The sequence below is a fragment of the Gobio gobio genome (assembly GCF_949357685.1).
Source record: "Gobio gobio genome assembly, chromosome: 6".
NCBI classification, from domain to species: Eukaryota; Metazoa; Chordata; class Actinopteri; order Cypriniformes; family Gobionidae; genus Gobio; species Gobio gobio.
The window spans coordinates 23043618-23115706 of NC_137102.1; the positions used below are offsets into that span (position 1 = coordinate 23043618).

The following is a 72089-nucleotide window of genomic DNA, read 5'->3' on the forward strand; positions in this document are numbered from 1 at the left end:
ACAGACTGTCGAATGACTATCTGTTTTTTATATGATTTCAGAATGGCTTCTTGATCCTGTTACACTGAATGATCTCTTACAAACTGGATTTTCGGGACAAAAGTCCCCTGGTTATTTAAATACTTAAAAAAATAAGTAAGACATAGTCCTTTTAATATAACACAGCCAACACATATTTGAAAATGCCAAGAAAACAAATATATTTTTTTACTTGTTATTTCATACATTTATTTAAAGATGTAATGGCAAAATCAAAGTCCGGACCATTACGCTGAATGGCAATTTTACACTTTGGAACATTATTTCCCCTAAGTGTTGACATTTTATTTTGACAAAAGTTATTTGAAATAGTAAAGTAGACAGTTTACTTGCATTTAACATGTTTTTTATGTATATAAAATTACTTTTGTAAACATAATTTGATGCGGACACCAAAATTGTGACGTCTCGTCTTTGACCCACATATTGACAGTATGTTTTTGTTTATTAAAGCTACACTGTGTAACTTTTTTAGTTTATTCTTAGCTAGAAACACTTAGTTCTTTCAAAAATATATGTGCTCATTAATGTATATTTACTTCTTTCAAGTAATAAAGTATTCTTGTAAGTTTATAATATGCCATTGAAAATACATACGGGTAAGGGGTTCGAATGCCGGTCGCCATGTTGCCCCTCCATCTTGAAAGTACATTAGCCAAAGAGGGACATACCCGTAAATTCAAGCTTCGCCTTTCGCGTTTTAACACTCGATGGCACCGTGTCGAATGTGGACGAAGTCGAACTGGAAGCCATATTAATCTTGGACTAAATCGGCCACCATAGGAGTTAAAACGAAATCGGAATTGAGAGGAAGAGAAACTAATATTCACTGGGTGGTCATATACCTTTTAACCGCTAGATGGGGGAAAATATCACACAGTATAGCTTTAAGAGTTCAGATGCAAATGCCAGTTTGATGGCAGATACCTCTAAATGCCACTTCCTGTTGTCAGCAAAATCCTCTAAGTCCACAGAAACCATGAATTGAATCATATGATTTCAAGATGAATGACACTGTGTGAAAGAGCCGTCTTTCATTTGCCGAGCTTCCATCGTTACAGTTGCAATTACAGGATTTTGCGAGTAGTAAGTAAACACAACAGTGTGCTTCTGTAAAACTCTGACAGAAACGGATGTGGCAGTCACTTTGCATCACATTTCCCCCTACTCTGAGTGGATCAGTTTCTTCATTGTTACATTTTGAATTCTGCTTTCATCATTTGCAATGTTTCCAGTTGCATCTTTAGTTGCAAGTGTTTACTTTGTCATTTTGTCTAAACAGGTGGACTTAGAGGATTTTGCAACAAAAAAACCTGATTTTGCAGCAAAAGACTGTTAAATTTGTTAAAACACATGAATAGACTAAAGTAACATTTTTGAAAATAAGGCATTTCAATAACTGACTAATAACCTTTTTATAGCCATAAAGTGAAATTACCTAAACATAGGAGCCTGATAAAAAAATGCTAATTTAAAAGAAAACATGTTAGATGGACTTAGAGGTTTTTGCATCTTTTCTTTGCACCGCAATGACATTGTACCTACTGTAATTTGTTGACAGACCAACAGTAAAAGTGTAGAATCATGTCCATTTTCGTCCAGTCTAGAGTAATGGGTAAATTTGTATGGTTGAAATATACATATGCCATTCAGATAAAGTGCAGTCTTGTGCATTTTCAATCATTGTCATCAAAATTGTAGCCATAGTTTACATCTGAAAATACTGACAGAGTGCACTATTGACAACATGACAAAGCATTTTGACTATCTTGTTTGAGACAACGACACAAGATAGTCACTGATATGTTCATTTACATAAATATTTACTTTTGAGAGACCAACTAAGCATTTCGAGCAAGTTACTGGCTTTTTCAGATAGCTAATCCATTGTGTATGCTGTTTGCACGATTTTTTTTTTTGAGAAATGCACTTAATGGTTTGCAAATCATAAGGATGATTCGAGAAATGTACCAAAGCGACTGAGAACAACTGTAATCCAAAACACTGCGTCTCGAACTCTGATTGGCCGAAAATGACCCCTCCTTAGCAACACGTATATGTGTAGCGGTGTGGCACGTGGTTACTAGGCAATGTCTCTTTAACTTGTATTGCGAAGTTTTCAGCTGTGGAAGAACGTGCAAGCAAACTCTAGCACACTATAAGTGCACAATATTACGGAAAACTTAAGGACACGAACATATATGAGATTAAACTGATGGAAAACATCATGTTTTTAACTCACCTTCCGTTCGGAAGAGATTTAGAGGATTTGCCGTCTATACTCGACACAGAAGAGCTTATAGGACACAGAAGTGGGTTATAACAGGACTGTGTTGACTTCGTTGTAACGGATTAATTTCTAAACACATTTATTTGCAAAACTACCGGATGTTCCAAAATATAACGTCCCGTCGGAACGAAAAGAAACTCGTGGAAATATTTTAACACCCTGAAGTTTCAGTATTAGATAAAATGGGAGATGACCATGAGCTGCTGGGATCTTCTGAGTTTATCAAAGGTAATAAGTTGAAAATAGTTAACGTTATATCGTTTTTATAAAACAAAGGTTCAAAGGCAAATATAATTTATAGCCTACTATTTTCTAATGTGCCCAATCCATATGGGTATGTCTTGTAACATCAATATCCTAGCACACTGTATGTTGCACTTTGTAATACATTTCATGAGTGTTATTAAAACAATATACAATGCTTTACAGATCAGTTATTCATATACATATATTACCAATTGCTTCCTGTTTTAGTTTATCTTGAGATTGCTAGAATGTAGTACATAGACTGTGTTATGTAAGATAGCCTATTTAGATGATTTACTGTTATTTACCTTTTTTATTTTTGTTTTTACTCATTCTGTATTCAGTTGTATTTTCCTTTCCCCCAGATCGACTGTATTTCGCCACTCTTAGAGGCAAACCCAAGAGCACAGCAAACACACATTTCTTCTGCACAGATGATGAATTTATATATGAAAAGTAAGTCTGTATATTTTTTAACTGGCTGTTTAAAATTGCCATTTCTGATTGCTCATATTTGATTGTTTCATTTAATGCAACTGGTGACTTTATGGTCCATTTCTGTCTCAAGCTTTTATGCAGATTTTGGACCCCTCAATCTGGCAATGCTGTACAGATATTGCTGCAAACTGAACAAAAAACTAAAGGTAAGATCTTCTTCGAATCAAATGGCTCAGTGTTTCACATTCACATTTTATCACTGATCAAATATAGTTCTTCATATATGTTTTTCATAAACATTGAGAAGAGCCTTTTTAGTTAGCACACAAATAAGTGATGCAGTGAGACACTTCAAAACCATCTATCTCATAGTCCAGAAAACAGGTCAAAATTCTATACATATGAGTAGGCCTATATATAAATGTATGAGTCTTAGATAACCGATACTTGAAGGTGCTTTCCTGGAAAACCACGAAGGCTAATCCCCTGCAAGGTTAAGCCCAACCTTATACAAATCAATTAAAATCATCGATAATAGTTCAGTTTTGTAAAACCTTAATATGTGGTCACATCCCTTCACCACCATCAGCCATGGTTCTAATGTCTATATATTAATAGTAATTTATTTTACTTAATTGCAAGACTGTATAATGAGTCATGAGCAGTTCCTGCAGTGAGCAGCAGAGAGCGCTCTATTACTGCGAGTTACACATCTCTATAAAGACATGACAGAAGTTTCTGGCATGAATGATTGAATTTCAATGACTTTCTTTGTATCTGGAGTTGACAGGGGCTATATGGTTCACATTCAAGGTGTTTCTGTACAGTATGTGCTTGTCTTTAGTGTGAAGTGGATACAAAAAAGATTTGGACATCTAAGTAGCACATAAAATGACTGTATTTTGTTGACTTAGAGTCGAAATATTAAACCAAGTAGCATTTGAAAGCACATTCGAGTACAGCTATTCTTAGAACATCATTTGACATGTTTGACTGTTTTGAACCAACTAGCGTTTTGGTGATTTAGCGGATGTATGATTTCGGTTCTTCTTAGCAGACTCTAGTGAAAAATAAATATACTAAAATGTGGGCCTATTTGAAATAGGCTGCATTTATTGTATGCTATGTATGCTATACAAATACATTTAAATATGTATGTACTTAATATAAATACCCTGCAATTGGGTCATTCCTGGGACTTTTTAAAGTGGTGGTTCACCAAAATGAAATGTTAAAAGTTTTTCACAATACTTGTCCATTATGATAAATAAAAATGATTTAAAAATGATTGCATTTAAATAATTTCTATCATAAAATAATGTCTTATTTCTATCATACACTAAGCATTTTGTCACGTCCCTGACTGAGCACATCACTGAATTTGAACTTAGAAAATATGTAAAAAAATGTGCACAGTGTCTATCATTGTTGGCATTATTGTAAGTATTTATTTGTGTTCTTGTGAAAAATATTAAAAAATAAATAAATAAATAAACAAAACGGACTATAAAGTTATGTCCCTCAGTCTGAACTCAACCACATCATGCCAACCAGACTCCACCCATATGTGACATCATTTACCAGAAATTACATAATTCAGGTCTCTTTAACAGTGATGTAGAAGATGGCAAGTAGTATCAGTTTTTATTCATATTTTTGAAAAATAAATTGTTGGTAAACTGAACAATTCACGTAATCTTCCTCTGTCTGAGACATTGTTAATGCAGCATCATTCTACACAAAACAGCAAAATAAAAAGCCAAGAAACATATGAATGACAACCAGAGCTGAACAGTTCATTCAAATATGAACATTCATCATTTAGGCACCGTCATGACTCATGTCGTTCCAAACCTGTGTGAATTTCTTTCTTCCATTAGACATAAAAGGAGATGTAATAGGCAGAATGTTCTACTCTTTTCAATTCAGTCAAATGGAATCGTGAGGTGGCTGTCAAGATCCAAAAATTACCATGAAAGTACTTCAACAGCATCATGCACTATATTCCAAGTGTTCTGAAACAGTAGCTCTGTGTGAAGAAAAGAATGAAAGTTAAGTCATTATTCACCAAACTTCTCCTTCATTATAGGTCATAAAATCTCATTTATGCAATTTAAATATGTGTATTGGTTACAACAACATTTGGCATCATAAACAATAGATCTGCTCATCTTGATGTGCCATATTTGAATATGTATGTGAACGTGAATGAGAGCTGCATTATCAACTATTTAAAGGATGTCTTTTGGCTTCAGAGGACTTGAAATATGGCTTTAAAGTGAGCATGAAAAGCAGCTCCTTTTGTGCAGAAGAAAGAAAGTCAGACAGGTTTGGAATGACATGAGGTGGAATATATGATGATAGAATTTTCTAAGCATGAATGTGTGTTGTGTATGTCTGCAGTCTTTCACTTTGTCCAGAAAGCGCATCATCCATTACACCAGTTATGACCAGCGAAAGAGAGCCAATGCAGCCGTCCTCATCGGTGCTTATGCAGTGAGTCCAGCTCTGTTTCTACAACAGGGGTGTCCCATCCTGCTCCTGGAGGGCCACTGTCCTGCAGAGTTCAGCTCCAACCCATATTATACACACTTGAACCAGCTAATCGGGGTCTTACTAGACATACTTGAAACTTCCAGGCAGGTGTGTTGAGGCAAGTTGCAGCTGAACCCTGCAGGACAGTGGTCCTCCAGGACTGAGGTTTGGACACCCCTGTGCTATAACCTTAGAAGATGATAATTTTTGTTGATTTTTACCCTGGTGTTTTGGTAACAAAATTATTAAAAGAAAAGAAGAAAACTGTGTGAATAGAAAGCTATTCACACCAAGTTGAGCTGGTTTCAGAGTCTCTCAGAGAAATTGCTAGTCATGTCTCGCTTCTTTCTTCAGGTAACCTACTTAAAAAGAACTCCAGAGGAAGTGTACCGGGCCCTGATCTCTGGAACCAATGTGTCATACCTGCCCTTCAGGTGAAATACTGCACACACGCTCAATCCGATCTGAACATGAGTCATCACGCTAGTAACACCTCAATACCATAGTCTTATATATTACTGTATGTACATAACCATTTAAAAGGACTTGTTAAAAAATAAATTCAAACGTTTTGTATGGCGAACACTTATTCACTATATTAACTATGACATTTGCTTCTATAAGCTCCTAATTTACTGCTTATTAAAGGATTAGTTCACCTCAAAATGAAAATGTCCTGATAATTTACTCACCCCAATGCCATCCAAGATGTCCATGTGTCTTTCTTTCTTCAGTGGAAAAGAAATTAAGTTTTTTGAGGAAAACATTTCAGGATTTTTCTCCACACAATGGACTTCAATTGCAACCAATATGTTGAATGTCCACATCAATGCAGTTTCAAAGGGCTTTGAAGTGCTTCAAATGGTACTGCGCGATCCTAGCTGAGGAATAGGGTCTTATCTAGCGAAACGATCGGCCATTTTCTAAAAAAAATTCAAATGTATATATGGCTCGTTGCAGACCAGCACAAGACGATCAATTGTGGTTAAAAAGTATATACATTAGAATTTTTTTTAGAAAATTACCGATCTTTTCGTTAGATAAGACCCTATTCCTCAGCTGGGATCGCGCAGTACTATTTGAAGCACTTCAAAGCCCTTTGAAACTACAATGATGTGGACGTTCAACATTTTGGTTTCAATTGAAGTCCATTGTGTGGAGAAAAATCCTCAACTTTCCCTTGAGCCTTTGATATATAAAAGTTCATCGTGAAATAATAATATCCTGTAAGTTTCAGAGCTGAAAACTTCCTTGTTAGTCAAAGAAAAGCTTTTATTGACACCAGGCCCAGAAAAAGCTCGATCTCAGAATATGTCGACCATTGACGTCATAGAATGCAGAAACGCCGCCTCAACAGATAAATATGTACGTCTGCTTCTGTAGCCCCGCCCACTGACTCGTGGACCTAAACGGATCGCGCTACCAAGCAATAAACATGCCGGTTCCAGCTCACGTGTGTAAGACATTGCACGTTTGTTCGCTTCATTTCACCGCCGAATTGTTTGTAAACAATATACAAGTCGAGACTGGATTTGCAGACATATTGAGATTAAAACACAATGCTGTGCCTTCTATATTGGATCCGACAGGAATGGTGCAACAGTATTGATAGTATTGCATTGTTACAGATCGTATTGATTATGTGTATGTGTCTAACTTAACATACCTTAGCACGCTGTCATAGGCGGGAGAATCCTTTATTTGAGGTGTTATTGGTTTATTCATGATCAGACTCGGACTTGTAACGTTATGGGCCAGGGCTCGCAAAGCCCAACGTCCCGGGCCTATGTGTTTTTCAGACCGGTTACCAAAGCATAAGCCCAGCCTGCCGACGGGCTATCTTAAAAAGTGAAATAACATTCCTTTCTTGCGCGTGTGTGTGTGTACGGGTCGCGGTTATTCACCGATCTGGCCAGCCAAGTAATAAAAAAATAACATTCAAATCAATCGCGGTTGGGATAAAGGCTTTTTGCGTGCCCTGTGAGCGTTTCCCCAGATGCTTTCAAAACAATTCCCACATGTACTGAAGGGAGCTGAAGCTCATTAAATATGCAAATCTTATCCAATCCTAGCTGTGGGCATTTACTTCCAAGTCTTTAGTGCGGCACGCCCATCAAAACTGAGCATTTCTTGAGAGAGCCTCAAAACCAGGGTTGAAAATAGCCTATTACTTATTCATTATGATGTTTTTGAATGTAAAAACCACGCAAACGTCATAAGTTGACCTCAGACAACAGTATACATTTAAAAAAAAAAAGCCAGTTCATGACCCTTTTAATAGTTAGTAAGGTAGCTGTTGTATTGTTTTGGTGTTGGGTAGGATTAAGGGATGTAGAATATGGTCATGCAGTATAAAGCATGCTATATAAGTACTAAACAGCCAATATGCAAGCTAAGAAGCAACTAGTTAAAAGTGAGAATTGTTCCCCGTACTAAAGTGTTACCAAGTGTTCTTTAGCAATGCTTTCCATTAATCAAAAATGACTGTAATGACTTTTACGTTGTTAAACATATTCCTATTTCAAATAAATGCTGTTCTTTTTAACTTTCTATTCATAGAAAGGACTTGTTTGTGAATTAAAGTTTTTTTTTTCATCTCTTGTTTCTGATGCAATACTTAAAAATGTGCACAAAACCAGGGTGATGGAAACATAGCTAATGTCTTAACCCTCCTGTTACCCTCAAATCTAGTAACATTTGTTACCCTCTGGGGTCAAATTGACCCCAGCAATTTAAACCTCCAGAATATGAATTTGTTTTTTGTTTTTTTTTTTACAAAAGTTTATGTCTCAGGTAATTTATGTCTGACAGCATATCTGGTGGACCCTGGAACCATTTTGATGACATTAGCAGCACTATGGCTACCCTGTCACTCACGTGGTGGGGCAGGACCATAATAACGTGAACTACTAGTGGTTCTCGCAATAATACAGATATGGTTTGGTTAGGTTAGATTAGAGCCCTAAATTAGAGGGAAGTTGTTTGAATGTTACATTGAATATATAAAATTATAGCATGTTATAGTGACCTCAAGAAAACAACCTAAACAAATGGGTGTAACATTTTGATATTTCTTATGTTTTATACAGCTAAAAGAGCCTGGGGTCAAATTGACCCCAAGGAACACAGATGCTACAAAATGTGTACAGGACATTGGAAAATATCATCATGTTATTTTTATGTTTACAGAGTTGTCCCCATTCAATTAGAAAAAGTCATTCAATCTAAAGCAAAAAAAATGATGTCAATCGTGTTTTTACAGACGTTAAACATTGAATGGGGTCAAATTGACCCCAAAGATAATAGGAGGGTTAAGAGATATAATTTAACAAAAATTATTTTCTTTCAGCTCTTCATTTTATTTCTATGGAAGCCCACGGAATAAACAAATTTAAAAGATAATTGCAACTTTATATCTCATAATTCTGACTTTATAACTCGGAATTATGTGTTATAAAGTCAGAATTGTGAGATATAAACTCACAATTTCAAGAAAAAAGTCAGTTGTGAAATAAAAAAAGAAATAAAAACAATTCGCAATTACCTTTTTTATTTTTTATTCCATGGAGAAAACAAGCTTCCATATATTCCTGTTCTTTATTATATACAGTACAACAAATAATAATTCAATAGCAGAACATCATAACCCACAGTTCATCAGTAAATCACTGAACAATTAAGATTAAGAGTTCAAATTAGGAATAGTTCATCTCTAAAACACTGAACAACAAAAATATTGAACAGTTAAAAACCAGCTCTTTGTACAACTGTAGAAACAAAATAAATAACATTCACTCAGTCAGTAAGGGAGTAATTCACTCATTCACATACTCATTAAATCAACTTATTCTTACTCAGTTTCTAATTGTGATGTTTGATGCACTTCCATCAGTTCATCCCAAATGTCTATGCCTTGACAGCATCTGAGACAATAGGATTCGTCAGCAGGTACAGTTGATACAGTGTCTCAACTGTACCCCGCTGACTACCTTTCTCTAAATTGCACAATAACACTGAATGTTATGAAATATGGAGATTTGGAAAGAGGAAAGACTAAAGATCACAAACATCAAAGTTCATAAAAGAACAAGAAGCTATTAAATGTTGAAGGGAGGTGGTGAAGTGAAAATCTTTCCGCTAAAAATAGACTCTAATATCTTCAGATTAGAAAATCATACGTCTTTTCAAACGCAATCATACCCAAGTTATTTAAGATAGTACCCCAGTTTAGGCAATTTTGAGGTAGGTTTGAACACACAAACACACACACACACACACACACACACACACACACACACACACACACACACACACACACACACACACACACACACACACACACACACACACACACACACACACACACACAGATCATACATTCACTTTTTTAGAATACATTCACGAAAAATGTACATATATATTTTTTTAATTAAAGGGATAGTTCACCCAAAAATGAAAATTAGCCCATCATTTACTCACCCTCAAGTCATCCTAGGTGTACATGACATTCTTCTTTCAGACGAATGAAATCGGAGTTATATTACAAAAGTCCAGGCTAATCCAAGCATTAGAATTTGATTTATAGTTGCTTTGGTTTTGAAGTCCATAAAAAGTGCATCTGTCCGTCAAATAACGTGCTCCACGCGGCTCCGGGGTGTTAATGCTGAAGCGGGGTGCTTCTGAAGCGAATCGACGCGTTTGTGTAAGAAAAATATTCATATTTAAAACTTTATCAAGTAAACTTTCAACTGATCGCCTTCCGTGGAAAAGTGTTGAATGTTGAAAGTGAAACTCAAGATGCGTGCCTGACGTCATCACGAGTGTACCTGGTTGCGTTAGTCTTTCATTCGGCAGGGGAACTTTCGACAATTTTTCCATAAATTGAACAGGGAAGGCGGTCGGCCGAAAGTTTACTTGATAAAGTTTTAAATATGTATATTCTTCTTTCACAAACACATCGATTCGCTTCAGAAGGCTTTAATTAACACCCCAGAGCCGCGTCAAGCATGTTATTTGATGTGCAGATGCACTTTTTATGGACTTCAAAAACAGAGCAACTATGAATCAGATTCTAATGGACTTTTGTAATATAACTCCGATTTCATTCGTCTGAAAGAAGAATGTCATGTACACCTAGGATGACTTGAGGGTGAGTAAATTATGGGCTAATTTTCATTTTTGGGTGAACTATACCTTTAACATATTATATAATCTATTTAATGTTATTTTATTTCCATATAGAGATGCTGCTTTTGGGAACTGCACATATGATCTAACCATATTAGACTGTTTACAAGGAATCCGCAAGGTAAGTGTATTAAAGGGAAGAGTTTGCTTCAATAGCACCATCTGTTTTAACTGTTAATATTTAGGAAGGGTAAAGTTTGACATTCTTGACCCATTTTTTGGACCAAGGCTGGACAGTGTAGACGTACAAGGCACTTTATCCCAAGAGCGTAATCTTTTAGTCCAATTATCTGTCTTTTCAATCTGACACGGGAGAAAGAATTGGCACAGGCTCTAATAGACGGATTACATAAAGGACACACCACACATTAGTGGACAAACAAAACTGACTAACAATGTAAAGAGGGAAATTTGTGGGTGGAGAGCTTTGGGAAAATTATCTGTCAGGTATGAAATGCAGTTGACAGACAGTGAGATATTACAATTGTAATTGACACATGATTTAAGTGAGGTTGAACAAAACCTTACCAGTTTGTCTTTTTTAATTATCAAGGATTTATCTTAAAGGAAGGTGGTTCAACCAAAAATGAAAATTCTGTTTGAAAAATTGTTCCAAACCTGAATGAGTTTCTTTCTTTTGTTGAACACAAATGAAGTTATTGTGAAGAATTGTAAGATTTATGCATAATAGACATGTTTGAAGACACATGAAGCATTTAGATTTCATTATGTTCCATTGAATTCATGATTCGTGATTTGCCTTTCTTTTCTCTTCAGGCCTTGCAGCACGGGTTCTTTGACTTTGAGAATTTCGATGTTGAAGAATATGAACATTATGAGGTATCACCTTCTTTAATATTAATATTTCTCATAGATATAATCTAACTTTAAAGTGTACAGCACTGCTTCATTCTCTACAGTGGCCCCAAAACGTTTTTGACCATTTAAAATGTAATAACTGTCTTAATAATCACATTCAATATAAAAAGATCAAACCAAGTGGCTTTTATTTTAAAAAGGTATATTTTGCAAGCAAAAAAAATGAACAAAAAAAGAAGTAGGTCATAAATTATAAAGTATTTGGACACTCTGATTGTCATCATGTTCATAGTTTGTGACGTACTTCATCTGTGTTTACTCTGAAATAAAATCTGGTTTGATATTTTGTCATAAAAATCGAATCGATTTCACATGTATTGTATAGTGTCCATTCATTTTGGGGACACTGTCTATTGTCCTATTATAACCACTCAAAAGCAAAAAAGGATACATAACTAATGTAAATTGTAAATTCACTTTTACATAATTAAAAGTGATTAAGGAATTATGTATATTATGTGGATTCAGAAGTTTTAGTGTATCTTCTCATCTTTTGCATTACAAGCGTGTGGAAAATGGGGATTTTAATTGGATTGTGCCAGGAAAACTGTTGGCCTTCAGTGGACCTCATCCCAAGAGCAAAATAGAGAACGGTAAGCTGGCATGTTAGATTTGCATCTAAAAGCTAGTACATACTGCCCTAACAAATACCACTGTTATTGGATAAATGTGTTGCTATTTAGTCTTTATTCAATGGCAGTTTCCCAAAACCCTGTTAAACTTTAAAAGTATAGGAAAACATTCAAAATGGCTTGTCACACCATTTACAGTCATGGCCAAAAGTTCTGGCAGTGACATAAATGTAATAATTGACATAAATGACATAAATTGTGTTTCGTAATGCTTGCTGTATGTTGTTGTAGTGTTGATTCACACTGTTTTTAGATTATTGTGCAGAGTGGTCAGATACATTTTAAATAACTTCAAAAGGCTTCATTGGCCAAAAAAATTAACTTCATCACAAAAAAACAAATTTTTTGGCCCTGGCACAAAATTACCAGCACATGGGAAAGTGTGAACAAGTACTAGTCAGGTAAAATCATTCTGATTGGATTAGAAGAGCAGACTGATATAAAAGGAGCGAAGTGCTTCCAATCATTGTGTTCTTGTGTTAGTGTGCAGCCATCATCGCTTTGCATCAAAACGTCCTCACATGCAAGGACATTGCTACAAAGAATATTGCTCCTGAGAGAACTATTTACCGGATCATCAAGAAGCAGAGAGGTTCAACTGCAGGGAATAAGGCTTCAGAACATCTCCTCCTGAGGAGTCAATTATGGAATCATGGAACCAAAACCACAGAGCTTGCTCAGTATTGGCAGCCAGCAGGTACGTGTGAGTGCATCTGCACACACAATGAGGTGACTTTTGGACAACGGCCTGGTGTCAAAAAGGGCAGGAAAGAAGTCACTTCTCGCAAAGAAAAACATCAAGGACTGAAATTCTGCACGTAGGACAAGGATTGGACAGCAGAAGACTCATGCACAGTTGTTTTTTGTCCAAGAGAAGAAAAGGTGAACACTAAAGGTGAACACCAACAGTGAAGCATCCTGAGACCATCCATGTGTGGTGTTGCTTTTCATCCTAGGCAGTGGCTTTTTCACAATTCTGCCCAAAAACACTGCCAGGAATAAAAAATGGTATGAAAACGTCCTGCAAGAGCAACTTCTCCCAACATTCCAGAAGCAATTTGATAATGATCCATGCATTTTTCAGCATGATGGAGCACTATGTCACAAGGCAAGAGTGATAATGAAGTGGCACTGAGATCATTACATTGAAATTTTGGATCCGTGGCCAGGCAAATCTGTGGATTTTAATCCCACAGTTAACCTGTGGTCAATCCTGTCAATTCTGAGCCCTAATAAGACAAGAGTGGATTGAAATCAGTCAGAATTTGGCCCAGAAGCTGATATCCAGCATGCCAGAGTGGATTGCAGAGGTTATGAAGAAAAAGGATCAACACTATACATATTGACTCCTTGCATAGATTGATTTTTTTAAGCCTTTAAACTTATGAAATTCAAAATAATTTATGTCACTGCCAATACTTCTAGCTACGGCTGTATTAAGTGATGATTAAACCCTTTTTATCAAAGTGCTCAAGGCACTAGCGTAGCTACGGCAGGTTGCCGATACAGGACTCAGACATTGTGATTTCTCTTCGTGATATAGTTATCAGGACTCGGGTTGGACCTCTCTCCTGCTTTGATCTCTCTCCTGCTCTGTTTTTGTTTTCAATTTTTTCACGTTGCAGCCGCTCACACTTGATCACACGGAGCTTAGTGCTTACAGGTGAAGTATTTCGTTTCTGCGACACTAGTAGCACCTAGCAGAATTTAAAAAATAGAGCAACCTTGCAACCGGTCCTTCCGCGCATTGCGGAAACATCACAAACACAGCTCGTTCAGGGGCTTGAGAAGGCATCAACATGTAGAAGTAGACTATATTAAAAGACAATAGACAATAAAAGGTACAACATATGAGGAATACTTTTAGCTGTGTTGCTATGTTTCAATCAGATTTTTAAATTTTTCATCCAAATTAAGGGGTAATGTGAATTATTCCAGCCCACCCACATTATTAGAGGCCCATCCATCATCCACTTTCTGCCTACGCCACTGGCTCAAGGGGGTGATAAAGTTAGGTTAAAATGCCTGTGCGGGTTGTGCTATTATTCAGATTAATCATCTTAATACAGTGGCCAAAATTATTAGAACACTTGGCATCTGGGAGTTGTCTCTTATTGGGCCTGGATTTATTTTCCAAGAGGACAATGACCCGAAACATTCTTCTAACTATTGCCGGAGCTACCTGCGACAGAAGGAATCTGCTGGAACATTGAAAATGGTGGACTGGCCCCCTCAAGTCTGGACCAAAACACAATCAAGCACATTTGAGGCGAGTTGGAAAATAAACTGGACAGATCTATTGTACATTCAAAGGGAAGCCTTTTATGTCACATGTCTGTCACATGTTGTGTTTTTGTCATTTCTGTGCATGTGCTTGTGTTTTTGACCCCACCCCTCTTGTTATCTGATTATTGGTTAATTTGTTCCACCTGCCTTCCCTCATTTCCTACCTTGTTTGTCCCCTATTTAATCTTGTTGTGTCTGCAGTCCTGTGCCGGATCATTGTTTGATGCCTTCTGTTCCCTGTCTCGCTTCATGTTTCCTGACCCTGGTATTGTGTTTTTGTTTAGTTTGGTTTTCGTCCACGTGGGTTTTGTTTTTGTATTATTTTATTTTATTTAAAAACACTCTTCCTCCTGCAATTGAGACCTCGCTTCCTTTTCATTTGTACCCGTTCCTGACATTTTATTATTAACCCAAGTCCACCATTTTCAATGTTCACCATTTTTGCATGGGATAACATTAGTTTTGAAGTTCTCAGAGGAAATATATTAACACTATGCCAGAGAGATGTGCTGCTGTAATTGCTGCAAAAGGTGGACATACCAAATATTACATTTAAAAGTGGATAAAAACAATATGACTCCTTTCATCTGATATTGGATGGTCAGAGCAACCATCTGCATGTTTCATTAACGTCATGAAATGAAATCATGTTTTGGAGGCAAAAAAATTTCAATATGTTCAGATCTGTCAGGTGTTCTAATAATTTTGGCAACCACTGTATATTTTAAATTTCACTTACCTGCAGGCAAGATTCTCTTTAAAGGGGTAATCATGAACTGGCTTTAAAAAAAAAAATTATACTGTTGTCTGAGGTCAACTTATGATGTTTGCATGGTTTTTTCATTCAAAAACACATTAATGAATAACTAATAGGCTATTTTCTGCCCTGGTTTTGAGGCTCTCTGAAGAAACGGTCGGTTTTAATGGGCGTGCCGCACTGAAGACTTGTAAGTAAGACTAGGATTGGATAAGATTTGCATATTTAATAAGCGTCAGCTCCCCTGTCAGTACACAAGGGATTTGTTTTGAAAGCGTGAGGGGAAACGACAACAAACACAATGATTCTTCTCTCACCCACCCGTGATTGATTGGAATGTTATTTTTTTATTACTTGGCCTGGCCGATTAGAGAATATAACCGCGAACCGTACACACACACATACATACATACATGAGCGCGTGCCCTTCAAATATCACGTCAAGAGAGTGAACAACGCACATCATGAAAGGAATGTTATTTCACTATTTAAGATACGTTTTGGTAGCCCGTCTGGAAAACACAGCCCCGGGACGTTATAGTCTGATCCCGACTCGCAATAAACCAACAACACCACAAATAAAGGATTCTTCAGCCTTTGACAGCGATCTAAGGTATGTTCAGTTAGACACATTCACATAATCATTACAATCTGCAACAATGCAATACTATCACATTTTAAAAAAAAATGTACTCACATTAAGGCCAATTTATACTTCTGCGTTGAGTGTACGCCGTAGGCTACGCGCGTAGCCGACGCCGTCGTGAGCATTTATACTTCTGCGCTGTTGTCTGCGTCAATGTACTAGGCAGTGTCCTCGGGCATGTTGGTGTAATCAAGAGAACAGCCGAAGAAGAAGCAGTTTGTTGTGTAGAATCTGTACATTCATGTCGGATTATCAGCAGCAGTGAGAGAGCGGCTTTTCTTGCAGCTTGAGTTGTTGTATCTAATACAAATTGAGCATCTCTAGTTGATTAGTAAAGTTAAATAAGGCGATCTGGCGCTGGAATGTGTTTGTGAAATCATGCGGAGCTCGTGGCCGCTGTTTTCAGCAGCGGTGGCTCGAGCAATCGATTGCTGTTGCGGAGACTTCATTCACGAAATATACCCTAATGTGTCCCTGTTCTTGATATACAATTACTGATTAACATCTTTGGTTTTAATGAGAAAATAAATAAACTATACTCAGCGGATCTATGTATTTATTTACTTCAATAAAGAATCGCTGGACTGCAAAATATTGTTATAGCAGACGTAAGGAACTATCATCCCATTTCTGGACACACACACACACTCCTATCGCAGATTTTTTATTTATTTATTGACCTGAGGGAAGGGTTCTGGCAGACCAATCACAGCGCTTGCGGTCCGCGTAGAATTGACGCGTTGTTACATTTTTGGAGAGGTGCGCGTCAGGGTACGGCGTATCCAACGCGTCTATGCGTAGGGTACGCCGTACCCTCTGCGTGCACTCGACGCAGAAGTATAAATTGGCCTTTAGTGTGTTGCTTCATTCATTCATGTAATTACATCCTGTCTGCAAATCCAGTCTCTTGTTTACAAACGAATCCGTGGTCAAATGAAGGCGAACGTGCAATGTCTTCTCCAAGTGAGCTGGATATTCATTAAAAATAAAGTTCATCCATGCGTTCATAATATTGGTATGTTTATTGCTTAGAAGTTCGATACGGTTTAGCTCCACGTAGGCCTATATCATCTCAGGCACGAGTTGGTGGGCGGGGCTACAGGATCAAACTGTTTTATCTGTTTGTTTGTTTGTTTTTTATTTATCTTTTTTTAGCGTTTCAGTATTTGATGACGTCAAGGGTCGACATATTCTGAGATTGAGCGTGAGCGTTTTCTGGGCCTTGTGTTAATAAAAGCTTTTCTTTGACTAACAAGGAAGTTTTCAGCTCCGAAACTTACAGGATATTCTATCACGATTAACATTTATATATCAAAGGCTGAATGGAAAGTTGATTTCATCAATTCATCACCCCTTTAAACTGTTTCTCCATCACAATAAGAGAAAAAAACTGACTGTAGAAGAAGACTGTTTGCTCTATAGCCTGCTTTGGTGTCTCTTGTGGCAGCATTGAGAATCTCTTAATGATGTTTTATTAAAGTTCGGGAGGAACACGTTCAAATGATCTATCCAATCAGCTCGAGAGGAGGCCTGCCTATATATATATATATATATATATATATATATATATATATACACACTTGGCTGACTCACCTATGTTCTTCGACATTTTTCTGCATACCTCCACCACCCCATCTCCTCACTCTTGGCCGGTTACTATCTCAGGATAAAGAGTAGAGTTCTCTGGGTTCAGGCTCAGAGCCCTCCCCTTGGACAGCACGCCAAATTATATCTGATTATTTGTAAATGTGAACTCGTAACTGATAGTATCAGTGGAGTAACTCACTCATGAACTGATGACTGTATTGGCTCTTTCAGGTTATCCTCTCCATGCTCCAGAAGCATACTTTTCCTACTTCCGGCAGCACAATGTGACAGATGTTGTGCGACTAAACAAGAAAATCTATGAAGAGCGCCGCTTTACAGATGCCGGGTTTGAACATCACGACTTGTTCTTCGTAGACGGCACCACACCTAGTGATCTCCTCACAAGACGCTTTCTGCACATCTGTGAGAGCGCAAAGGGGGCCGTGGCTGTCCATTGCAAGGGTGAGACACTTTCTAGAATCTAGATTTGTGACAAAATGGCATCTTGTTTTTATTGCATCTGGAGTGAGGTGCACTTTTGAATGTAAAAAATTGTGAGTAGAAGCATTGTATAAGCCTGCAATTTTCAAGCCAACATTTCATGGTGGGTCCAATGTAGGCACGATATGGGCTTGAGGTATTGGCTCTACATGGGTTTGTCCATGTTGACCCTGTCTAAATTAACATACTGGGGCTAATTTAGATCTTATTTTTCTAGCTTTTACGAAAGCAATAGATGAATTAATGCCAAAATACTTGTTGGATTGGACTCATAGGCCCAGATTTACTAAACAGGACAAATTAGGATGAGAGCGCAGTTCCAAAAAAGATGCAGATGAGAGTGGAAAGTTCTGAGCGTGATCTACTGACGACACCGATATTAAAGAACACAGATGCAGCCCGAAAATTTACATAATAACCAACACAATCTACCAAGAGCAACACAAATTAGCGTGTGGTTTAAGACATGCTTTTTTTGGGTGGTAAATAATGGCATAAATACCAGTAAATTGACTGGTGTAAACCTTAGTAAATCACCTTGCATGATTCATTTAAATACTGTCCTCAGATAAATTTTGCGTTTGAAAGCGAAACTCCTACAAATGCATATGCAATAAGGTCAGCCGCAGAAATAATCCTGTCCACGGCTTTTCAATGCTAGTTTTTCACTGCGTGTCTTTAGTAAATCCTGACAGTAGATTTTTAACGCCCAAAAGAGGGTTTGCGCTGGCGCAAGCTATTAGTAAATATGGCCTATTTTTAGTTGTTTTGTTTTCTCCACTAAATTATTTTCCCACTGTCTCTGCACAGCTGGCCTTGGCAGGACGGGCACTCTGATAGGCTGCTACCTGATGAAGCATTATCGCTTCACAGCGCCTGAGGCCATTGCCTGGATACGAATCTGCAGGCCAGGCTCCGTCATTGGACCACAGCAGCACTTTCTTGAACAGTAAGTCTAAACAGTCAGTAAGTGAAAGAGTCTACAGATAATTTGAGGCCCATAGGGACATAAAACAGTTCAGAGGTCATGTTCAGAAGTGCTTTCTTTCTCTGTCTCAAGGAAGCAGCACAGTATGTGGGTGCAAGGTGATCTCCATCGCTCAAAGCAGAAGCAGCAGCAGCTGAGGCAAAGTCGACAACAGGAGAGAAACATGTCTCGTCTCATCTCCAGCGTGGACAACATGTCCATCGACAGCACCATTCTGAAGCCAGCCAGTGTGGATGAGGTACTGAAGGAACTGAATCAACCAATAACATTTGAGTGCACAATAGGGTTAAATTGTTGTTGACACTGTGTTTCGTTACACTACAGAATGAGTTCAGAGACGAGGACATGATTCCAACACAGGGAGACAAACTACTAGCCTTAAAGGGCCAACGCCACCCCAGATCTACAACCACTGTGCTTAGGTAGAGCTTCAGTTACAATGAATAAAGGAAATGAGTGTTCTTTCAGCCAATGAAATCTCTCTGGGTTGTCAGAAGAACTGAATCTTGTGTCAGTGACATTAATTAAGTTTTGTGCTATAGTACATAAGCAGGCATTGAAGTTTAACACCTGCCAAACGCCAGTGATAAATCAACCGTGGCAGGAAACGCATATCAACTCACTTGCCAATTTGGCAGGTAAAGTTTGAAGTAAAGTTTTGCCTGTTTACAAGTGATTAGATTCACTGTTTTGGACTACTGTATTGAAATTGAAAATGTGAGTGTGAATGATGCATCCAGGGTGCAATACCTCTGGCCCTGTCCCAAATGGCACCCCAAACACTCGTGGTCTTCCTATAAGTCCGCACTTTCGTGACATAACACGAATGTCGGGAAGAAGTGTGCTGCGGAGCTCACTTCTGTTAGCCTGACGTCGTCATACTCAATTCTAGTCAGAATATGAGTCTGTGATTATGGGGCGTGTTTCAACCGAACAAGGAAAGATCTCAATTGGATAGACCTACAACCAATCAGAGCAACGGAGCGACGCATAACGTTAGTTGTCAAATGTCAACAGAACTCAACTGCACTGTGTTGCCAAGTCCGCGGGTTGAAGCGACCCCAATTATGTGATATACAGACCCAGGAATGCGATTTTTAGCTGCCAGCCCTGCCAAAATAACACATATTTTACCTCCCAAATGCCTTTTTTTTCCCGGAGCAGTTTCTGTTCGGACATAACTACTTATCTACCGATCAAGTCCAGACCGAACTGCCCGAGTAAAAATGTTGTGGGCGGGGCTAAGTTCGGCTGGCATCCAGGCTACGCTTCTGTGCCAGCTCAGCAAAAGTACACATCGAGGGTGCATATCGACCGCAAAGGGACGTTCATGAGCACCCTTCTGAAACCTAAAATGAAGAAGGAAAATGGACTTCACACTCACTGGGCGGCCATTGTAAGTTAACAAGACCATACGAAGTGTGCCCTTTGGGACAGGGCCTGTGAGATGTTTGGCACTTCTCATCCGGTGTACGACTGGAGCCCTAGACAAGGTTACTTTTTTCTTTAATAAATGTTAATAAAGGACAATATTCAATACACTAAATTCAGTACTATTACTTTTTGAGAAAACAGCTGATCCCTTTATGAATTGAAAGCTTGCCCACTAAATGTGTTTACTATTAAACATTTATTTGCGAGTGAGGTATATTTGGAGTTATTAATAAATGCTGTTTTATAAGAGAAGTCACAGGGAATTTGGTTTTGATTTTTGGTATCTGCAAACAATGATGACTGTTGTAAAACTGAAAGCCATTCAATGAGTCAGAAACAGTTTTATGAATATATTTAAATAGTATTGATAATATGGTTCATTTTTTTGGCTAGTAGAATTTACAATAAATAAGGTAAAATAAATAAATATGCAATGGTGAAAATTCTGGTCAATAGTGATAAGTCAATAATTGTTATGGCTGATAACAACCATTAAATCACAATAATTGAAATGTATACTATTTTGTCTAAATTAATATATATATAAAAAACACTAAACAACTACTTTTATTATTCACTTTACATGCAAGATTACATTACATTGTGCTGGAATTAAAAATTAAAAGTGTTTTTAAAGATGAACATCGGAGCGAGTGTTGCATTGCAGAGATATTATTTCACTTCCTGTTTTGAAAAGGATCGCTCATATTGAAGTATTGCACAGAAGAGAAAGCTTCCTTCCTTTCATGAGGACACTTCCGGAGAACATTACCTTTTTACAAACTGCTTTGTAATGTGTCTTTTTTGGCAGTGGGATAACTCCAGCTCCAGGCACTATTTCCCCTCCCAAGTCTTCCAAAACTCCTCTCTTCCTCTCCTCCCCCACTGCACCACGGAGACTGACCCGAAGCCCTTCCTCCTCTGCAGGCAATCTGAAAAGGTACATTGATGCTAACGCATAGCCTGGTTGTTGTTTTTTTTTCCATTACAGATGTTGTTAACCCCCTTTATGCGTCCCGAACAGCTTCAGTCCGCGTTTAGCTCATTCGCTCAGCAACCTTTATAATGACAACAACTTCAGTGATGATGACAACAGCACACCTCCTTCCTCCTTCGCACCCTCCCCATCTCCTGCCCAAACCCAGTGTCCCCCTGCACCTCCATCAAGCTTCAGCTTTGGGTACACCACTGCTGACCCCCGACTTCCTCCCTCCCGTGTAAACTTCAATCAAGAGGCCAACGCTAACCTCAACAGCCTCACTGCGGCAAGCACCGTTAGCACTAGTCGTACAGTCAGGCCTATGAACAGAGGTGGCTATAGTCTGTTCTCCGGAGGTCGGCCCAGCCCTCGGAGAGGTCCGTTCCGCGCTGGACTAAGCGGGTTTCCAGGACGCTATCTCAGCAGATCCATTCCAGTGAGTGACCGTCTGACAGACTGTGGCTGTCTTCGTCGTCTCTCTGGCGCTTGATTTTCACACGCTACTTCTGCTGATTTTGCTAATTTTCCTTCTGCTACTAATTTTCCTCCAATTTAGGGTTTTCCTCACATTTTCCTCTGGCCTCTCACTTCTGTGCTACAGTATAATTGTTATCTTTATTCAAGGTTTTCATAAATCAATGTGATTTCATAATTTAAAGGAAGGGTTCATCTAAAAGTTTGGTCATTGTTTGAGCCCCATTTACACCACCAGTGACAGTGAATTCGCTCATACCGCCATGTTGCAAGTGCAACTGGCTTTTAAAGGGAATGGGAGATGAGACTCTAGGTGCTTTATTGCACGTTACACCCAAAACACACCCATGACTCATTAAGGGTGCTTTCACACTAACATACTAACAACTAGCATGACTGATGTTCTGCAAGCTGAGAGCTGTAAATCTAATTTCTGCTCGCCTTAAGCGTTCTTTAGAGCATTTGCAGTACATTCGCGGCAGATAGACGCAAGTTTCATTATGTACTGAAGCTTTGGAAACAAAACCAATGGTTCAAAAACAAAAATATAAAAGTGAGGTGAGCAACGCTATTCATTTTGCCACCTTCTCGCCTGCTGTCGTTACTAAGCAACCGGGTAAACAGCTTCTGCTTTGATGACGCAAACACACCCTGGTTCGGACCCAAATAATATAATATGAACACAGTCCAGTGGGGGCAAGGGGAGGGGGGAGTAATCGAACTCGGGTTCGGTCCAGGCAATCGAACCAAGTGTGAAAGCACCCTAAGAGAATAGGGACAACCCTTTTGGACCATGCGCCTGGTGCGCCAACTGTTTTTCCCATTGTTAAACTAGCAAAAGTGGATTCGGACATGCCCTAAGTACACTTGCGCTATGCTCTTAGATCGTTAAAACAGGGCTCTATATCTCCAAGTATGATATACTGTACAGTTACAGTCGGGTTTTAGGAGGCTGCACTCCACAGAGACAATGAAAACTTTTTTAACAGATCATATAGGAAAAAGGAAATGGATAAAGGCAAGTTATGCGGGATGGTGTTGCTGAATCTGCAGAAGGCATTCAATATAATAGATCACAGTTTTTTGCTTTTGAAAGTTAAAGCAATGGAATTTACAAATAAGGCCTGCAAATGTATTAAGTCTTGCCTTGTAAGTAGGTGTCAAATGGTTGATTTAAATAAGGGGTTTCCTCTGGTTGTTTACCTATTTTATGTGGAGTTCTGCAGGGGAGTGTGTTGGGTCCATTTTTTTTTAAATTGTATATTAATGATTTAAAAATGGCCAGTTCCAATTAACTTTTTTATATGCGGATGATGCAACAATAATTGTTTTTCATGAGGAGAAAGAAAATGTTGAAGCTGAGTTAAGTAGAGAGATTGAAAGGGTTTCCAAATGGTTTATTGATAATAGACTCTTTACATTTGGGGAAAACTGTATATATAACTTTATTATAGTAAGAATGTAGTAGTATTATTTGGCTCAGCTGCTAAAGTGAAGTGAAGGTTGGAGATATGATCATTACACTTAAACAAGAAGTAAAGTACCTGAGATGTATATTAGGTGACAGGAGAGAATATAGCTGTTTTAGTCAATACAAAATATGTAATAAGATTAAAAAAAATGTTTAGATACATTTTAAAAGTGTTAGCTGGAGCATTAGTGCAGTCAAACTATGATTATGCTGCAAAATAAAATTGCAGACTACTCAAAAATAAATAGAGCAGGGTTACATTGAAAATATATCTACAGTTGCATCTTAACAATGAACATTTTAGGGAACATGTAAGTTGAAAAAAGGGGAACTTTTCTTAAATTGGTGTTGCTGTTGATGTTTAAAAAATAAGGAAAAGTGTTCCATGAGTATTATGTAAAATATATGCATCATCATTCCACAAAGGGGAGTAGCATGATATTTTTCTTTGTAGATTAAAGCATAGGATTAAAGAGGCCTTTATTACACTTCCTATTTCCGGTAAGTGAAGCAGAGCACCGTTACTTCCGGTCCCATCGCGACGCAATCAAAACCTGATCAAAACTATAGTGTCTGAATCTGTTGCTGAAGCGATCCAGTGCTCTAATACTAAATAATGACATCCTTACCTCAGATTTGACCATTTCCTGACTTAAATTATAGAGGAAACCACGGGTTAGGCTGATATGACGGGAAGAAGGTCCTTCTTTTAAAATAATACGTGTTGTGTGTTGTAACGTTAGGCCTACGCATTCTGAATAATAAATTAATTTCTAACCTGCCGCAGTTCAGGTATTGAAATCCATATATATATATATATATATCTTCCACTGGCGGCTGAACCACAGACAGTGTTATTGTGTTTATCCTTTATTCATTAATTCTGTGTTATGGGTTTATTTCGTGCCGATTCACCGATAGTGTGTGGATGCGTATGACGTTATGATATTTGAGTGAACTTGAATTTACATACATGGTGTCGTGGCAAAATTTCTACTATCGCCGCATTACTGAATAAGAGACAAAACCTTGCCCAATTGTCTTTATAAAGATTTAATTTCTTGCAAGAAATGAGTCACAGTCATACAGCCATCTTCAATGTCTGCAGAGTGCACTAACTAGACATAACAGCACTCCGCTTTTATCAGTTTCCCAAACAAAGTCACTCCTCCTGTAAATTTCCACACATGACAAGAAAAGCAGCACTTGCTCAAATCCCAAGTGTGCTGTTCATTTTAACTCTGATCCCTACATTTAGGCCATCCTGACCCCTGAATGTAGAACGTGTTCTCTATATTCTGACCTTTTACCCAGTAAGCTGGTTCTGTATGAATATATGCAAATCAATAAACATTTCATGCGCAATGTTTAATGTATAGCTGTGATTACATTTTCCCATAACAATCCCCTCTTTTTATCACATCATTGATAAACCATAATGAAAAATGTTATCATTGTATATATATATTATATATGACTGCAAACTCAAATAAGTAAACATAATAGTAAGGTTAAAAAGGGGTAAATATGAAAATTAATAAATGTAATAGTAAAGTTTTAAATGATTAAAACGAAAATCTAAACTGAATGAATAATAATAATAATAATCCAATTCAATAATCTATTCTCATCACACTCTTGAATTTGTGAAGGAAGAAAGAAAATATGCATAGGCTATTTTTGTGGGTAAAGCCCCCCTCTCACTGCAAACAAAAAACATGGTTATAATATTTAGATATCTGAGGCCTCTAAAGGCCGCCCAGATTTAAACCAATGAAAACATAATCCCCTAGTTTGTTTCATTCTTCTCTTTGCTAGTCACTATCTCCTATCACTAAATTCCTTCACCCACTCGTCTTACTCGTCATAAATGTCTAATTTGACCATTTGTTGTGATACACTGGGCTTCACTACTCGTTGAACTATCCTGGAAATGCGTTTTGAAAAATACATTGTGAACACATACAAATCAGCACAACAATTTCAAAAACCTGCAATACAGTAAAACATAACCAGTATCCCCATCCCTTCAGATTTGTCATCCAACAAAACCATGAGTCATCAGCTTTTTTTCCCCCTCTCTTTCAGGTTTTCTTACAGCCTGCCTCATGTAGGCTACTCAATTATATTGGTTACATTGTCACTATAATCTGGAATATGAAAGCAACACGATACCCCAAGCATTTTCCAAACTCCCCCTCTCTCAGCTGTTATCATGTCTAAAACTAGTCTGTTTTTGGATATCTTCATCTCGGATTTGCTTCATTTCCTCATCTACCATTGTTAAAGCGTGTTCCGTGCTATTAGTACAGTCCATGCTAACCCATTTATCTTGTTTATCGATTCTGCTGCACCCACCCCCAGGAAAATAGACCAACCCACATTTGCTCTATCTGGTAAAGTCCCTATCACAGAATTAACTTTATCTTCTGTCTATCCTTTTTCTTGTTTTCATTACCTGGTAAATACACACGTCCCCACATTCATCAAAGCTGGGTAACATCATCCTGCCAACACTCCCCTCTCCATAAAATTATAAGCTTAACCATAAACCCAAACTGTCGCAATTGAAGTGTCATTCGGTCTTCTAACCTGGCAGGTAAAATTAGTTGTAATGCCACCCACCACCGTGTCAATTCTGACTCAGACTCTGACTTCAGTCCTCTCGCAGTCAGATGTTGGATGTTTTGTTGGGATTTTCCAGTGCTCAATGTTCTTCGCAGCTCTCACTATCTCAGTCATTTGCTGCGGGATCAAACAGTCAGTTTCATTCAGTGTTACAACAGTCAGTGGTACTGCTTTGCAGGCATGGGACATTTGCAGACAAAGCCAGCAGCTCGTCTTTATCTCTAGCTGTTGTTTCTGCAGCCGTGCCAAAGTACAGGCTTTGTTTCCCCTGGCACTTCGTCATGGCTTTCTTCACTTCCGGTTTCGCTCCTCCCCTTCCTGCTGGTGGAAAACTTTCTGCAGTGGCTTGCGTGTGCCCACGTCTCCCTCTCAGCCACTTTTACGGCAGTAAGCATTTGTTAGGAGGATTTGGTAAGGTCCCAGCCACCTTTTTGCCTTCCAGCTCCTCCTCCCGTTGCCCTCTATCAACACGAAATCACCTGGTTTGATGTCATGTAAAGGAGCCCCAGCTGGTTTCCCCAAATTTTACCTGCACACAGACCTTAGACAACAGAAAAGACATATCTATGCAATAGTTCACAATTCTATTGATGTAAGCTATTGTTTACCCCCTTCCATTCCCATGAATGGTGGTCTTCCAAAAAAACGGTCTCAAACGGTCTCAGATTTACTCGAGGCCTTTTCTCGTTTTCGTGTATATCAATACGCATCAAGATGCGAAAAATTTTCAGCAAATATTGTAACCTCCCCATAAACTCGTGTATTTGAGTACCATTCCCCCTTTGGCTGCGTGATCACCCATGCAGCCATTAATCATAATCATCAAAAATATTTTTGGGGTAAACAAGGCTTGCCATCACTACTTGTCCAGAAGCTATTTTGCACAGTCCAGTCACACTGTTCCCATCGCTGCTTTTCTCTGGCCCTGAGTTGAAAGACTGCATAGTCTATAAGGCAGGCAAAACATTCTTGGTTATTTCAGATAATAAAAACTTTCTGGCTGTGTCGTCTGTTGGCCTTCGCAGCGGTGTCTGCTCTCACAGTTTCCTGTTGAAATAAACTTTGTTGTTAGTTTCGCTGCGAATTCTACAGATAGCAACCTAGCCAGGCAAGAAAATTGTGTCTAGCAGATTAGACACAAAAGAAGCATTTATAATTGTGCGCTCATCAGACTTTAACATTTTCTTGCGTTTCCACAACGCCCCAAAATCGTGCTCAACTCCGAACGCATAACGCTAGTCTGTGTACATCGTTACACTCTTACCCTCCATCAGCTTGCATCCTCCCGTCAAGCTACGAATGGCAGTCTTGACCAGAAGGTTTTCCCCAAAACATACTGAAAATATCCTATAAAATGAAAGACAAATCCATATTTCATCTCTGGAAGCCGGGCTAAGTGAGTACTCACTGTTACTGCACTCCCGACATGTTAGGGGTGTGTGATACCTACAAAATCCAAACACACGACACCTTGTTGCTATCAAGCGTTTAGTAACACATCACACATCCCTAGGCCAGACCCACAGTCACTCCTCAGAGACCCAATACACACTTTAGAAAACACATATGAAGAAACAAACAATCAGTGGTTCTCTTAATTAATCAAAATCATAACAGACCTTTTTGGGGTCCAAAACACAATAGTGGTCCAACTCAAACTAAACGATAAAAATAAGTAAGATAGATAATAATCCATCTTAGCACTTTAAGTCTCTACATAAAACATCCTTCAGTTTACATTTTGTGCTTTGCTTACAGTTCAGAGGACACCTCTGCCCATGCAGGGCACAGTTCCAAAGCACAAATGTCTGTCATGCACCGATTCTCTTTTGTGTGTCTGTCAATGGGGTCACTTCGCTAAATGCCCACTGTGCTTCACAATCAACCTTCCTCTAGTCAGTTGTTTCAACACCATTCTTCACAAACCACCCTGTTTTTGTTAAACATACTATTTCCAGCAGACCCATTTTAACTCATCATAGCCCACACCATATTTAACCACTAATGAACATAAATCTAAATTTGCTAATGTTAAATATACTTCATCAAAATGCCATAGTTATCAATTCGTATTACATTCAATCAGCTTGTTCACTCATCTTTATCTCGTGACATCATAAATTCAACAGAGGGTCGGAGTTTAAATAATGTAAATTGATTAAGAATGGCAAATGTAAATTTTATAGACTGGACGGCAGAGACAAGGAGACAAATTAACTAAAGTCACACTATCTAAATTATCCAGAGACTCCCTAATATTTCTGAAAGGCCAGAAGGCGAACAAAGGGAGAACTTATAAAAAAGAAAGAGTTTTATTTTATGTTTCCTCTGAACGGAGGCATGACATTAGATGTCTAAGAGAGCTTCTATTTGTGTATTAAGGGCTGAAGGAGCAGGCAGAGAAGTCTTTCTGTGTGACTGGAATTGAGATAAGAGGAATATAATATTTTGGTTTCTGCAGAGCATTAGAGATAAGAAACAATAATGATCACATGGTGCATCTGCAGATGAGCTCTTTGATAGAGGAATAATGTGACAGTTAAAACAGAAGAGAAATAGCCCAAAAAGATTGATTTTTTGGTGGAAAATTGATTTTCGGACAGAATTATGAACAATTTATGAACACCTGTAAAGTTAAATGGAGTTAATATACATATATGGAGTTGAAAAATCATTTTGAAACGGCTTTAAAGAAATTGATAGTGACTTTAGTACAAATTTGAATACTTTATACAGTGATATGGGAGATTATGAAAATTTGCAAGTTCTTGGTAAAGTTATAACAATTTTGGGTTTAAGTGGCAAGGTGAGGATTTGATGATAAGTATCGCTGCCAAATGACATGAATTAAGAGGTTTAAGATTTTGGGCCAATTGGAGCATATGTCTAAAGAGTTTTAATGGACAGGGCATGGAGAAAAGGGTACTTTAAAAGAAAGCCCTGATGAACGGATTTTGGATGGTTTACTGATAACAGGAACTGAAAAGACTTTAATAAAAATTGGATATTGATTATGATTAAGTAAGGCTGTTAAACCCATGATGGGCGGCAATCTTTAACTATTCCGCTTTAACATATGCACTAATCCATAGATTAATTCAAAAACAACATCATAAATGACAAAGTAGTCATAATTACCATTAACAGACTGAGCTGGATACCAATCCATTTAAAGCTCATCCATGTTCTGGATCATCTTTTCACCAGATTCGCTCAGATTAATCAGCTTCCTTAGCGTTTGTCGTCTCACTTAACTAACCCATCTGTAATGATAAAAACACTCATTCCAGAGGTTAATGGCACACTACACTCAATCAGGACACATAAATATGAACTGCTCATTCTCAAAATGTGCTTTTACATGGTTTCTTAACCCGTTTCAAATCTGTTCATTATCTATTTTTAGAAAAGTCTGCTGGGTTGTTTTGTTCTGATATCATTGTTTTTGTTTTGTCTCAGATCGCAGACAGAGTACAATCCCTTGTTCCACTGAAGCAGTCTCTCTCTTCTTCTCTCACCCACATTTATCTTTTCAACAGTCTTCTAAGATTTTTACTATAATGTTAAATTCACTAACCCTTAATCATTAATCCTTCACAAAGTTTTGAACTGAAGAAATTTAACTGTTTAACTTTCAAATTAGAACATCTCCAATAAGTTATACTGTGAAATTGTTTCAAGTTATCTTTAGTTTAGATACCTCTGTTATCCAGAACTTCTCTTTAAACTTCAAAAGCCGTCCTCTTAAAGCCATCACCATGTCTCCAAATTATCCTCTGCCATCCTAATGACCTGCAGGATTAAGACTATGATAGAGACATATTAGTTCAATATCATACAGTTTTACTGATCCAAATAAATTTTGTTCTGTTCCACAAAGTTTTCAATCACAATCACAGCTGGTCTCAGCTGGCTCTTAAATGCCAATCTTAGCTCTTTTCTTCAGGGTGTTTCCTGGCTCTCAATTTATGCGGTATTTGGTGAGCGGTATAGAGGGGCCAATATTAGGGCAGGGGCTGCTGTGTCCAGTGTTGACCTTGGCCCCTACGAAACACAGCTTCTCCTCCCAACACTAGTGACGCTGCTGGCCTCACAGACATCTGCCTCACCTCTCATACACACCTCACATAAAACCCCCTCCTCCATTTTTTGTTCTTTTTTTTTTCTTTTTTTCGGGGGGGTCCGAGATGACTTATCGTGATTTCCCTGGCTTGGGTTGCCCCCCGTCAGGCCATAGGAAGTCTAACCACATCGTGCCCACCTCGTCCCCACCTCGTCATCGCTTGAGATCTTTGACCCTCAACAGGATCAGATATTTTCTGGAGCCTTTTGGAAAGTGCATTCAAAAGTCACCAGAGCCATCATGTCTGCTTTCAAATTAGTAAAAACATGGAGACAGGTTAATTATAACACAACTTAATCACTTCTTCAAAGCTGCCCCATAGCAGTGCTTAGATTATTCTCTAAATTTAGCCAAAACAACTGTCCATTCCATTTAATGTTCTGCTACATCTGTGACCAAGGCCATCAGTTCTGTACATGGTGAAGGCTAAGAGCAGACAGAAGTTACTGGTCATATCATACATTCGTCAACAATTTCAGTTCATTAAAAGTCTGTATTTTGAAAACATCTCTTATTGCCCTCTTAATGGCACCTTTTTTTTATATCTTAACAACTAACTGTCTTTTATGTTCACATAATGCCCTGTGCTTTTACTCATCAATATCTTCTGTCATCTGTGGCACAAGCTCAGATATCAGCTTTGAGCTGGTCTGGGATGAGAGAGAGAGACTTTGAGGCCTTCAGGGCTGGTACACTGCGTTTTCATAAACTTTTCACTCTTCACACTATCTCAGTGTAAGATCTGGCTAGAAATTAAAATTGTTTTCAAATAAACATTTTTTCCTTTTAAAATCTTTTATTTCAGCTCAGCACAAGCTTATCTTTTGAAACCAAAACATCAGCTTCTAGGGTTTTCAACATTTTAACTTGCCTATAGCTACTTCAACAACCCAATATTCTATCAAATCATCATTATCAGAGTTTTGCAAAAGTGAGAAGAGCAAGAACATATTTATTATATAGTTTTCATTTAAAACTCGGTTAATCAGGATTTATATATCTTTGCAGCACGTTTTATCATCTTTATTTTTATCTCAAATCCTTCCTTCAAAAATAATCACCAAAGACTTTATTAGCCTTATTGTTATCTCATTTTCTTAGAGTGTAAATCTCTGTTTCTTTCTTTTTACTGCGTTTCGTTTACAAAATTTAGTCTAGTGGCCTGATCTGCCATACTTTCTACGCCTTATGGGTGTTCGAACACAATTACGTCTAAGATAGCCCTGCTGACCACAATTAAAACACTCTCATCTTTAGCTTATGGAGCAACGTTCAGCAACCTGTGTGCTCCAAAAGTGACAGTCTGTCTGAGAACAGAGCTCGCTCGGGGTCCAATAAAACAGACAATGGCTTGCAATTTATGGTGCTATCTGCTTTTTCACCAACATCACTTTCAGTTACTCAATTGTATATCTCAGTCACTTCTGGGATTTTCCCTTTGGGTGTACTGCACCTTACCCATTTTACAAATTAGTGAATAAACAAAAAAATCGAGAAATTTGAATTTTCTTGTTCTCTCTTTGTTTGTAGCCAGTCAAGTTGCTGATCAACTTTCCAATTACAATAAAAACATTTCTGCCCATTTCCTTCACTGGTCCACCAATTTCCTTTGAAGTGAGGGATTCAGAGCGGAGCTGCTTACAGCGTTTGCTCTTGTTCATCTCAAAATCTTTATACCGACTAATCAAATTACTGATCATATCCCTCAAAATGTTAGCCAGAATTTAGTCAATGTTCATACTCACCAGAGATCTTTAAACAGCTGTGACTTCTGCGTGATAAGACAACATTTTCCTTTCTCTCTTATCTGCCTCTTTTACGCAACATTTCACTGTTTGTTCGCATTTCTCACATACATTTCCCACAACAGCCCTTCAGTTTATCTCCCCTTTTCAACTGACTCATTCACAACTTTCAGTCTGGTGTTCCCTTGTTTGGGAAATCATGATATTTAATTAACTTCTCTTCCTTGCATGCATTTTTCCCATATAATTTTCTCATTTGACAAAGTACCGGTGTATCATATTCAGCTAGCTTGCTTTGGGACTTCCCCATACTGGCTGTCTGTCTGTCTCTGTGGCTTTTTCCCCTCTAGCGTACGCTAATGAATCTGTCGGACGTCTCCGTTCAGATCTGATCTCTTCACCCAAGACCAGACGGGCGGACACTCCCAATAGTGTCCTCTCTTATTGGCTCCTAATAGCCCAAAACTGGTCTCCTCGCCCACGTGATATCTCAAAATTTTAATCACGTTGCATTCTCATTTTATTCGCCCACATGGTTTCAGTTTCTATCCCATAAACAAATCAACCACGTTGCATTCGCCACAGAGTCAGACCCCACTATGGTTTATCCACCCCAACTTCAATTTTCAATTTAACTCAATTTTCAATTTAAACAATTTCTATTCATCAAAATTCTTCCCTGAATTTTAAGTTTGTCTCTTACCAGAAGCATCCCGTTGCCACCTCGGGTTCGTTTGTTCCAGTGGTTGGACCCTCCGGACCCCCTGAGCGGTTGGCCTCTCTCCCTCAATATGTCGGGGTAGAGCTGTGACTCTAAAGTCCAGGATGATCAGTCACCATCCGCTCCCGGGGTCCAGAAGGCACATCCATGGAATCTCCGCTTCTGACACCAACTGTCGTGGCAAAATTTCTACTATCGCCGCATAACTGAATAAGAGACAAAACCTTGCCCAATTGTCTTTATAAAGATTTAATTTCTTGCAAGAAATGAGTCACAGTCATACAGCCATCTTCAATGTCTGCAGAGTGCACTAACTAGACATAACAGCACTCCGCTTTTATCAGTTTCCCAAACAAAGTCACTCCTCCTGTAAATTTCCACACATGACAAGAAAAGCAGCACTTGCTCAAATCCCAAGTGTGCTGTTCATTTTAACTCTGATCCCTACATTTAGGCCATCCTGACCCCTGAATGTAGAACGTGTTCTCTATATTCTGTATATGACCTTTTACCCAGTAAGCTGGTTCTGTATGAATATATGCAAATCAATAAACATTTCATGCGCAATGTTTAATGTATAGCTATGATTACATTTTCCCATAACAATGGCATGAATAAAATATTTACATTACCAGCACATAATTCAGAACTTTTTTTCGAAAAAGTGTGAGACTGTATTCAGTTGTGTTAATGTACACTTTGTATTCATCAATGTAAACACGACAGCAAAGAAGCATCGTGTGTGGATGTTTTTTCATCCTTTCATACTTTCTTACCGCTCGTCTCCCGGCCTCCTCTGTCCGTGCAGACCTCGCGAAACCACGCCCCCCTCGCCACAGTTTGACTCCATCATATCGCTGGGATGATAATCCTCCGGTCTAAAGCACTATACACACCACCTGTGTTTCGAAGCAGATGCGCAAAGGGAAGTCCCGTTTCTTCACCTGCACAAAACGCCACCATGCTGAATTCCTAACTTTTTTTTTTTTAGGAAACCTGTAGACTCGATGTCCAGACAGGCTGGACACAATAATTTAACATGACAATGATAAATTGGAATAGAAAAACTACAGAAAATACAGACTCTACTGAATACCAACCTATTCTGCACTGAGCCAACGCAGAGCTCGGCGAGCGACTCCCTCTCGTGACGCAATATGACGCGATGTTGAAAAAAAAGCGCTTTTTCCAAGCGGCCAACGAAACGGCCACTTTGTATACTGAATTTGTGCTCTTATGTCTTTTTAAAACATTTTAAATCCTGCAATACCTTTTCATATGGTATTTTATATATTTATATTTATTATATTTATATAAGGTTATATATTAATCTAAAAAAATTTTTACCTGCAATATGCCCTTTAAGACAGCGATAATTACAAGTAGAAAAATATGAACCCAAAACGTGCAAAGTTTTACATTGTTTCCTCTGGAATATTCTAAAACGCTTAATGTGAAAAATGCATTAAGAAGACCATGCAAGACCAAACTCTTATTAATAAAGCATGTGTTGTTGTAAAGCAAAATGTTGTGTTCCTAACCTGATTTAATCTGCTTGCCTATACAAAGTAGCCTATGCGTTGTTAATACCTTTTTAAAGCTAGCCTACTGTAAGCGTTTTCCTCGTCTTTATAACGAGGACACTTAATTCTGTATTTTGCACACACAAGTCAAAAGGCATTTGTTTGTGGATAGTAAAACATGTCTGCAACATTTATCAAGTTCATGGATAATTGTGTGTGCATTTATTAATCATTTTTAGTCTAAAATCATCCCATACCTAAAATATTTAATACAAATAAATAAATATGTTAATTCAGATCTTATTCGCAAGGTCTCACACACACACTTCATCGCGGTCACTATTTAGTAGAGCACTGACACCGTGAGGTGAAATTATCACGTATGTTTACGACCCTCGGCTTATGTTGGATTTAAAAACTACAAGTTCAGCAGAGTTTAGAAAATCCTGTTCACAGTAATGATCAGTTTATCTCAGCACATTGAAAGCATGCATAACCGGAAGATTTGATGCACTACTTCGAGACACAATCTTCACTACTATTAATTGTTGGTCCCGAAAGACACTTCATTTGTTTCAAGTCAAACATTAACCAACTTTATCGCGTCACTGGACACCTACATCCTGACGCCAATGGGCAATGTTGCTTTTGGTGTTAGGGAAAGTTACTTTTAAAATGAATGCATTACAATATTGCAAAAAAAAAAGTAACTGTGTTACTTAGTTACTTTATATGGAAAGTAATGCATCATGTTACTTTTTCTCACCTGGGCTGGGCTTGCTTGATCGTTTAAAAAAAAGTTATATTTTTAGCAAATTTTAAAAGCCCTTTCAAACCAAAAGTGAAATGAATAATCCTCAGGCTGAAGGAAATGCAAATTCATGCCTGTACAGCTGCTGGATAGCAGAAGAAAAGGATGAAAAAAAGTGATTGTATCTAAAGTCATTTTTGATTATTAGTATGGTTAAATTGGATCATCGAAGGTCAGCAGCAAAGACATTGGTTAATAAAGTAATGCATTACTTGAAAAAAGTAATCTGATTACATAACTTGCGTTATTTTTAATGTGTTTCCCTCAATACGGACAGCTTGTGTTACTGGAAATTGGCTGTAATGTTATGAAATGTAATGTGTGTAAAAATGCACTTGTGTTACTTTGAATTGAAATTATTAGGATCATTTCACTTTGTTTCTGTTTGTCACTGGTGCTGTGAACGGGGCATTGCTCACCTTCATGTCATTCCAAACATGTATGCTTTTTCTTTCGTGGAACAAAAGGTAATGTTAGACATAGTTCACCCAATATATGCAAATACAAATAAGATTTGAGCTGCAGCTGAGGTAAAGATTTTCAGCACTAACTAATATTGAGGTGTCTCTCATATTATGTAAAGTTGCAGTCAAAAATACCATCGTTTGAAGAGGAATCCAGGTGACTGGGTAACCGGTCATGTGCATTCGTTGTATTGACTAATAATAGAAAGCTACTAGGTTTGAAAGTGACTTCTGTGTGAGCTGTGCTTCATAGATCGCTGCACTATTGACAGTAAACAACGGACCTGATATTTGCAGAAATTTAGCTAATGTGACAGAACCCTTAAGTTATTCATTTTTAAAGGGTTACTTCAGCGATGTAGCATTAAGCTTTGTATCAGTAGAAACCCGATAGTATATTCAAATTATGGTACTTTCCCCCCCTCATATCCCCCTGAGATGAGAGAAATATGCACTTTATTTCTGAAAAAATCCTCAGATGGCGCAAATATCATAATTTTTCATCATCTGAGGATTTTTTGGCCAGAGGCAAGAGACAACAGCCAGCAGAAGGAGCTAGTTCCGCATATTTTCAACCCGCCCATAGGGGAGGGATCGCACTCACAGAATGTAAATGCACACGGCCGATCGGATCGGGCATTAATAACGGAGCGGTGCGGAGCAAAGTGAGTGTTTCAACTTTTCAATTAATTCCTATGAAAGTTAAGCTTCCATATGCGATCTGAAAACGTGCCAGACTGGACACGCACTGAGAATGACTGCCATGCTTACCTCAGCTCTTCCCTCTAGTGATTAATGAAATCTGACTCCTGCTGCATTTGTGCCGTGCCTTTCGTTCGGCTCACTCACACGTTATTGAAAAGACACGTTCAGTTTTTAATTGTTGTGTTTATTCTCTAACTGAACGAAATGATTGTATTATTATGAAGATCAAAACGACGGTGGAGGTGGTGCTGTGGTGGGCAAGAGATGTAACCAGTGGCCGTGGCTTTGGGAGTGGCCTCGTTGAGCAGCGAAGCAAGTGCTTTCTGGGAGTTGTTGTCTTTCATCCATATGAGACAAAAATACATTTTCTGTCTTTTCTCAGTCTAGAAGGCACCAAATTCAAAAATAATACATAATACATAAATGACCCAGTTTAAATACACATTCATCTTCCCAGCGCTGAAGTACCCCTTTAAGTAATCTATTCCTATTTATTGCCTAGATTTTTTTCCCCCTATTAGTGTTCTGGAGGAGTCGTAGGTCAGTCTGCAGGTTGTGGACAGTCGGAGTTGACAAATCTCTCAGAGAAATCACATTGTGTATGATGGGCAGAGACATTGATTTTCTTAGCTTTAGACTATGAATCTGTCCAGGATGAGGATTTAATTTTGAGTCGATTTGAAAACACATTGTTTTAATTTGTCCTGCGTCTCCTAGCAATGAGGTGCTTGTTTCTGCATGAGTTTGTAGTGTTTGGAATGACTTGAAGGTCTGGTAGTGTGTGATCCTCAGTCATTTATGATGCACGGTTTTTCTCTGTAACCATTTTCAAAGTCTGCAAGTAATGCCTAGTGTTTTAAAATCTGTTCAGATTTTAAAAGTTGTGTAGTGAATTCCAGCCTGTATTATGCTTTGCATGTCCTTTCATATCAGTTTCTTAATGTCAATCTCTCTTTCCACAGTCCCTTCAGTCTGAATATGCTCAGTACTAAGGCTGTAATTATACACTGATGGCCACAGCTGACCTTTTAACCATGGACGAATCATTCTGTGGATGGATCTCTCCTAAAAGCTGATCAAATGTTAAACGCACACACACTGGGCGTAAAGTGTTCATTAATACATTTATACAGTGTTTCAATTTAGAAAAGAATATCTCTAAGTCTGATGTATTATTCACAAATGTATTTATTGATTTATTTTTGTCTTTATCCAAAATCAAACATATCTGCTGGGATTTGTCTGTGACTAACATTACAGTAGCTCACAATTTTGTAGAAAGTCACAATTGTAATGAAAATCTTAGCTGTGTGTCTGTGCATGAGTGCATGAAAGTATGAATGTGTGTTTGACGAAATATACATGATTCAGTTATGTTTAGTAATATAATTGTACAGAAATCATGATTTTTAAAACATTTTGTAGAACTAATAACTGAGAAATACCTTAATAACTGGAATATACTGTATTTTAGATGCATTAAACCGCTGATCTACTCAGATCTCTTCTTTTGTAAAGGCTGTGAGGTTGTGATTCTTTGTGCTGTACAAATACACACAACCCCAATTTTGTAAAATGTAATAATATATGTAATATTTTAATGTAATAGAATCTGTGATTTGTTCATTCTCTTTAACATTTATTTAACTGACTAAAGTACAAATCATTTTTTTTTTATTACACAAAAAAAGGTGTAAACTATATGACAAAAAAGGAACGATGAATACAATGTTTACCAATATAAAAAAATATAAAAAAAAAATTAAAAAGTAAAACAGGGAGAGTGTGGATTTCCAATATCAATATTAGGGCCAGATTTACTAAGAGTTTGTGCCAGCGCAAACCCTCTTTTGCCATTAAAAAACTACTGTCAGGATTTACTAAAGACCCGCAGTGAAAAACTAGCGTTGAAAAGGCGTGGACAAGGTTATTATTGCGGCTGACCTTATTGCATATGCATAGGAGTTTCCCTTTCAGACGCAAAATTTATGGGAGGAGAGTATTTAAGTGAATTATGATTTACTAAGGTTTGCACTCATCAATTTACTGGTATTTGCGCCATAATTTAACGGCCCAAAAAAGCATGTCTTAAACAAACTATGCTAACTGATAGATTGCGCTGGTCATTATGGAAATGATCCGGCTGCGTCTGTGTGCTTTAATTTGCAGTAGATCATGCAAACTTTCCACTCCCATCTGCACTTTTTTGGAATTGCACTCTCACACTAATTTGCCCTGTTTAGCAAATCTGGCCCTTAAAGGGATAGTTCACCCAAAAATGAAAATTAGCCCATGATTTACTCACCCTCAAGTCATCCTAAGTGTATATGACGTTCTTCTTTCAGACGAATAAAATCTGAGTTATATTACAAAAGTCCAGGCTAATCCAAGCATTAGAATTGGATTCATAGTTGCTCTGTTTTTGAAGCAGTGGCGAAGGCAGAAAGTTGATGATGGGTGGGCCTCTAATAGTGTGGGTGGGCCGGAATAATTCGCATTACCCCCTTAATTTGAAAGAAAAATCCAAAAATCCGACTGAAACATAGCTAAAAGTATTCTGAAGCCTATATGTTGGATCTTTTATTGTCTATTGTCTTTTAATATAGTCAACTTCTACATGTTGATGCCTTCTCAAGCCCCCGTACGAGCTGTGTTTGTAATGTTTGAGCACGACGCGCGGATTGACCGTTTGCAAGGTTGCTTTAAAATTCCGCTATTGCTACTAGTGTCGCAGAAACTAAATACTGTAAGCACTAAGCTCCATGTGATCATTCAAAGTGTGGGCGGCTGTAACGTGTAACCTGATAACTATATCACGAAGAGAAATCACAATGTCCTGTATCGACAACCTGCCAATAATAAACGTGCTCACAAATATTACATGCAAATATATATGATTGCTACGCCACGGCGGGCCAGACTAAAAACCTACCCATAGCTTACCTTGTATTTCAACCTCTAGCTGTCAATCTTACATACTGCACCTTTAAATAAATCTGCATATATTGGTAACATGGATTCCAAGATATGTGAAAATAAATGAAGCTATTATAAAGGGTAGGCTACACAAAGGGAAAGTCTTTGCTAATCTATTAATGGGAAATATTACACTTTTAAATAGATTACATTTATAACCATAGATTTGGCCAAATGACTGAATAGTTAGGGACAGGACAGCAGGGACAGAAATGGAAAAATTAGAAACATAAAGTAGTAAATCATCTGCATATAAACTCGACATAATGTCGAATTTGCCTGTAATACTAATAGTTTGATTCAAAGGCGACAGAAAGAGGTTTAATGTCTACTGCAAATTAAAAAGACCGACAAAAGTCCTTACTGAGGCCAGTGGAGAAGAATAAAGCAATTTAATCCATGAAATAATTTTTCCAAAACCAAACTTTTCCAGAGTTTAAAATAAATAATTCCACTCCACTCCATCAAATGCTTTCTTAGTGTAACGGTTTTCCACTGACGAGGCAAGTTGTAGACCCAAGTGCAGTTTTATTCAATGTGAATCTTAACATAAATCTTAAATCAAAACATGGAACAAAGACATGGCAAAAGAAAGACTTGGCATAAATCTCACCTAAACAGCAGGTTACAACATCAATAACAGACGAGGACACATGGCAAACATGAGGCCTAAATATACTGAGACTAATGACAAGACAAGTGACACCTGTGAACAGTGATTAAACAATGAACCAATGACATGACACAACACATGAGGGCATGGGAATCACATGACTATAGGCTTGTTCGACTTCACCCAGCGATGCGCAGACCGATCGGCGGCTGACTTGAAGCAGTGCATGCCGGTTAGAAATTTTGTCCGACTTGAGGCAGCGCCGACGCCACGTGACAGTGACGTATGTCAACAAAGTGCCGCGAGAGCGATTCGAGAGCAGCCGGCGATTACAGCCGGTGCAATTTCTCCAGAGCAGCTGCTCGAGGCTGCAGGGGCTCTGATGACGACACAGCCGTTCCACGATTGGCCAGATTCACCGCATGACAGCGATCACGTGTGTTTCGTGTTTATTCTAAAACCTTCATCTCCACTAATGCGCACAAATCTGTTTTTTATAACAGTAAAACCTCCTTTCATGTAGTCGCAATGTTATATTGTCATGTTTATCAAAATAGAACGGATTAAAAACATAGACCCCACTTCATTGATAGTGTAGGCTTATATGTTGAACTTTATTCTTGTACAAACACACCCTGTATTAAGCAGTACATGAAGTATTACATGACAATAATGTGTCTGATACATCTGTGTATTGCCAAATATTGCATTTATTTCACTTCAGCTGATAAAGTATGCAAACACAGCGTGAGCATCACTGCGGGAAGCAGAAAGTGTCCGACTTCACATCTCCGTTTGCAGCCGCTCCCCGCCTGCACGCGGCTACTCTCGCTGATCTGTTGCATCCAGCCGCAGCCGATGTCGAACACACCTAATGAAACATGACAAAACCAGGAAGTGCATGACAAGACTGTGAACATGACACACTAAAACATAACCAAGAACAATGAACATGAACCAACACCAAAACACCCTGTGACAGATCCCCCCCTCTATGGGCGGCCCCTGACGCCCAAAAAACACCAACACACCAATAGCCTAACAACACCAGACCCAGACGTGACGTGGACGGGCCTGGGGGCGTGGGCGGACCTGGACCCTGTGGCGTGGGCGGACCTGGACCCTGTGGCGTGGGCGGACCTGGACCCTGTGGCGCGGGCGGACCTGGACCCTGTGGCGTGGGCAGACCTGGACCCTGTGGCGTGGGCGGACCTGGACCCTGTGGCGTGGGCGGACCTGGACCCTCAGGCGTGGAAGGACCTGGACCCTCAGGCGTGGGCGGACCTGGACTCTGTGGCGTGGGCGGACCTGGACCCTGTGGCGTGGGCGGACCTGGACCCTGTGGCGTGGGAGGACCTGGACCCTGTGGCGTGGGCGGACCTGGACCCTCAGGCGTGGGAGGACCTGGACCCTCAGGCGTGGGAGGACCTGGACCCTCAGGCGTGGGCGGACCTGGACTCTGTGGCATGGGCGGACCTGGACCCTGTGGCGTGGGCGGACCTGGACCCTGTGGCGTGGGAGGACCTGGACCCTGTGGCGTGGGCGGACCTGGACCCTCAGGCGTGGGAGGACCTGGACCCTGTGGCGTGGGCGGACCTGGACCCTCAGGCGTGGGAGGACCTGGACCCTCCATCGTGGGCGGATCTGGACTCTGTGGCGTGGGCGGACCTGGACCCTGTGGCGTGGGCGGACCTGGACCCTGTGGCGTGGGCGGACCTGGACCCTCAGGCGTGGGAGGACCTGGACCCTGTGGCGTGGGCGGATCTGGACTCTGTGGCGTGGGCGGACCTGGACCCTGTGGCGTGGGAGGACCTGGACCCTGTGGCGTGGGCGGACCTGGACCCTCAGGCGTGGGAGGACCTGGACCCTCAGGCGTGGGCGGACCTGGACTCTGTGGCGTGGGCGGACCTGGACCCTGTGGCGTGGGAGGACCTGGACCCTGTGGCGTGGGCGGACCTGGACCCTCAGGCGTGGGAGGACCTGGACCCTCAGGCGTGGGCGGACCTGGACCCTGTGGCGTGGGCGGACCTGGACCCTCAGGCGTGGAAGGACCTGGACCCTCAGGCGTGGGCGGACCTGGACTCTGTGGCGTGGGCGGACCTGGACCCTGTGGCGTGGGCGGACCTGGACCCTGTGGCGTGGGAGGACCTGGACCCTGTGGCGTGGGCGGACCTGGACCCTCAGGCGTGGGAGGACCTGGACCCTCAGGCGTGGGCGGACCTGGACTCTGTGGCGTGGGCGGACCTGGACCCTGTGGCGTGGGAGGACCTGGACCCTGTGGCGTGGGCGGACCTGGACCCTCAGGCGTGGGAGGACCTGGACCCTCAGGCGTGGGAGGACCTGGACCCTCAGGCGTGGGCGGACCTGGACTCTGTGGCATGGGCGGACCTGGACCCTGTGGCGTGGGCGGACCTGGACCCTGTGGCGTGGGAGGACCTGGACCCTGTGGCGTGGGCGGACCTGGACCCTGTGGCGTGGGCGGACCTGGACCCTCAGGCGTGGGAGGACCTGGACCCTGTGGCGTGGGCGGACCTGGACCCTCAGGCGTGGGAGGACCTGGACCCTCCATCGTGGGCGGACCTGGACTCTGTGGCGTGGGCGGACCTGGACCCTGTGGCGTGGGCGGACCTGGACCCTGTGGCGTGGGCGGACCTGGACCCTCAGGCGTGGGAGGACCTGGACCCTGTGGCGTGGGCGGACCTGGACTCTGTGGCGTGGGCGGACCTGGACCCTGTGGCGTGGGAGGACCTGGACCCTGTGGCTTGGGCGGACCTGGACCCTCAGGCGTGGGAGGACCTGGACCCTCAGGCGTGGGCGGACCTGGACTCTGTGGCGTGGGCGGACCTGGACCCTGTGGCGTGGGAGGACCTGGACCCTGTGGCGTGGGCGGACCTGGACCCTCAGGCGTGGGAGGACCTGGACCCTCAGGCGTGGGAGGACCTGGACCCTCAGGCGTGGGAGGACCTGGACGGCCATGGCGGCAACGGCAGTTCAGGGGGCCACGGAGGCGTGGCCTTCGTGGCCTCCATGTACCCCTTACAGTTTCCACTGAAGAGGCAAGTTGTTGGACCCAAGTGCAGCTTTTAATCAAAATATCAAAACGTAAAACAAACACATGGCAATACTAGAAACAAAGACCCATCTGGTCCTGGACTTTTCCCAGACTATAAGGAAGAAACAGCTGCATAAAGTTCTTCAATACTAATTGGCTCATTTAACCCTTAATCATCCCTTGGGGTCCAGCTGACCCCACTGGACTTTTCCTCCATTTTTAAAAAGTGTTCCCTTCATCTCAGGGCCATGAGACTCTGTGACTTTTCCTAAATAATCTATCTAAACATGCACAAAAAAATCTGGGCTTGATTTGGTTGTTCTAAAGGTGTGTAAAAAATGTTTTACCGTTTTTTACCGTATTGACCCCACATTGAAAATGAATGGGAAAGTGTAAAAAATACTTTTTTTTTTCACTTTTTTTGTCAAAATAAATTAACTAAATCCAGTATAAATCTGAAAATGTCCACATTTATATCAAGGTCTGGTCCTAGAGCATAAACACAAAGTAGAACAAACTTTCTATCTCATACACACACACGTACACACACACACACATGTGTGTGACTGCAACAGGGAGTATTTTTATTGAAATTGGCAAATAAAATCAACAAAACTGGCATAAATCTGAAAGATTTTCATACATAAATGAAGTACTAATACTAGAGCACAAATGCGATATGGAACAAGCATGTTCACACACACACACACACACACACACACACACACACACACACACACACACACACACACACACACACACACACACACACACACACACACACACACACACACACACACACACACACACACACACACACACACACACACACACACACACACACACACACACACACACAAAAACACAAACACAGGTGTCTGGAGCATTTGTTTATTTTATTTTGGCAATGAATGTGAAAATGTAAAAAATGCTTTTTTTTCACTTTGTTTGTAAAAAAAATCAACTAAATCCAGTATAAATCTGAAAATGTCTACATTTATATCAAGATCTGGTCCTAGAGCATAAACACAAAGTGGAACGAACTTTCTGTCTCATACACACACGCACACACACACACACACACACACACACACACACACACACACACACACACACACACACACACACACACACACACACAAAAACACAAACACAGGTGTCTGGAGCATTTGTTTATTTTATTTTGGCAATGAATGTGAAAATGTAAAAAATGCTTTTTTTTCACTTTGTTTGTAAAAAAAATCAACTAAATCCAGTATAAATCTGAAAATGTCTACATTTATATCAAGATCTGGTCCTAGAGCATAAACACAAAGTGGAACGAACTTTCTGTCTCATACACACACGCACACACACACACACACACACACACACACACACACACACACACACACACACACACACACACACACACACACACACACACACACACACACACACACACACACACACACACACACACACAACATGTGTGTGACTGCAACAGAGAGCATTTTTAAAGAAACTGGCAAATAAAATCAACAAAACTGACATAAATCTGAAAAAATTCCATACATAAATGAAGGACAAATACTAGAGCACAAATGCAACATGGAACAATCATGAGAAAGAGAGGGAAAATGGCAAATAAAAGAAAGATGAAAGGCAGCTTAACTTTTGCATAACTTTCCTATGGACCTCTAGTGGATAATGTGGTCATTGCACTATCTTTCTCTTTAACTATAATTCCTAAAGTTTTTCCACAAACCTACAGATGGCGGTATTCTAACCCTAACACATAGAGCAATGTCCAAAAACTATTTATATTTATTTAAGATCATCATTCAAGTGATTTTTTCATTAAAAAAAAATTATTTTTAATGAGCCAATTTATGACATAGTTAAGTATTTGTGCAGTAAATAGGTAAAAAACTACCAAATACCCACAAAAACACAGCATAAATGTATAGTTGAGAAGTAAATAAAAAAAATTATATATAGTTTTCCATGTAAAAAAATTATATTTCCTTATGCAATCGCTCTGTAAAAGTTTGGGGTCTATCTGACCCCAAGGGACTCAAATGTAAACCCTACTTGAGGGACGATTAAGGGTTAATTCCTCTGAAGACGACTGTTCAATAGAAGGCACAACTAGGTTATTGAAAAAATCATCAAAGCTTCAGTTCAGAACAAAGCACAGTACAGATGAGTACAAGGGCATAAACTGAGTACAGAATTAATCTTTAAAGGACTGGTAGTAATACCTGAATCAGTTTGGATATATATATATAGGCCTTGCTCAAGGGTCTCACCTCAGTCGTGGTATTGAGGGTGGAGGAGGGCGTTATTCACTCCCCTCACCTACAACACCTACAACACCTACTGGACCTGAGACTCAAACCCGCAACCTTCCGGTTACAAGTCCGACTCTCTAACCATTAGGCCACGACTGCCCCTAAGCGAAAGATCCTTAGCAGAGGATGGTTGTGTTGCAGTCATCAAAATTTGTTTATATTTACAAAATACAATTAAGTTGGTCAGTGAATTTTTGTTTTTGTTTTGTACTATTGCCATTTAAATAAAGGTTAAAGAGAATGAACAAAACACAGATTCTTTTGTTACATTTTAACAAATGTTCCCACTTTTCTGCAACATAAACAATACAACTGTTCATTGTTAGCTCAGGTCTATTAAATAAACTTAATGGTCATTAGATAACATTAGTTAACTACATTAGTTAACATGAACTAATAATGAACTGCACTTATAAAGCATTTATTTATCTTTGTTAATGTTAATTTCAACATTTACTAATACATTATTAAAATCGTATTAACATTAGTTAATGCACTGTTATCTAACGTGAACAAACCATGAACAGCTGTATTTATATTAACTAACGTTAACAAAGATGAACAAATACAGTAACAAATGTACTGCTCATGGTTAGTTCATGTTAGTTAATACATTAACTAATGTTAACTAATGACCATTATTCTAAAGTGTTACCAATAAGATTAACTAAGATTAATACTTTCTGTAGAAGTATTGTTCATTGTTAGTTAATGTTAACTAATGCAATTAACTAATATTAGCAAATGGATCCTTATTGTAAAGTATTATACATGGTTATTGGAGGTAAGAACTCAAAGTACCAATTGATTATATGCACAAGTAGGAGGATATGAGGAAAATGCGAGTAGGAGAATTGAGCCAAATGGGTTTGGTTTGGTTGAAGAAAGAGAAAGTAAAAAGGAACAAGCAGGATTGGTTGATCAGTATCCAAAAACAGCTGTTCTGGGAATATCCAACAACATTCTGAATCCATGCTGGATTGACGCACAACGAAAGAAAGATGTGTGGAGTGAAATGCATCACTTTTGTGCTGTGGATTAATATTCTCAGTGTAACAACAGGTAAGAAGACCTATACTACACTTTGTTTAATCAATTTTAACCATCCACAATTAATCATCCATCATTTTGACAGTAAACTTTTTTATTTTGTTTTATTTTTACAGATAACCCCGGTTTTGAAGTAGAATTAACCCCATTAAAGCAAGTTATTGATATTGGTAAGGAATTGGAGCTGACCTGTCGTGTGAAGGCTTGTCCGGGTAATGTGACCTTCATGTGGAAAGCATTACTAGACAAATTTCACGGCGGTGATATTACAAATGAGCAGAATGTTTCCCGGCTGCTGATCAGAAACATCTCACTTGCACACAAAAATAAAGTTGTATGTAAAGCTTCTTGTGAGGGAAAAGTCAAAGAGAAAACGTCAGATATACAAGTCTTCTGTAAGTATGTTTCTCCTGTTCTCCCAAATAGACATGCTGTTTTACATTTCTTTTGTAATGACTAAGTAAAGCTGCTTGTCTAAGTAGTGAAATGTTATCAGTAACAATCAGAATTGATCAGACTAGTCGGTAGCAAATTAACAGTAACAGTCAGTGTTCTTCAACTATGGTAAATATTATTATTATTTATGTTTAAAGCAATGAAACAGGGAGTGAAAAAACTTATAAATGATTGGATGATGGTTTGACTTGATGAAGTGTATTGTTTGCAGCATTTCCACAAGATCCTGTACTGCCCAAAATAAAGAGTTTGATAGCAAACCATACTCAGAAGCTCAACTGCACAGTCCACAATGTTTACCCATTGGACAAGTTACAAATTGAGTGGATTCGTGGAAATGAGACACTCCAAGAGAATGTCCCTGAAGGATATGATGACGATCGTGTTCAGAATTATTCCTTTGTGTTTAATTATACGCCGTCTGTCTTGGATCTGGGCAAGAATATCAGTTGCAAGGCCACACTGACTATCTCTGAAACTGGATTGCAAAAAACTCGTAATTCAAATGCTGAATGTAAGTTGTAGAGTAACACGTGGCTAACTTTTATAATGGGAATATTCTGAGTTCAGTACAAGTTTTTGTTTTTGGAGGTTATTGTGAGGCACTTAAAATGAAAGTGAATGTGGCCAATTTTTTTTTTGTTGATTTGATAAAGCACATACATTAATTCTTCTGTGGAAAAACCTGTGTTTTTTGAACTTGTAAAGCTGCTCTCGTCATTTTACAGTCGTTTTAGGCGTCGTGTTGTCATGGCAAAGAAGTTGTAAAATTGGATATAACTTTACACAGGAAAGGTTATTAAGATTTTAGTTCTAAACTAAATCATGCAAACACATTATGTACTGTGTGTTTTGTGTTATACTATTGAAACAGTAATTATTTTAATGTTTATGGACCCATTCGCTTCCATTGTAAAGGGAAGGTCACAGTCACACTACTACACTATTTGTTCCATTGACCATTCATACGCATGCTAATGCTGGTAGTCTCAGCCTCAGATGCCACGACCATGGACTTAAGTCTGATGCATAAGGCACACAAAATATGAAACACTTCAGGGGTTTCAAAGTCATCATCTCTTTGGTTGAATTCTTCAGGATTTCTGGGAGACGTGTGTTGCGTTCTTTAACGGTCAGTCAGGAAACAAAGCCGTCGGTAAATCCCCTTATGGAAGAAGCAAGCCGACTTGAAGCGGCGCTGTTTAGACCGAACGGTGTTAAGACATCAAAGTACAGTGAGAGCAACACGGTCTCACACCCAACTCGTCACATACTAACGCTTGGTCAGTTCCCTTCGGCGTCACATTTTAAAGGGGTGGTAAAGCACGATTTCACTATTCTAACTTTAGCTAACGAGTAATGTTGCTGCTTGAGCATAAACAACATCTGCAAAGTTACAACGTTCAAAGTTTAAAGCAAAGGGAGATATTTGCTTTTAAAGAAATCAGTTTCTAAGAACTACAGCAAACGGCCAGCAGGCGACTACACACATTCCTCCAGGGTTGGTGACATCAACAGGCTCAATATTTACATAAACCCCTCCTCCGAGAATATTAAATAAGGGGGGGTGAGGCCATTTTGTATCGCGCCGCTGTTGTGGTATAGTAAGGCTGGAGTGTTGTTGCCGCGATGCCAAGGAAACGCTGTTATTTTCATCCGGATTGCAGGTCTGGGGCACTTGCTCTGTTCAGCCTTCCTTGGGACGGGGGTGCGTTGCAGAGCGTTTAACATACAGCATGTTATATGCACGTGTGTTTGAGTCAGCGGGGAATCAGGCGCGCGCAAGGCTCCCTGCAGCACATCTAACAGAGGAAAACATCCACCGTCTTCGCGATTTCAATGCCAGATTTGCACAACGTCAGCTGCGTGAAAAAAACACTGCCGGTGCGTGGATGCACGACGCGCGCGCTGCACATTTCACGGAGGACAACACAAACTTCCACAAACTTCGCGAGTTCAATACAGGATATGCACAACGGCTTGTCCTGAAAGCTGGATTTACAAACAGAAGCTGTTTACGGGCCACAACCTGTAAGTCTGATTTATTTTTCATCGATGTGTTTTCCTGTAATAGGTTGTAGCAAGGAAGTAAACAGAAGACAACGCTATTCTGCAAACCAGTCTGTTAAAAGCTCATTCATACTTAACGTTATCCGACGAACACCTAACGTTACAAACACTGACGTTAAAATCTCAACAGCGAACCTGACATTAGTGTAAATGATTCTTTGATTAGAGCTTTTATTGTTTATCTACAGGCTTGCTAAACATGGTTCTGTGTGTGATTTGGCTAACTTACTAGTTAAAGCCAGAGCTTAGTGTTCGTTTTGGGTTAGTTCTTGCGACAGATATTTGGCTATTATCGTTCTAAAAATACAAAAGTTAGTGCCATTCAGTAGCGATCACTATATATCCGCAGTCTTTACTCTTGAGGAATGAACAGGTTCTGCTCGATCATCTTCACTCAAATGTTCTGGGTCTGATTCGGGCTCATATGGTTTTATTGACGCCGGTTTCTAATACTGACCAAAGCACAGCCTCCGGTAAGGGGCGTGACGTTTCCGACAAACGTGCACTAGGCGGTTAGCGAATCACAACACACTGGGCCAGCTAACCAATCTGAGCCCACTGCGTATTTTTGAGGGACTGGCTTCATACAACCCGGAAAGCATCAGACCGTTTTACAAGGAGGGACAGAGCAGTGTAGAATAAAGGTCAAATATATGAAAAATAAGGCAATTTTTTTTAAAACGAAGCATGAACACATGTTACAGTGCACCCCACAAACACAGTCAAGCCTTCAAAAGAATGTGTTTTACCACCCCTTTAACGCACAGGGTACTCCATTGATTTCATTGAGAAACCTTTGGCGTCATACACAGATGTGTTGGGCATGGTTATCGTCATGATGAAATTATATATTAGGTTATGATTTTGCCATTATGACATCAGCCAGCATAATTTGATTTCTTTTTTTTATTTACACTATTCAGACACGTTTGAACACTCTCGCTGTACTTTAATATCATACACCGATCAGTCTGCGAAGTGCCACTTCAAGTCGAACACAGCTGTTGTGTTTACAACTGTGTGAAGAACACAGGTTCACAACACAGACTTTTTAAAAGACGTCCAAGAGTTTATCCAATAAGAACACAAACATTGTTGAATGAATGATTTATTGGTTGCACACAGTGGCGTAAAATTGTTTTAAAAAGTGGGTGGGACAGGAATGGGGGAGGGGGTTGCTTGGTTTTTGTTGGTCAATGGCGCAGTCGATTTCAGTTGCCTCAAAATAGCAACGCGCCAACAATGCGCCTGAACACACCTCGTTTTCAGACGAGCATGTCATATCACAACCATTGCAGTGTCAGTAGAATTTTTTTTTGCTCAAAGTCTAGCATGACCACAACGTAAGTGCCTCCTATTAATACATTTTATTTGCTTATTTTTAAAGAAAAAGGAAAGATAAGTGCATTTTTTTTTTGTGGTAATCAACATTATTTCACAAGTGCTGTCGATTGAGGTTAACTTGTACTGAACCCAGAATATCAAATAATACAAGTTGTTAACAAGAATTAAATAATTTTTCATATGTCATCAATGAAAACTTTACACTTCTTCCTAAGATGGTCCAGGGACTATTACATTTTCCAGGAATAATCACTCAGTAAAGCTTGGTGAACATTTGGAGATAACATGTCGTGCAGATGGAAATCCCAAACCAACAATTTTGTGGTGGAAAGAGGAAACTGAACCTGCACAGAATGAGAGCCAGAATGAGAAGCTCATAATAAGTAATGCTTCCTGGTCTCATGCAGGGTGGTACCGCTGTAACGCGAGCAATGCAGTGGGAAGCCAGCAGATGAGGGTAAAAGTCATTGTTCTAGGTGGGTAAATTAACTCAGGATAAAATGTACTGTCTTGTCTAACCATTTAAACCTGTCCATGATCTTTAACCTCCATTTAAATGCAGGTCCTCCAAACATCCCCAAAATCGAGCTAAGCCATAGAGGAGACCCAAAAGAAGGAGAGAACATAACCATATTGTGTTCTTCAGACGATGGGTCAGCAGAACTGACTCTGAGACTGTATAGACAGCCTCAGAGCAATGCGTCAGTAGCTTTGAACAATTCAGCTGTGCTTTTGAACAATTCAGCTGTGCTTTTAAACATTCCATCCCTCAAAATAACAGACGCAGGAATTTACATTTGTGAAGCAAACAATGACTTTGGCACTGAGACAAGCAGAATCAACATTACAGTTGAAGGTGAGTTTATAACATTTCTGGAGATTTCACTTAGTAAATGTCTTTCCATGGGAAGTCACTATGTGCACCAGTCTTATTTTAGTATTTATACACTATTATAGTTTTTATTAATATAATGAATTCGCTTTTGTTATTTTTCAACTTTTCAAATTGGACAACAACTCAGCTCCTGTGGTCAAATATGTTGATTCATGTTTTATTACAGGTAGCTTCTGGCACTTTCCCTTTTTGCTTGCAAACTCTTTTCAGTTACAAATTCAGTTGTTGTGGCTTTAAAGGGATAGTTCACCCAAAAGTGAAAATGAACCCATGATTTACACATGAAAGTTCTCTCAAGCCATCCTAGGTGTATATGACATTCTTCTTTCAGACGAATACAATCAAAGTTATATTAAAAATTGTCCTGGCTCTTCCAAGCTTTATAATGGCATGCAGTGACAGGCAGCCCAAAATTCAGAGCCCCAAAAAAGTGTATCCATCCATTATAAAAGTAATCCACAAAACTCTGGGGGGTTAATAAAGGCCTTCTGAAGCAAATAAATGGGGTTTTGTAAGAAAAAATATCCATATTTAAGTAAAATATGCCTTCCGTATTCAACTTACGGAAAAAGCGCAACTGGTGCGACGATGACGTCTGACGTAGCGTAAGCATTTTGAACCACAAGAGGCATTTTCTTCTTAAGTTGAATATGGAAGACGGTCCGCCGGATGCTAATTATTTTACTTTATTAAGTTTTAAATATGGATATTTTTCTTACACAAACCCGTCACTTTGCTTCAGAAGGCCTTTATTAACCCTCTGGAGGTGTGTGGAGTACTTTTATATTGGATGGATGCATTTTTTCAACTCAGATTGTATTTTTTCTGAAAGAAGAATGTCATCCTAGAATGGCTTGAGGGTGAGTAAATGATGGGATCATTTTCATTTTTGGGTGAACTATCCCTTTCAGTACTTTCGGTAGTAGCCTGGCATTCTATACTTTATTTACGGATATAACATAAACACACACGGAGGAATAATGAAAGTATGCAGTATTCCGGGGAAATCCATGTTGACAATTATAGGCTTACCATGGTGATTTATGGTAGGGCAAAAACACGTTTTGGTAGATGGTTTTATGATATACTTGCTCATTACATAGTCACATGTAACTTAAATTATAAAAAAAAAATCTACAACACCCTTTAGCTGTGACTATATACAATTCATAGCACTAATCATAACTTATTCAGTAACAATGGAATATTTCAGTTACAGTGATGTTTCTCTACTCCAATGATTCTTTACACTTTAAATCTAGCACAAAATGATGGGGTGAAAATAGTAGACCTGCCCGTAGCCATACTGCCCGCTGCAGGGTCATTGTCACTACTGACTATCGCTGTGCTGCTGATCCGACACTGCAGAAAGAAATCCAGGAGCAACATCAGTGACATCCCTCTCAGCTAAACAGATAAAGAGCACATCAACAAAATGAAGCATTTTTCTGCTGAAAGGAACATTCGCCTGGACATTATCTGAATAGTGAATGGAAAGCTGGCCTGTGTTTTCTGTATGAGTAATTTTGCTACTAACAGTATCATTGTCTTATAAAATGGATATTTGATAGACAATATCTAAATACAATGTATGTACAGTGTCCCCAAAAGGTTTTTGGACACTTAAAGGGTTAGTTCAGGCACCCTCACCCTCATGTAGTTCCAAACCTGTAAAACTTTCGTTCATCTTCAGAACACAAATGAAGATCTTTTTGATGAAATCTGAGAGGTTTCTGTCCCTTCATTGACAGCTATGCAACTGACACTTTGGCACGTCAAAAAGTTCATAAAGAGATCATAAAACGAATCCATTACGCTGTAAATGATGAACAGATGCTTGATCTTCTGTTTATCATAACTGATGTGTGCGTTGATGAATGTTTATATGTCAAGTCAAGTCAGTCAAGTCAACTTTATTTATATAGTGCTTTTTACAATGCAGATTGTTTCAAAGCAGCTTCACAGTATTAAACAGGAAAATAATGCAACAGAATTTTATTCGGCCATACAGCCGTTCCGGAGAAAACATGAATGTCATCTAGCTCATTTCAATTATCATACAGTGACAACGTGGGCATTAGATCAGTAATTAGATCAGTAATTTAGTTGATATAGTTAATTTAGTTTAATAATTAGATTTATTTGGATATTTAGTTGAAAAATGTATTGTCCCCAACTGAGCAAGCCAAGCCAAAGGCGACAGTGGCAAGGAAACCAAAACCCCATCAGATGACCTAATGGAGAAAAATAAACCTTGGGAGAAACCAGGCTCAGTCGAGGTGCCAGTTCTCCTCTGGCCTATTAACAAACAGCGTATGATTATTATTCTGGTAATTTTACAGGTCAGAGGTCATAATAGATCGGAATATTCGAAAGATTGGAGGCAACACGCCGGAGATGGGTTTATTGAGGATGCCGTATTGATTAAACAATTATTAAAGTGCAATATTCGAAAGACCGGAGACGGGTTTATTGAGGATGACATATCGATTTAACAAATATTAAATAGGAATATTCAAACGATCGGAGTCATCACGCCGGAGATGGGTTTATATGTGAATAAAATCTTAAATTAAATCTGTTCATAAACTATTATAACTCTTCAGAAGATTCAGATTAAACCGCTCAATTCATATGGATAAGTTTTACGATATCTTTATTAAACTTTTTGAAGCGTCAAAGTGGTAGTTCCGTAGCTGTCAATGGATTTTCAATGGAAATCTCAGATTTCATCAAAAAGATCTTCATTTGTGTTCCGAAGATGAACGAAAGTCTTATAGGTTTGGAACGATATGAGGGTGAGTAAATGATGAGAATTTAAATTTTTAACAAACTCAAGCTCTTCTGACATTTCTCTTTAAAAATTCTTGTTTCATTAACCGTTCGTTTTTACTCTATACTCTGCGCGTCCGCGTTTGTCAATACACCATGCGTCGGGTCAGAGGTCACTCTTCGTCCGGAACTAGACTTGCGTACACCTGTTAGTGGAAGCCAGTAATTTTATACTTTATAAAGCTATAAATATGGATATTTTTCTTACAAAAACACATCGCTTCGCTTCAGAAGGCTTTTATTAACCCCCTGGAGCCGTATAGATTACCTTTATGATGGATGCACTTTTTTGGGCTTCAAAATCTCTATTACTCCCATTATAAAGCTGGGAAAAAGCAAGGATATTTTTTAATATAACTCTGATTGTGTTTGGCTGAAAGAAGAAACTCAATATAGAATGGCTTGACTGTGAGTCCATTTTTTTTTTCTTCTTCATTTTTGGGTGAACTATGCCTTTAAGTGTCCAAATACTTTTTGGGGCCAGTGTGTCATTCCGCATTACAGTGTTATATATTATTTACACGAGCAAGTTTGAGTGATTTTAATAAATAAAACTGTTCTACCTTTATATTCATTTTGAGGTTATTATTGTATATTACTATATTAATGTATTATGTGTAAATAGACCCCTTATTTCATGTGTATTGTGTAAACACAAGATAAATCTTTTCCCAGTAGAAGAACTATGGGAACGGTATGGTAAAAACCAGCCTCACAGTTGAAAATTCTGGAGTTAACTAGCAAACTGATGTTACTCAGATTAACACGTAGGTCCGTGTTCTTTCCCTGTGATTCTTGATTTCAGAGCAATCGTAAAATCTCTACCTAATAGTAAAAACAGAAAATGTGAAGCATTTACTGTACATCAGTACAGCACCGGAACATAAAACACACAATTAATAAAATAAAATATATTAACTTCATTTGTTTTGCTGTTGGTAAGTGGAACATTTATCAAAATATCTACTTTTGTGTTCAGCATGAGTGTGAGTAAATGATGACAGCATGTTTACTTTTGGAAGAACTATTCTCTCTACTTGACCTTATTTCCTTAGATTATCTTGCATCATGTTCTTGACATCAAACTGATGATATCCATCTGATATTCCATCCATCTGATGATAAACTCAATACTTAGCCAAATACTTTCAAATAGCCTAAAACTGGATGTGTTGATGTGCAGTTTCGTTTTGAAATCTTGGCACAGATAAAATTAATTTCCTTTCCCTAAACTTTGCATGTTGACTTTCCCTTTTCCTTTAAAGACAATGAAACAAGTACATTTGACCTGTTAATTATCACAGGCATTGTTTATAGACTTTTGGTTATCAGTCAAAGTACACAATTTCTTCAGGAAGTTCCATTCTTTGTGCCAACACTCTGGGCGTTAAAATACACTGCTGCAGTTTAAGTGCTGTTAGGGGTGTAGTTATATCAAGGGATTTTACCCTTTTTACTTGATTACTAAAGTATTATTTTGCGGGATTGTAGTTTACTCGAGTGCTATTTAAACTGAACTGATACTTTTACATTACTTTTCACTTTTTACTCATTACAATTTTATTTCTACTTGAAAAGTATTTGTTAAATTTTTACAGCGGTTTTTCGAGGTTGGACTTATTTTTATAACATCAAAATTCAGCGAAAGACACAACATTGTGAATTACAATAAAATCAGCCTACTTTTCTTCAGTGAGATTTGATTAAAAATGTATACATTTTTAAAAATGTTATTATATCATCTTTTGGAAAACAATTATTTAATTCTTTGTAAATATTTGTTGACTTTCTTCTTACCAGGGAGTGGATAAATTATTATTATAATTATATAGTAAATACATATTATATGAAATAACAATTAGCTGTCCATTCATTTTTAATCAAATTAATTACATAATATCCTGATTAATTTAATCGCAAACAATTGCATATCAATATTTGCAGAGAAAAAAAATGCCACAAATAAACTATTTAAAAAAGGGCTGTCAAGCGATTAAAAATTTGGACCCACTCTATATACATTAAGTTGTTAGTACATAGTAGTTAAGGCCACCTAATATAAAGTGGGATCAAAAAATTGTATCTAATTAATTATATGATGTGCAGATTAATTAATAAATCACACATCCAGTTTCACTGAGAAATTACCCCCAAATTATCATTTAAAGTTATTATTGTGTTAAATGAGAAGAGCATCAAATCGACATTACAAAAAGTATCTTTAGAAAGAAATACATATTTATTTTTGAAACTACATGAAGGTGAGTAAATGCAGATGGGGGATTCGAAAACACTGTAAAATGTGGGTTGGGTATTTGCATCTGATTAATCGCCTCATTTATCTAAGAGTTGGCAATTAATTTTGAGTGAAAACATTATTATTATATTTATATATTAAATGTGATAGATATATTTAGTATGATAAATTATATATTATATTTATCACACTAGTGTGCTTTAATGTTTAACCAGGATGTTGGCTTTCAGATGCTTTTATTTAATACAAAATGGCACAAAGTCACACTAGCGGTGTTCCTGGTCAAAAATTACCATCGTAGGCCTCATTTATCTGAGAGTAGGCAACTAATTTTTGGGGTGAAAAAAGCGTTATTTATATACAATTTTTACAATATTAAATAAAATAAAAAATGAATAAAATGTGCACTGTTTATCACACTAGAGTGCTTTAATGTTTAACCAGGACGTTTGTTTTGAAATGCTTTTATTTTGTACAAAATGGCACAGTCACACTTGTGGTGTTCTCGATCAAAAATGACCGGCCATTGAAAGTGAATGGGAGAGACTGAAAATAAGAGAAAAGTAGTTCCCTTTCGTTCAGTCACTACGACGTAACGTTAGTGACTAACGAATGGGGGTTTCGCTTAGAAGCCTATCAACTTCGAGTTTAGAGAAAACGCCCAATGGCGTGCCAATGCCATGGGGCATGCGGAATTTGCATACGTAACTCCGCCTCACCGCGTGAGAATATAAGGAAGTACGTGGCAATATCGCATTATGTTTCTGCTTTCGGAGCCAAGAGTACCTCTTCACTCCTACAGCCTTCTGAGACTTGTCAGCTTCTTCGAGACGAGCAGCTTTCCAGTCGGTGTTGGTGTGACGGCGCGTTCAAGTGATCGCATACTTCCTGCCTGCTGATCTGCGCAGTGGTCTGTTTGACAGCTGGTGTGTGTTTCCCTGGGCGCTTCGGCATCGACTGCAAAGTTTCCTCTCACAAAAGAGCTTGCACGTGACACGTCCTTTTCAGGATGTTTCATCCGTGCACTTCTGGGTGCGGTAGATCTCTTCTGCCTTTCGACGGGCACGAGCGCTGCGTGACGTGTTTGGGCTTTCAGCACGCTCAGGCAGCGCTCGTGGATGACTCATGTTCTCTCTGCGGGAACATGGCCATCTCGGTGCTACGATCAAGACCCAGGACTCAGCAATGAGTTGCGTGCCGCCACCGACCACCGACCGTTTCCTCAACGCCCCCATATCCCAGGATGGGCTATTCGGCGGGGCGGTCGAGAGCTTCGCCCAACAGTTCTCGGCCGCTCAGAAGCAGACTGAGGCTATAAAACACATACTGCCCCGGCGGTCAGCTGCTGCCTCCACCCCACCGCCCACGCAGTTGCCTCAGCCCGCTCGCCGCCGAGGGCGCCCTCCTGCGGCTCACCCAAGCAGCAGCCTCCACCCGGGCCGCGCAGAGGCAGCCGCAGGAAGGCGTCCCAGTCCGCTCCAGCCCCGCAGCCCGCGAAAAAACGCCAGGCTAAGCGGCGCTCCTGATGCGGACGGCTCAGGGATGGGCAGTTCTTTCCAGGAGACGGCAGCAGGGCCGCTCCTTCCCCCGGTGGAGGGCCGGGGGAGAATCTTTTGTTCAGCTGCTGGCCCCCGGGTCAGCAGCACCCTAATGTGGTTAAAGAAAGAACTGACAACCCCATCCCTGAGCCCCCAGAGATCGGTGACGGCAGTGCGCGCCACCCTCGGGTCTCGCCACTCTCGTCCCTCTCTGTCGCCAGCCCCCTGGCAGAGCAGACCCCAGTGGAACGTGCGTCCTTCCCTGGTCTCCTCTGTCAGGGCGCAGCCGTTAACCGTGCCCCGACCCCGGGACGCCCAACAGCCTCCCCTGTCCGGGCCGGTAACGCTGCCTCGCTGCCCCACCCTGGGTACGTCTGCCGTCCGTATGACCCCGTTGGTGCAGTCTCTGGAAGCGTGGCTTCAGCTTCCGGGGCTGTCCCGCTGGGTTGCGCGGACCATCAGGCTCGGCTACGCGATTCAGTTCGCGCAGGCTCCTCCCCGTTACAGGGGAGTCCGCTATACCGTGACCGGGGCCCATGCCCCCGTCATGCGTGCGGAGATTGCCACTCTACTGGTGAAGGGTGCGATCGAGCCTGTACCTCCGGCCGAAATGAAGTCGGGGTTCTACAGCCCCTACTTCATTGTACCCAAGAAAACCGGTGGGTTACGACCAATCCTGGACCTTCGCATCTTGAACCGATCCCTTCACCGGCTTCCGTTCAAGATGTTGACTGCGAAGCGCCTTTTCGAATGCGTTCGTCCTCACGATTGGTTTGCAGCGATCGACCTGAAGGACGCCTACTTCCATGTCTCCATCCTTCCTCGACACAGACCGTTCCTATGGTTTGCTTTCGAGGGGCGGGCATATCAGTACGCGGTTCTCCCATTCGGGTTATCTCTGTCCCCTCGCGTCTTCACGAAGATTGCCGAGGCAGCCCTTGCGCCCCTTCGGCAGCACGGGGTCCGCATCCTGAACTACCTCGACGACTGGCTCATACTGGGCCACTCTCGAGAGCAGGTTTGCGGTCACAGAGATCTGGTTCTCCACCACTTAGCCCGTCTGGGCCTTCGGGTCAACTGGGAAAAGAGCAAACTTTGCCCCGTGCAGAGGATCTCTTTTCTCGGTATGGAGATCGACTCGGTCGCCATGTGCGCGCAGCTTACGAGCGAGCGTGCGCAGTCTCTGCTGACTTGCCTCCGTCAAATCGAGAGCAAGAGTGCGGTTCCACTGAAACTTTTTCAGAGGCTCCTGGGGCATATGGCACCTGCAGCCGCGGTAACGCCGCTCGGATTGCTTCATATGAGACCGCTTCAGCACTGGCTTCGCGATCGAGTCCCGAGATGGGCATGGCAGTCTGGCACGCTCCGGATCCAAGTGACTCGGGCCTGCTTACAGACGCTCACCCCGTGGTCGAACCTCAGTTTTCTACGGGCTGGTGTGCTCTTAGAACGAGTTTCCAGGCATGTTGTCGTATCGACGGATGCCTCTGCCACGGGCTGGGGTGCCATGTGCAATGGACAAGCAGCCGCGGGCTCCTGGACAGGACCCCAGCGCCTCCTGCATGTCAATTGCCTCAAGTTGCTGGCAGTACGGTTCGCCCTGCACCGCTTCTGAGCGCTGCTGAAGGGTCAACATGTGCTTGTCCGGTCAGACAACACGGCCGTAGTAGCGTACATCAACCACCAGGGCGGGCTACGCTCCCGCCGTATGTCTCAACTCGCCCGCCATCTCATCCTATGGAGTCAGAAGCGCCTGAGGTCCCTTCGTGCTGTCCACTCCCGGGAGAATGGAGACTCCATCCCCAGACGGTTCAGCTGATTTGGGAACAGTTCGGCGACGCACAGGTAGATCTGTTTGCCTCCCACGACTCTTCCCACTGCAGCCTGTACTATTCCCTGACCGAGGGCACGCTCGGCACGGATGCACTGGTGCACAGCTGGCCGCGGGGCCTACGCAAATATGCGTTCCCCCCAGTGAGCCTACTCGCACAGCTCCTGTGCAAGATCAGGGAGGACAAGGAGCAGGTCCTTTTGGTCGCCCCGTACTGGCACGGCCGGACCTGGTTCCCCGAACTCATACTCCTTGCGACAGCCCCTCCCTGGCCTATTCCTCTGAGACCGGACCTCCTTACTCAGAGACGGGGCACCCTATGGCACCCGCGTCCCGACCTCTGGAGCCTCCACGTGTGGCTCCTAGACGGGATGCGGTAGGTTTGAGTGGCCTGCCACCTACGGTGGTCGCCACCATCACTTCCGCTAGGGCAGAGTCCACTCGGCATGCCTATGCGTTGAAGTGGAACCTCTTCGTCACCTGGTGCTCTTCCCGCCAAGAAGACCCCTGGAAATGCCCGATCGGGTCCGTGCTTGAGTTTCTCCAAGAGGGGCTGGAGCGAAGGCTGTCTCCCTCCACCCTCAAAGTATATGTGGCCGCAATATCTGCCCACCACGATCTCTTGGGGAACAAGAAGGTAAGTCAGCACGACCTGGTCATCAGGTTCCTGAGGGGAGCGAGGAGACTGAATCCTCCTCGCTCTCGTCTCGTACCCTCTTGGGACCTCGCAGTAGTGTTAAGGGCTCTGCAGGGGCCTCCCTTTGAGCCTTTGCGGTCGGTTGATTTTAAGTTCCTGTCTATGAAGACGGCTCTGCTGACCGCATTGGCCTCAGTTAAGAGGGTCGGGGACCTGCAGGCATTTTCGGTTGACGAAGCGTGCCTGGAGTTCGGGCCGGCTAACTCTCACGTGATCCTGAGACCCCGGCCTGGATATGTGCCCAAGGTTCCCACCACTCCGTTTAAGGACCAGGTGGTGAACCTGCAAGCGCTGCCTTTGGAGGAGGCAGACCCAGCCTTGGCATTGCTCTGTCCAGTACGCGCCCTCCGCGCCTACGTAGACATGACGCAGTGTTTCAGGACCTCAGACCAGCTCTTTGTCTGTTATGGTGGAGAGCGGAAGGGAAGTGCTCTCTCAAAGCAAAGGCTGTCTCACTGGATAGTGGACACCATTGTTTTGGCTTACCAGCAGCAAGGTCGACCATGTCCCCTTGGTGTGAGGGCACACTCCACTAGGAGTGTGGCCTCCTCTTGGGCTTTAGCGCATGGCGCCTCGCTAGCAGACATCTGCAGAGCTGCAGGCTGGGCGACACCTAACACATTCGCCAGATTCTACAATCTCCGAGTGGAGCCAGTGTCCGACTATGTACTCGCCCCCCCAAGGGCCGGTAATGGACCAGACTCAGGTGTCTTCGCTTGCTCGCCATTCCACTCCACGGACTGGATACGTGCGATTTTTCCTCAGGTGAGCTCCCCAAGAGCCCTGAGCTCCTCCAGCACTGTCGACGCCGACATCAGTTCAGTCTGCCCTTTCGAGCCCAGACCCTCATGTCCGGCCAGGTGCCCCATGTGCATGGTTCCCCTCCGGCGATCCCCACATGTGTATTTCACCGTAAGTCTCCGCAGTGAGCGGGTTTCTTCCCTTGGCGTGTCCCCGCCACCCCTAGGGTTAAAAATCCACCTTCGGCTGGTACCCTAGATATCTTCCATATGCAGCCCTTAGCGGGTCATATGTGTCTCTTAAGTCCTCCCCACGGGTAGGCATCTTGGCATTCCCTCACTGGGATATGCTTCCCAGTGTACCTTGGTATTCCTGTGTTAAGTGGGAGTCCTTCGTCCGTATTAGTCTTACGACAGGGTACTCACACTTACGCAGGGTGCTGGAAGACAGCTGAGTGGCGGGATTATATCGGGACCCCCATTCGTTAGTCACTAACGTTACGTCGTAGTGACTGAACGAAAGGGAACGTCTCGGTTACGGATGTAACCCTCGTTCCCTGAGGAGGGAACGGAGACGTAACGTCCCGTTGCCACATCAGCTGTGCTACCTGGAACGCAGGAGTTCAGTCTTGGCTCCTCAAGCAGGTAACATAATGCGATATTGCCACGTACTTCCTTATATACTCACGCGGTGAGGCGGAGTTACGTATGCAAATTCCGCATGCCCCATGGCATTGGCACGCCATTGGGCGTTTTCTCTAAACTCGAAGTTGATAGGCTTCTAAGCGAAACCCCCATTCGTTAGTCACTAACGTTACGTCTCCGTTCCCTCCTCAGGGAACGAGGGTTACATCTGTAACCGAGACGTTTTCAGGAGCCCTACATAGAGTCCTTGGACCTGTACATGCGTGGATACATGCACATGCTACCAAAACACACACACTTTAATACACACAAACTATTTTGAGTATTACACACATTCTTTTTCACAGAGATTAATTTTATCTTACCCTGAACTGCATCTAATATCTATTCAACCGACATTACCACATTAGAACACACACACACACGAAAGACTGAAACTTGCATAACTCCATATTGTCTGGCGAAAGACAATAACTCACTGAGAGGACACTTTTTGATACCAACGTCCCACTGAGTGAATCAACTGAGTATGGCCTTTATTTGCATGTATTTACCTTGCCCCAAATATCCCCCATCTTACTCCACTTCATGTTGAGAGATCACCTAGAATTCACCCAAAATGTATTGGATTTAATGTCAATTCTCACTATACAGTATTAATACTGTATGTGTTTCATATCATTTGAAATGTCTCGGTGCGAATGGTACAAAAATCTCATAACCACATAAGTATACAAGAAGTTAATAAGAGTTTTTAGAGCTTAGAGATATTTTACTCATGACGGTGGGTGTGGCTTTTGGAGCCATTTGGTTTCTTCTTCCAATCCAGGCAAATGGGAACTTGATCCAATTTAAATTCCTTTTGTTATAATGCATTTCCATTTGAAAGAGGTTTCGGTCTGGTCTGAGTTACTTAAAGCAATAAAGCAATGAGTTTGGCGCGCTTACTGTAGGCCTAATGAGTTCGGCCCGTAACGCAGAGTGTCTTGACACTCTGAGCTGCGTAATATTCAGTCAGGTATCAATATCTTATCAGGGCTCCAGACAAAAAAAAAAATTAAGGAGCCATTGGCTCCTATAGGGTAAAAAACCAGGCGCCAAATAATTTTTTAAAGAGCCACTTTACAATGAACATAATTTTTTTAAATCACTTACTTTTAATCATCCTGTTGTGCGTACATCTCCCCTCTTTTTACAGTTTCAGCATTTTCATCTTGTCATCTTGAAGTTCACTTGGGAACTGAATGTCTTTTCTAACTTATGAACTATATACAGTCAAAATTTTTCTTTATGCTGAATCTGAGGCAGTGTCACTGACCATAATTATGTCAGCATCACTTGGCCACTGAGTGTAGTTTGGCCGCCGCCTCTTCTTTTTTGCAGAAAGCCAGCGTTTGACACATGGTTCAGGATCAAACTGTTCAAGTGATGGGCCTTCAGTGCTGATCCTGATCAAATCTTCCAAGGTTGACACATGGAGTGAATTGCGTACTTTGGATTTGATCCTGTTTTGAGCTGAAAAGCCACGTTCACATTGAGCAGCCGAAATTGGTAGGACAAGCATTATCTCAACTAGATGCAAAACATTCTGGAAATCTGTGCAGTAGGGCTCTTTTGTCATTAGGACTTCCCACAAGCTGCTATAGGATTTATCTGAAAACTGTCCTTTTACAAGACTTTTCAGCAATCTCCATTCGGCCTGTACAGCACTGATGTCACATCCATTTGTCAGCAAGATGTCTTGATACCATTTCAACAGTGTGTCAATTTCATTTTCTCCAAAAGTGTGGATGTCGTCTGGCCACGAATCATGACAAAATACTGAGAAGCATTGAATGATCTCTGCCCTTTTTGCGTTTTTTTGCTGCGTGTTGTCTCTCATCATTTCAAACCTCCTTTCAAGTTCCTTAACTGTAATGTCTACAGTTTCGTCAATGAGGTGGTTTAGTTCTCCACTGAAACCTGGAAGATCATCACAGCCTTTTAGTGGTATGTTTTGAAAGGAAATGCCCGTGTAGTCAGATGAGGCTGCTTTCCTCTGCCTTCTGGTCTGTTTTTCTTTTTGAGCCTTGTCCTGCTGCACCACATTCTCATGCTGAGAAACTGAAATTAAGTTTGTGTGATTGAGAAATTCCTCCAACTTTCCATTTCTCACTGGTTTGTCCTTCATTCCCTTGATTGTACTAACACAGGAATCAATAGCTGCTGTAGCCTGAGGAAGAATAAGTGAGTTCTTCTGAAGCACAAGACTCAACCTAGAGATTTCTCCAAACAGGTCATGGAGAAAGTGACAAAACACCACAAAAGGCAACTTTTCCATTTGTTGTGAGATGTGTTTCGCTCTTCCTCTTATGTCAGTGTTCTTGGACGAGGCAGCAAGGTGTTGCATGTGGAGGTGCACAGCTGTATATTGACCCTGGGCTGTAGTGTGATCAGATGCAAGAAACACAGAAAGGGCCCGGTAAATGTGAGGCAACCAGCGCTGGGTCTTCACTGCAGAAGGTGTTCGTATGGCACAGCCTAACTCCATACCGATGGCTTTCAACTCACGCTTGCTTTTGGGGCTAAAATGGTACGTTTTCCATACTAGCTGCAGTAAGTCATAGACTTTTTCAATCATTGGAACAGACTTCTGAACATCCAGCATGGCTAATTCCAGTCTGTGTGGCATACAATGAAAGGAAAGAATGTGCTCTCCCATTTCTTCTCTTAAGAGAGCTCCTACTCCACCTGAGGCACCCATGTTAACGGCAGCCCCATCTGCTCCAAAGGCTGTAATTTTCTTCTGCCACCAATCATGATCAGTTTGTTTAGCATCACTAAACAAGCATTTTATTTTATCTAATACTCCACGTGCATGGCAGTGTTCAAGCTCAGCTAAACCAATAAACCGGTTCACTGCTACACCTGCAGAAATGTGCCTGCAATATGCAATAACATTGTCTTTCCCAGAAACGTCTGTGCCACAGTCAGTGATAATGGAGACGTAATTAGCTTTATGGGCAACTGTCAGTGCTTGTGCTTTGATTTCATCTGCAATGCATCCTACAAACTCAGCACATGCTGTGTCGCTGTCATACGTTTTGCTCACATCGAGTCCGTTTTTCTTCATAAGCAAAATCTGAGAGGTGAATTTAGTGAACGGCAGCTCTTCACATGCTATCATATAGGCTGCGTTAAACTTCATTTTTAGCTCCGTCCATTCTTTTTCGTCACGCAGTTCGCATGCACGAGAAACTGCACGTGCTAATGGTGTAGTCTGTGGAGCACTCTTTGCGATAACGTGATCACGAGCATTTTTATGCTTGTTACTATCGGCGTGTTTTCTCACAGTCTCTTTTTTGAAATGGTTGGTTCCTGTAATGAAGTCCGTTTTCCCCGCTATTTCTTTACCCGCTCTTGAACAAAAGTCACAAAACATTTTCTGTGACTCGCGATCATACCTTAGCCATGAAAATTCTTGAATCCAAGACGTTTTGAAATGTCTTTCGACAACAACACGGTGCGCATTGACTGACATGGAAAGATCCTCTGTGTCTCTGTCCTCACTCGCGGGTGTGCTGGCACAGCTGCTGGAGCCTGCTTTTTTAGAAGCAGGTGTGTCATCACCGTTGGTGCTTGATGAGGATTGTTTGAAAAAGTCCGATATTTTTCGTTTTGACATGGTGTTTATAGCGCGGAAAGATGAGGCTCGATTTACCCGTTCACAATCACATTTGGCGCTCTATCACAGTGAAACTTTCACGTGCAGCATCTCATTTTACTACGTCAACACAACAATTGATGTGATAGGCTACTCTTCACAGAACACGCACATAACATGCACATTTTATAATCATGATATGTAAATTTGTATGGTCGCCAGTGGCGATCTCTGCAAAAATATCACTCGCAAATTAATATTTTTAGTCGCAAATGCGACCGTTTTAGGCGCAGTCTGGAGCCCTGTCTTATTCTTTGCTACAGAGTATTTGATGTTATGTACAAATTATTTTTGAATTGATTATGTAATTGGCATTATACATTTGACTGTTAATAAAATTGTTATATTTTGATCCTTTCTGAATTACTACACTGTAAAAAAAAATTGGGGGGAAAAATTGTGCAAATTGATCATTACATATTGGCCCAATAAATGACTTCCAAATAATTATCGCCATGCAAAAAGATGCATTGTACTAATCATAGCTTAAGGTCTTCACTCAAAATTAAAATTGTATATTCACCGAACATATTTAATTGTGCTCAGTCAATCTATGAAGTCGAAGTGAAAAATCCATGTTGGCTGAACAAGTCCTACGTCCGAAAAACGGTATACGCATGCGCAAAATGCACTTGAAGCAAACCGTTCGTGTGGAGATTTCAAATGCGGAGCGCGGGAGCGGCAGCGCGAGCGGAGCCGAACCAGCAGGTGCTGAAGACCGAAACAGACATTCCCAAGAGAATAGAGAGATATTTATATCTCACAAAGACGTTGGTGAGTATTTAGCACTGAAATTATTCTCCAGAGTTTTGCTTTATGACCGGGTATGAAATTTAAAAGACATTTTGTAGAATCACGAGTTCATGCATTCATTGGTTTCATGAGTGTGTTCTCGTTTACCACATAATTATCTAATGGTAGCCTGTAGCCAATAGTTTTATTTTCCTAATGTCTTATATATCTAAAACAATAGGTAATAAGGAAATTAAAGGTCCCATGGCATGAAATTTTCATTTTATGAGGTTTTTCAACATTAATATGAGTTCCCCTAGCCTGAATATTGTCCCCAAGTGGATAGAAATGTTGATCGGTGTAAAACCGAGTTCTGGCTGTCTTTCTCTGCCTTTGAGAAAATGACAGGCCAGACGAGCCAATCCTGAAGTCTCCTGGTTTGACGTCCAAGCAGGACCGGTTACCTCCCTTTCCTCCGCCCAGAGCATCTGGCACGCCCATGCAAACGCTCGAGAGATCATTGCGTGTGAACGAGTGAATGCGGGCAGTTTCTCAGTGTTTGGATGAACAAATGAAAACAGAAGTCTTTTTTCAGTTCCTTCTGATCTGTGATCAGTGATTTCTGATGTGTAGCTAATTATTTATTATTCGTGCACACAATGCGGCTTCTCTCTCTCCCGACAGAACGGTGTTTTCGTGTTTTCTATCTTGTGAGTCAGTGTTTTTGTACGTCCTCGTCGCGTCTATCGTTTCTAAAATGTGCATACAGTCGTTTCTGCTCAACATCAACAGAGTAACATCTTTAGAGATAAACCTCACGCACGCCGAAGCTCGGGCTGCACTGGCCGGTGGCCTTCAACATCCCCGACCCCCAGTACTGCATCTGGCCCACAGCGGAGGCACCAAACGCGGCGTGAGATTAAGCAGAAGGGGGGTAAGCGTGAGCATATCCGGGCTAGCCAGCCTAGCCCCACAATAAACTGGATTACATTCCATTACTGCTGTTTTGTCTTTGTTTGCGCTGTGTACCCAACGCGCGTCACTGACGCTTTTATTTTATTTTAAAAATAATGCTATTATCAACACTTACTTTTAACTCGTTCATCTCGACAGCTGTAATGGTACTTTGCATGTGTTACAAAGTTGGTAATAATGATGAAGACGGACTCGGTGTGACTGGGACTCGTGTTTATTCAGAACTCTCAGATACAAACACAATAAACTCGCGCTGACTGACAGCGCTCTCATAACTCAGTAGTTACTATAAATAACTTTGTTAGCGATCGCTGAGCTCAGTCTCTGGTACATTAGTGATGTCCGGTTCGCGAACGATCTTTCTTTTGAACCAGTTCTTTTTAGTGAACCGAATCAGTTCACCAAATCGGACTGAATCGTTCTAAACGGTTCGCGTCTCCAGTCAGCGCTGATCCATAATTTACTAAAGTTACTAACTTTCTGACATGAGTGACAGTCCCTCCGACTAGAAATAGACTAATAACCTGAAGTATATGCTGTAACTACAACAGCTCAGACATGCTGAGAACTGATGTGAAGTGAACTCAGGTCCATCCGTCTCTCTGGCAGCAGCTTGTGGCTCGTAGACCTTGTTAAACCACGCCCCCTCCGCTCATTTAAAATGCAAAGATGTCAGCCAATCACAACAGTGGCCGTTTTTACTGAAGTCTCACAGCAGACACGCCTCTTGAAGCAGGGCATTCAGCCACAGGGCAAACAGCAGTATAGAAAAAATGCCTTTTATTTCTAAATTATGACATTTTATGATGTAAAAGTCATACTAACAATATAAGTACACCTCAGGAAACATTATAAAATAATAGAAAAATGCCATGCCATGGGACCTTTAAGTCATTTGTGTGATATGTGCGGCATGCGACTGTTGAACACGGTGCGTTTGGTGTCGGCCTCTTTCAGGGCTTAAGTTATTGCCTTTTAATATCAAACACGTCAAGCTCGTGATTTTCTTATGTCCATTCATTCGTCTCATCCTCATTATATAATGAAGAAACTTCTGTTCTGTCTCTTGCCAGATGTGATGCAGGGGAGCTTTGTCATTAATGTTATTCGTTAATGTATTCAGAGTTTTTCCTTATTGAAAATAAGGTATTTTCACCCAAATATCCTGTGTTGGAATTAGGGATGAAACGGTATGGAAATTTAACATCACGATTATAGTGACCCAAATTATCACGGTTATCAATATTATCACGGTTTTGTTCAAACGAGATGAAAGTATTCAAAAAGAACAGATACACACACTTAAAACATTTCAACAAGTTTTATATTTGAAATTCAACAAACAACAAATAACTAAAGCAGCTCTATGCACTTTTTTTTAAGCTAGATTATGTGGGATTTCCTTCCTTAACCCTCAGAGCCCGACGGCATCGCCCACGACGTCACACGGCACCTCCGATAAATATCTATATTATTTCATGAAACTTTTATCGATTTTCTTACCGTTTTTTCTAAACGGTAAAAGCTAACGAGCTAGCCATCACGGGGGTGTCTTTGGTGTCTTTGTAGCCTTTACAGAAGGTTTTCTATCCAGCCTGGAACACGTGCATCTTTTTGGAGTTGTTCAGCAATAAATCAAAACGCTTACATCCAAGATATATCCACTTGATGTCCATAATTTATACATTTTCCGTCATTTTTGCCGCTAGCGCGATGCTAACTGCCATTTTGGATGAGGGTTTGACCAATGACAGGCTGATCCGTCATCCACGTTGGTGTGCGTCATTACGCATGAACCACAGCTCTGTTATAGAGACGCACGGCTAGTATTGAGGAGATAGAGAGAGAGACGTGCTGCAGTTTTGAGTAGTTTTGTGGACAAAGTTTGAGGAAAAAGTTTGAGGAGAAAGTTTGAGGAGAAGTTCCTGATAGGAACTGTTTTGAGGCTTGGCACCAGTAAATATCCAAAATCCAAAGAGGCCAAAAGCGCCTGGACTTTTTTTGGAAAAATGTAAATAGTTTTGGTTCTGTATAAGTTATCATGTTTATTCCTGAGTTCCAGGACTCCAAAGACTTGAACAAACAGTTTTCCAGAGGAATTATGCTTAGCTTTTATTTATTTGTGTGTGTTTTCAATAAATATTTGAGGGATTCAATTTCCGTTTTATGTTTTCATTTGTCTTTATGGTCCCATAACGATACTCGGTTACTTAACGTAACCTCGGTTCTCTCTAGAAGAGGGAACGAGTATTGCGTAAGTTCCTTACGCTACGGGAAAGTATTCTTTCTTCGAGATTTCTGAAAAACCCAAAATTATCCTTAATTTTGTAACATTGTCAACGCAGTGCGGCAGCCTGGCAGACCATAGCAGGCTATTCCAGCGTGCTATTGGCTGCTCTGCTGGCAACTGCAGCAGCCTATCGGTGAGCCCGCGTGACGTGGCGACCAATGAGGGCGCTTCGCGCCCACCTGGCTTCATTTGCCTACAGGTGGGGCGTGGCCACGTGTATATAAGCGGGGCTCACGGGCTGCATATTCGGTTTTCGTAGTTCTGAAGCGTAAAAGCCCGCGGGGCGCACGGCAAGGAACGCAATACTCGTTCCCTCTTCTAGAGAGAACCGAGGTTACGTTAAGTAACCGAGTATCGTTCTCTTACGAGAGGTTCTCTCGTATTGCGTAAGTTCCTTACGCTACGGGAACATATTGTCAACGCCGTGCGCGCCTCGCATACAGCATATGTATCCCAGGGAACCGGGGAAAAAACACTGCTCGGGCAGGGTGGCCGGTAAAGGAAACGGGCCACCACATATACGGACACTTCATTTGAACTGACGGGTGGTTACAACAGGTGGTTACAACACCCTGTCCCATGAATGAGGGAACGGCACCTGCCGGTCTCCTTCAAATTCACCACACCTTGTCTCATGAATGAGGGAACGGCAACGCCAGTCGCCTTCAAATACACAATATCTTGTTATATGAGTGAGGTAACGGCACCGCCGGTCACCTTCAAACTCACAACAGCTCGTCTCGTAAATGAGGGAACGGCACCGCCGGTCTCCTTCAAATTCACATGAGCCTAGTACCGAACTTACTACCAGTATGTGAGCTATGTCTGCGCAGAATCACTGGGCAGAACCAAGAGCCCTATTGAACTGATAACACTTTCGCCTGTAAGGCAGGAACTTCCAGATTGTAAAATCTCACGAACGTAGACGGGGAGGCCCAGCCTGCCGCCATACAGATATCGTGGATGGAAATCCCTCTGGCCCAAGCCCACGAAGAGGCTATGCCTCTGGTGGAGTGTGCTCTGACACCTAGCGGGCACTGCAGGTGTTTGGAAGCGTATGCAGTTGCAATCGCGTCCACTATCCACCTGGACAGGGTCTGTTTCGAGGAGGCGAGACCTTTAGCGCGCCCTCCAAACGAAACAAATAGCTGCTCAGAACGCCTGAAGGTGGCGGAGCGTGTGACATAAACCCTCAATGCCCTGACAGGGCAGAGGATATTGCCACCGTCCCCCTCGTCGGATGCTGGCAGAGCCGAGAGGGAGATAATCTGCGCCCTGAAGGGAGTGCCGATCGCTTTGGGGACATAACCATGCCTCGGTCTGAGAATGACCTTAGAGTCATTAGGACCGAACTCCATACACGTCGGGCTCACTGAGAGCGCGTGTAGATCCCCCACGCGTTTCACTGAAACCAGAGCTATCAGGAACGCGGTTTTTAGCGAAAGGAACCTTGGTTCCACAGTCTCGAGCGGTTCAAAGGGATGAGCCTTCAGGGCCTCTAGGACCAAGGCCAGATCCCATATAGGAACCAAAGGGGGCCGCGGGGGATTCATCCGTCTGGCTCCTCTGAGGAAACGGATGATGAGCTCGTTCCTTCCTAGCGTGCTACCTAGCGTCGTCTGAGCGAACGCTGCTATAGCCGCCACATACACTTTGAGCGTGGAAGGGGACCTGCCCAGTTCCAAAAGCTCTTGGAGGAAGGAGAGCACCCGCTGGACCCCACATTGCTGTGGGTCCAATCCCTTGGAAACACACCACTCAGTGAACACCGACCACTTAGAACTATATAACCGCCTCGTCGAGGGGGCTCTAGAGTGTGAAATCGTGTTCATAACCCCTTCGGGCAGGTCAACGGGTATCCGTTGGTCACCCATACATGCAGAGACCATCGCTCTGGATGGGGATGCCAAACTGACCCTCCTGCTTGAGAGAGGAGGTCTGCTCTCAGCGGAACTGGCCAGGGGGGTGAGTGCGACAGCTTCACCAGCTCTGGGTACCAAATCTGGTTCTCCCAGCGCGGCGCTATAAGGAGCACCGGGCGGCGCGTCTCCCTGATTTTCGCTATGACCTGGGGCAATAGGGAAATCGGCGGGAAAGCATACAGCGGGAGGCTGGGCCAAGGTTGGGACAGCGCATCCTCGCTTTTGGACAGAAACGTCGGGCAGCGGGCGTTCTCTTTTGTTGCAAAGAGGTCAAGCTCCGCTCTGCCGAATAGGCGCCATACCAGCTGGACTGTCTGGGGGTGCAGGGACCATTCTCCTGAGAGAATGAGGCCCCTGGACAGCTTGTCCGGGCCCACATTGAGGTGGCCCGGTATGTGCGCAGCTCTCAGCGAGCGCAGCGAGCTGTCTGCCCACACGAGCAGGCGTTCTGTCAGATTGCCCAGACACCTGGACCTGACACCGCCCTGCCGGTTCACGTAGGACACCACTGTGGTATTGTCCGACCGGACCAACACGTGGTGTCCTCGTATAAGCGGGAGAAACTGCTTGAGCGCGTTCTCTACCGCTATCATCTCCAAACAGTTTATGTGTAGGAGTTTTTCCTCGCTCGACCAGAGGCCCGAGGCTGATCTGCCCTCGAAAACGGCGCCCCAACCCGTGGTGGAGGCGTCCGTCGAGATGACCTTGCGGTGTGAGATGGCTCCCATCGTCACTCCCCTCTGGTACCAGTCGGCTACTAACCAGGGCTCTAGGCTGAAACACAGCTCTGAGTCACTCTGATCCTGAAGCCTCCGGACGCCCAGGCTCTGTGAGGCACTCGGGCGTTTAACCAGCATTGCAGCGGGCGCATGCGCATTAAGCCCAGCTGGAGCACAGCTGCAGCTGAGGCCATACGTTCCAGCATCCTCTGAAAGAGCTTGAGAGGTGCGATTTTGCCCGGCCGGAAGTACTCAGCCATGCGCTGAACTTGGCGCGCGCGTTGGGGTGACAGGCGGGCTGACATTGCCACAGTGTCCAGATTCAAACCC

At 41.2% G+C, this 72089-nt stretch overlaps 2 protein-coding genes across 2 annotated transcripts; both read left to right on the forward strand.

Moving 5' to 3' along the window:
- The first annotated feature begins 2100 nt into the window (after positions 1-2100).
- On the forward strand, positions 2101-37831 carry cdc14aa (cell division cycle 14Aa). Its single transcript, XM_079819857.1, has 14 exons — positions 2101-2557; positions 2941-3031; positions 3144-3219; positions 5417-5509; positions 5903-5982; positions 10790-10856; positions 11513-11575; positions 12120-12207; positions 17754-17984; positions 18834-18972; positions 19084-19249; positions 19336-19433; positions 21257-21385; positions 37052-37831. The coding sequence occupies exons 1-14, from the start codon at positions 2512-2514 to the stop codon at positions 37098-37100; spliced, it is 1416 nt and encodes a 471-aa protein (XP_079675983.1). The 5' UTR covers positions 2101-2511; the 3' UTR covers positions 37101-37831.
- Positions 37832-45895: 8064 nt separating this feature from the next.
- vcam1a (vascular cell adhesion molecule 1a) lies at positions 45896-54278 on the forward strand. Its single transcript, XM_079820538.1, has 6 exons — positions 45896-46125; positions 46230-46508; positions 46781-47083; positions 50199-50459; positions 50546-50839; positions 52141-54278. The coding sequence occupies exons 1-6, from the start codon at positions 46065-46067 to the stop codon at positions 52287-52289; spliced, it is 1347 nt and encodes a 448-aa protein (XP_079676664.1). The 5' UTR covers positions 45896-46064; the 3' UTR covers positions 52290-54278.
- Positions 54279-72089: the final 17811 nt, after the last annotated feature.

Coding starts and splice junctions, on each gene's coding strand:
- cdc14aa (XM_079819857.1), top strand. CDS start 2,512: ATGGGAGATGACCATGAGCTGCTGGGATCTTCTGAGTTTATCAAAG. Junction 3,032..3,143: donor GATGAATTTATATATGAAAA/GTAAGTCTGTAT, acceptor TTCTGTCTCAAG/CTTTTATGCAGATTTTGGAC. Junction 17,985..18,833: donor CGTGGCTGTCCATTGCAAGG/GTGAGACACTTT, acceptor GTCTCTGCACAG/CTGGCCTTGGCAGGACGGGC.
- vcam1a (XM_079820538.1), top strand. CDS start 46,065: ATGTGTGGAGTGAAATGCATCACTTTTGTGCTGTGGATTAATATTCTC. Junction 50,460..50,545: donor GGTAAAAGTCATTGTTCTAG/GTGGGTAAATTA, acceptor ATTTAAATGCAG/GTCCTCCAAACATCCCCAAA. Junction 50,840..52,140: donor AATCAACATTACAGTTGAAG/GTGAGTTTATAA, acceptor CTTTAAATCTAG/CACAAAATGATGGGGTGAAA.